The sequence below is a fragment of the Anopheles cruzii genome, chromosome 2 (genome assembly GCF_943734635.1).
Source record: "Anopheles cruzii chromosome 2, idAnoCruzAS_RS32_06, whole genome shotgun sequence".
Lineage (NCBI taxonomy): Eukaryota > Metazoa > Arthropoda > Insecta > Diptera > Culicidae > Anopheles > Anopheles cruzii.
In genome coordinates this window covers 35,508,352-35,577,370 of record NC_069144.1, presented here as the reverse complement: position 1 = coordinate 35,577,370, position 69,019 = coordinate 35,508,352, and the positions used below count along the sequence as shown (strand labels likewise).

Here is a 69,019-nt window from a genome sequence, read left to right as displayed (position 1 = left end):
AATGCTCAATTCTGAACACGTTTCAGGAACACTCTTCGCCCGGCGCGATCGCGAACGAAAACAGGTTTTAAACGATTCAATCAACAAAAACACATCCGTACGACACGCTTGACCAGCGGCAGCACCAGAAAATTACACTTAACCAACCAAACCCGGGGATTGTTCACGACAAACAGATGCACTCAAAAAGCGATCGTAAACCAACTTTAAAAACTGAGGGATCTTTTCCTACAATAGATATTTTATCTATGACTAATCCGAATTTTTACCCTTTCGTGTATTCCGAGATTTGACCTGTTAAAGTCGAAAGAGTCACAAAACAGCAAATAAAAGGCCGAAATACCGTGAATCTGAGTGGAAACCGTTTTATTTTACCGCGTTCAACACGGAACGTGCACAAAACACGTCCGACGTCCGAATAGTTCAACCGAAAAATGATAAACATAAAACATAAATTTAAACTTAAAGGCAATGTAACGTAACGTAACGCATGTAACGTCTGTATTTCCATTAAAAAACCTGACTTTTGAACCTGACCTTTCTTTACCGAAACTGACCAAGTGCCGAAAAGAAAAAACCAAGAACTAGAAGAATGAATTTTGTCCTTAATTTTCGAAAAAACCCGTCGAATTCGAATTCGAAATGAAATGAAATGAATTAACGAGCCAATTGCTTGAAAGAGCCGTTGAAACCACCTGTTGAATTTAATTTTCGAAACACTCGAGCAGAATCCTTGCAAAATAACCATAAAAAATGAGTGACTTTGGTGTAGATTGGTGCACGGAATCAAATTTCCTAATGTTGTTCGCTGAATAGTCGCTGATTAGTCATTTACATCGATAACCAGTTAACCACGAAGCCGCGTAGGGTGTTCTTTATTCAACAATTTTTCCACTACACGATGCTTCGCGGGTTACAATTCACGGTGTCCTTAAACGAATATTCTATGGTGCTGCTACTAACCGTTTTCATCCTTTCGCGACGATGCTAACGAATAATCTATGATGCTGCAACTGACCGTAAGACCGAAGACTTATTTTGTCTCTTTAGGCGACTGCAAGGTCGAACACGACTGCAAGGAATTAGGAAGACTTCATGGTATTTTTTAATAATTTCGCCTACTGCCTTTGACTTATGTAGCACATTTTTTCTTACCCATTTTCTTTCATTACACTTCCTTTTAGCTTATATGCGCTTTAGAAACTAATGCCACTAATGGCTTGAAAGGGGGACACATTCAAAGTGCATAGAACTCTCTCTCAGTATGCCGAATTGTGGTGAAGAATTTCGAGAATTCGGAGGACTTCAAACTCAAGAAGATAAACACTTCACGATCTCACGCAGTAGTCTATGATATCGTCGACATATTAGACAAAGAGCGTGGAAGGTTTCATTAAAGAAATAGTCATGTCGAATGTTATTGGAATAAACCCAGAGTGTTTACAGTATTCGAAACAAGATTTTCAAGTTTCGGTAGCTGTGTATAAAGCACGCCATCTGCAGGTCCTCAATGCGGATACTTTCGTACTGGTGTCGTTGGCTGGTAAATACAAACGGACCAAAATGGCATATCGAACTGATTGTCCTTACTTCAACGATGTATGTATTACTGCTTCGCTGCTTCGTTTGTCTTGCCCTTCAAACTGCCGTTATTTTAGTATTTTAGTTTTGAGCTGCGCACCACCAAACAGGAGCTATTGAAGAAAAGTGTCCTCTTCCAGTTATATCGTGCCGCCACGTGCACTACGATGGGTTCCTGCGTCGGAAGATTCAGCATCGATCTTCGAACAATATGGGACCAAATCAGTGAGTCTGGATCATTTGGGAAAACAAAAAATATTTGGTTTTCTCAGCAAACATAACTATGCATATTTTTTCAGATCATGGGTTCATCAGGAAATGGGCCTCCTTCGATCCAGTGGAAAACCCTTCTACGGGTGGCTTTCACCAGGGGGTTTTGATGATCGACGTGTTCATAGTACCCTCGTATGAAACGCCAACTCCAGTGATTTTTGATAAGATTGATTTTGACGTCATCGAGAGGTGGGTCCATAAAAAAAGATCTTGAATTGTTTGCTAAACCGCTCTCCATTTCGATTTACTAGTAATTTGTTGATGCCGTATGAAAACTGTTCCACAGCACGTCGAGTGCAATACAGTTGTAGTATACGTAGCTGCCATTTCACTAGGGCTGCTAAATATGTCATACAAATCTCGTATTCAGGACAAAAAGTATGTTTAAAACTAGCTTAAAAAGAAGTCACACATTTAAATTAAGCTACCCTCATTTTTGCAGGCACGTACAAAGTCCAGTCCTTTCGATAAAACAGTCAACTGGAATGAAAAGCTATCGTTCAACGGAACTTTTCCTTCGGTGAATCAAAATTTTCTCATAGATCTAATAACGGTTGACTGCTGTTGTTGCAGTACGGTTGCAACCAAAAACATAAACTTCTCATCAATCTCGAAACGCATATCCGGAATCGGTAAGTTAAGTCTTTTTCTTCGCCTCCACAAATTCTTAATCGTTCGATTGCAGATCAATTACCAACCTTCGGCCCGACGTGGATTTACTTTTATCATGGACCGCAGCAAACATACTTTGCTGGAAAGCTTCTCATATCGATTAGCAGTGAAGTAGCGCCGGTTCAATCCGTTACATATCGTAAGCCGCAGACGACTAGTATCCTGGATGCCTTTGCAGCTTCAAACTATTGGGAGGAAAAAACATTCGTGGCCAAGATTTCCATTACCGGTCTGCAATTGTTCCATCACATTCAGACACCGAGCGTCTTGCTGTATCTCACATGGGGTGAAATTTACTCGGAATCAGTTAACGTGGCGATGGATAGATTTGAAGACGGTTATGCGGCACATAATCAAGCCATGCGATCTGGCTGTGCGCAACTTACCATTGCCATACGCGCACCTGACTATATGCACAAGTATTTTCTCAAAGCAACCGTTGTTAATGTCTACAATAGTGTGAAAAATGTGATCGAAACACTGAACTTTTATAAACAACAACGTGTATTTAATGACAATGCGATGAAACAATACTTGAATAATTGTATGATTGCGTTAGAGACAACATTCGGCGAGGCAATAGAAACAGTGAGCTCGGGCAGCTACAAAAAGCATACAAAATGGGACCAAATGACTAAAGATTATGTCGTTGATTATTTGGTGAGTTGAAAAAGAAGTACCCCAAAAACTGACTATCTATCAATATGGATCCTTTGTTACAGGTCGTCAACCAAACTAGAATTTGCCATCTCCAGCACGAAGTTCAAGAAAATGAGCATTCAAACAATATTCATGCTACCATAAAATGTTTATTAGATGAGCTAAATGCAATTCGGACGGACTTGCAAAACCTTTCACACGACGTAATACGCTCCTTGTCATCAGTTTACGTAAATTAGATATTCTTATCCTTGTGTTTGTTTTTCCACCCTCAAAGGAACAAAATCGGCTTCCAGATATTCTGTTGCATTTTGCTCGTCCCACACGAGGGTCGCCGGATGCAGTTCACCGGTTCAATACGATTGATTACCTATCTGCGACAAGCACTTTGGGCGTGACTAGCTTGCTGGGCGGAAAACGATGCACAATTCTCCCGAGATCACTGAATTGCCGTCATTCTTGTCCGGATCAATGCGGTTGTATCCACGCAAAGTTGGACTACGTAATGGTAATCGAGGCTGAACCAAATGGCGATTTTTCATCACCGCAAGTGCACGCGGAGGCAAATCACGGCACTGAACATGCTGCAAACCTTCAGCGGACTGATTTCCACATAGGATCCTTGCAGGTTGACTGTAAGATTCACGTACACCAGGGACGATTTTTCAGCACGCACGATGAGAATCAACTGTCTGATGCCAAACTGACTGTTCTTTTCGAAAACTATGAAACCACATTTTCAGTAAGTAGTCTTATGTTCCGATATGAGAAAATCTGAAACATTGATCGTCCATTGCATAGCCGATGGCCAATACTCTGTCACCCATTTGGAACGAAACTGCAGAGATGCACAATGTGCCTTTCGCTACGGTGATGAACGAACTCAACCCAAAGGCAGCTCAAAAATGCACACTTATTCTTGCTCTTCACAATAACTCAACACACAAATCCGTAAGCTAATACGACATTGTACAAATTGTGATTCCTCCAAAACTCCTGACGGCGGAATTAACATTAACTTCCCTCACAGCTTCGGGCGTTGGGATTTTTAGAATCTTCGGTAACCTGGGACCAGGTCGCTAATCTTCAAACCGAAGAAGATGAACTTAATGTGCATCGCTTCAACACGGTTTTGCGCTGGGTTCCGATGTACAATAATGGCATTCGAGTGGCGGAAATACTCATGTCTTGCAACATTTTGGAGGTACCTATATTGCTGCATTGCTATTTCAAATGATAACAGCTTTGATATCTTCTCAAACAAACGTTCAGGTGCAGACGACGGAAAGAAGTCAAACAGGTGTTGGTGTCGAATGTTTTCTGGTGCAAAGTTTGCCACAGGAAATTGCTCCTCAGTTTTGTGTCTTCACTCTGCGTGTGTCCTTCGAAGGCCTTCGCCAAATTTATCGTAAACCATGTGCCACGTTCAAAAGAATGCGTGTCCTTGTAATGGTTGGAAATGGAACTGTAATAAGTGGCTACTCGGGAATAGTTCACGGTCACAGTGTCAACTTTCCAGGTGGATGCGAAACCACCTCTCTGGTGAGTACAATGCAACAGGTGCTTGAAGAGGCAGTTTATTTGATGATCTGTTTCGTATAATGCAGAATCTTCCGCTTGAAACACACTACTGGCCATCGGTCATTATAAAACTTGTAGACTATTCTGATACCAAAAGACCAACAGTTGTCAGCCTAGCCATCGTTACGAATCCAGAGTGTTTTCTGGAAATCACACAACCACCGGTCAGGATGGATGCGATAGATGGACAGCCTGCAATAATTGATGTTACCCCTAGCTCCACCGACGATCCTGATCGTGCTGGGACCAGTTGGGTAACACCTTTGCCAAACATCGCCACTCTGATAGCATCAAAAGTAAACGCATACAAACCGAACACAACTACCAAATCAACCCGCAAACTCCGCCGGAGAACTAGCTCTAATACGCAGACTTGGTGGACGAAATTTTACTCCAGCTTACAGGATAGTGCGCTTTACAATCACGCCCTAACGGTAAGCATTCAGGAATTTTTCAGAGTACTTCTACTCCCATTAATCTTGCGGTTTAATAGGTGTACGATAGAGAACTGGAAAACGTTACAAAATTTAGTGGATTTAAGGATTGGAGTGGAAAATACCCATTGTATAAAGTTAAACGCACCAACGACTCGCTACTTCAAAACGACCTGTTTGGTTTTGTGAAGTGCAAAATTTCTATAGTGCCCGAAGATTTGGCACCATTAACGGCATCCGTAAGGTAAGAGGAGCAGTTAAGAAATAATCTTTTTAACGGTTCACCGACCGACTGATGCTTGTTTTGCTTTGCTTCGTAGTTTCAAACCATCTTCGTCGGTAACTTCGCATGGCGGTTATGTAGTCGTCGTTGTTTACGTGGTCCAGGCACTAAACCTAGCATCGCGAGATGTGTCATCAGAATCGGATGCTTACATTGTTCTCACCTACGGTAAGCGATGTGTGCGGGACCGGGCATACTACATTCCCAATCAATCGTCACCGGTGTTTGGCAGACGGTTCGAGCTAGAAGGTGAATTTCCAAGGTACATCAGCTTTGAGCTACATTTAAGCCACGTTGTGCCGTATTCACAAACACCTCTTGCTACTCCTCTTGGCCAGGGATCAAATGTTACAGCTGTCCATTTACGATCGTGACTTTGCATCGCCCGATGACCTCATAGGAAGCACCTTCATTGACATTGAGGATCGATTTCGCAGCAAGCACCGGCCGGGCTTCGGGTTACCGAAAGTGTACACTACTCAGGGCTACAACCAGTGGCGCCATGTACTAAAGCCGTCCCAAATGCTACAGCGGCTACTTGAGGACCATCGTCTTCCGTTTGCTCCCCGAATTGAAGGATCCAAAATAATGGTCGGTTCTGCAGAGTTCGCAGCCGACGAGATCGATGCGCACGAAAGTCAATCGGAGCAGCTGTGCCTTCTGGCGTTGAATAATTTTGAACAGCTCGCCGAGGGCTGCTCGCTCACACCGGAGCACGTGGAAACGCGTTCGTTGTATCACCCGAAACGGGGCGGAATCGAACAGGGCAAAGTTCAGCTGTGGGTCGAGATTTACGAACCGGATCTCCCGCATCCGCGGCCACTTGATATCACACCGCAACCCCCGAGGCCTTACGAACTTCGTCTTATTGTCTGGAATACGGCCGACGTAGTGTTAAACGAGCGCAATATTTTCGGTACCGAGATGAGTGACATCTACGTTAAATGGTACGTTCAAACCCCACGAACACGCCCCAGGTCATTGACTTGGATGCTCTAACCCCTATCCCTATCCCTGCGGCAGCAGCTGGTTGCAGGAGTTCACGGAAGCCCAGTCCACGGACGTTCATTACCGGTCGCTCACCGGAGAGGGAAACTTTAACTGGCGCATGATATTTCCGTTCCACTACTCGCCCGCCGATGCCACGGTAGGTTGGCCACTGGCTCTGTGTGGCTAACTTTCGTAATTAATCTTTCATTACCATCTTCAGATGGTAATCCGACGCAAAAAGGCGTTCTACGAGCGATTCGATACCGAGATCAAGTATCCACCGGTGGTGAGCGTGCAAATTTGGGATAATGACTCCTTTTCGGCGGATGATTTTCTTGGCACGCTGGAGCTGAATCTGTCCCGCCTGCCGCCACCGGCCAGTAACGCCGATAGGTGCAAGCTGCATGAGGGCTTCGGGGTGAAAAATCAACGTTTCGTTAACCTCTTCGAGGAGCAGCGCGTTAAAGGCTGGTTTCCGGTACATGGACGCAGCGCGAACCGGAAGGACGAGAGCTCAGAGCGAACGAACGACATAGTATTGACGGTAAGGGCCATAAACGAATGCCACGCGCAACTAGAAGGGGTTCACAAACTTTTCCAATAACTTTCAATTTTGTTGCATATTGTCTTTTCTTCTGTTTCTTTTTCTTGAACGCGGCTTAAAAGGGCAAGATTGAGCTAGAACTAGAAGTACTAAGCCAAGGAGCTGCCGGCCAGAGCCCGGTCGGTATGGGCCGGAATCCACCGCACCATCTTCCCGAACCTCTGTAAGTATCTACGCGTGACGACAGTTGAACGACGAAGACGAGAGCACAGATATCATCGGGATGAATCCGTACGACACTACGTCACGACGGCACAGACAACACACCCACCAGACGCTGGCGCCAGCCATTGGCGAGCAACTTCTCAGACGCGCAATGATGCTATTTAGTCGTTTTTGTATGGTTTCAAAATTGCTTCATTAGCCGTTGGGTTTTTAGCAACATTCCCGTTTCATTTCACTTTTCTTCGAACAGTGCCTGGTCAGTTCTCAGACGCTTTGCCAACATGTTTTTTTTTACTTATCGTAAAATTCTTCCGTCGGAATGACACACAACTTTCAACAAACACACATTTACTAGCACCGAAAAATGATTGAAAAACGTGATTTGGAAAGGGTTTCTTACGCACAGCCAAGATAAACAAACAAATGCAGATTTTTCTCATCTTTTCACGAGTAGCTCGTTCGTTCATCCCGATTCCCGATTGATCGTTGGTTGAGTGTGTGCCTGTGTTTAATTTTCTCTTCTACAGTCGCCCGGAAGTGTCCTTCAACTGGTTACATCAACCAAGGAAAACACTCAAGAAACTCCTATGGCCACGTGTACGAAACTCGGTTGTCTACTTTGGTGCTGTTGTTGTGGTATGTTTGCTCATTTATGGTATCGTCGTGAATGCACCAGCCCTCTTCTTGCGACGAAGCTCAACGGTGGTTTTGAGTGGAGCTAGTTCTTCCGTTGGGAATTAGCAATTACGGTACGGAATGAAAATTACGTTTTCCAGAGTGATGACGAACGCGTTATCAGTGTGAATTAAGTAATAATTGTTATACCGATACTGTTGATCAACACTCCTGCATGGTGAACGATGGAAATAAACATACACACACCAACTTGATGTCGATGTTGTTTTTGTAGTTTCATCTATTTAAAGTTGGCAGCACGGAAAAGTTATTTCCCACCCCTCGTTCTTTGGTGTTGAACATTTTGAACTTCAGAAACAAAGTTAATCGTCGATACCTGTGCGGTACGGTTGATATTTTCAGTATAAGTCAACTTCTTGTACACTGTTTTACGGAAATTCGTTTTATATTCCGGACGGAGGCGATGAAAGATCCTGGAAACGGTACGCGGTATGTGCAAAACAACCCGCCAACCTCAAAGTCTGGACTCCCTCTGGTGTGTCATCACATTTGGTTGAAGCTGTCCTGGGCTCCATTAATATAATGACCGATAAGATCTGACGGAACCGTTTTGGTTCGTCATGGGCGGTGGTTTTGGGTATAGAGTTTCAGGCGTGTTCCGCTGGTCCCTAATAAACTTTATGGTTTTATTGTGAATATAAGTGCACAAAAAAAGGGCTTCCTGGCATTAAAATGGCAAGTTTTTGTATTGGACACCAATGTTATTTACTTGGGTACAGAGTGTATCGAAACACTTGCTACAAGTACCGAGTGAAGAGCCGCAGTACCGAGGAGTGTAAAGCATTGAGTGAAGCTATGCTTTCATTATAAATGCTAATCATTATCGCTACGTACGATTGGTGTCCGTTTGCACGACGACCTGTTGTTATCTCGCCAACATTAATCTATGTATTCCTAGGATCCAAATCGGTCGCTGGGGAGCACGCACCGTGCCGGCAATTTCTCGCCAGCAAACGCTAAACAGTTTCTCTGTAGTCCGTCTATGCTGTCCGTCATTAATTTTGTTGGCCGTACTTTTCGCTTTTTATGCAAATAAATTCGAGTTGATCACCCGAAAAAGTGAACTACAAGTTGTGCAAGGGATCTGTGCAGTTCGACACAAGGCACGACGCACGTGAGGATGAGAAGTGTCACTGTCGGTGAACAGACAATGAAGTATGTCTGCTGGGCTTCACAAAGTCGTCGCTGTTGTTTGTTTTTCAGCGTATGTCCACCGTTCGATCTACCCTCTGACGAGGGTGGGTCGGTTTGCAGCTAGTTTTTTCCAGCATTTTCACGCACACACACAGTGCGTCAGCGTGGGATGCGTGGCAAGGAGTGGCCAAGCTGTGGAAAGGGACTACCATTTCCTCGCCTTGTTGAAATCATTAAGTTAATCTGACTCGTGCCGTAGTATTTCCGTCAGTGTTCCGTCGATCGTTGAGCACAACGTTCGCAACCTCAAGAGAGTGAGCAGCCAGTCAAGGCTCGGACAGCGAACCTGCTTTGTCCTAGTCTTCGGAGTGGAAATTAGTGTTGCAAAGTACCAAAAGTTTCTGCTAGTCAACAATATACAATTGCTTGATATTGAAGTGAATTCGGTGTAGTTAAAGTGTTTCCAAAATTTGCGCCATAATGTAATAAGACACAGTGGTGTGTAATTTTTATGATACAACAAACACAGCTTATTCGCAGAAACACAAAACAATATTTCGGTATTGTTGTGCGTTAATAAATTGCAGCTTAAAGTGTGAAATTTTGCGAAAAGCTTAACAATGTTTCTCGTGCATTTTAGACAACCAAAAGGGGATCGTATGAAAAGTGACCTGTGAAAAGTGGATCGTAGAAAAGTTTTAAAAGTTTGAAGAAAAATTAAGATCAATCGGACGGGCATGAGATTGACCTAGTAGAGCATTAAACTTATTTACTATTTTCTTCATTAAAATCGTGAACAGAATTGTGAAGAAATAATCGTACTGTCACAACAAACATAAAAGTGTTAAAGTGTAACTTTATTCAAAATCAGTCGAAACAAGTTGCCCATATCAATAGCAAAACATATGGCATCGAAAGGGTTTCTTATATGATTGTTGTACAGTCTACATTTAATCTAATAACAAATTTCAAAAACATTTCAACATAGCTTAAATTCAAAATGTTCACACCGAAGTAACCGAGTAAACGATAGCCAGATCAAATGTTCTATGTTAGCATAACTTGCTATGTTTCTGTTTCGAACGAGCAGCACTTTGAACCACACCTTTGAAAGTTTATCGCTGTAAATAGACGGTAAACATTACTTTGCGGACACAACTATTAACTACTTTTGCTCAGAAAGCTGGCGACAGTTTTGTTGGATTGATGTACGTCAGTAACGGATGTACATGAGAATTTTACACCATATGCTTGTATTACAAGCTTATTATGTAGTTATTGTGCTAAAATTTGCATGCTCAAAAGTTTATATGTTTTGTATAGGTGCTAATGACAACATTTAGAAAAAGAGCAGCGAACATACCTATGCTAACTTTATATTTTACGAGTGTAAATAACAAGGCATAGTTCGTTATATTTTATCGGTGAAAATTGTTCTATTTCTTCCGGTTTAAGATCAAACGATTAAGATAAACGGCTTGTAGAAATAGTCATGCCTGCATCGCACTACTTGATGCATAGTGCACGATCGGTTCGATCCGAGACCGAGCAGAACCTTACCACATGCAATGGTGACCATAAAGAGGGAGAGCTACAGCAGTCTCAGGCATTCAAAGTACAGTGGTTGCGAATAACTTTCGGTATCGTGGACAGAGACCTTATGAAACTATTTTCCAGAATTGGCTGTTGTCCCGTCTAAAGCTTCCATCAACGCAGTCAATGCACAATTCGAAAGTGCGCCAGATAAACGCCTACGACAGTAATGAGCTGCAAGCCATACTTACACAGCCTGGCGAAGCGGAAGTGTGTCTTCTTATCGATAGCCCATACCGCATACTAAGGGTGAGTGAAACTGTGATCCGAAGAATCCTAAGAAATCCGAAAATTGCTCCATTGCCACTTCAAGATCGTATTTATCACAATCTGTTCATTTGGTTTATCCGAATGGTCGGCAGAATTCATCAAACTACCCATCCAGTTTCCTTACCGTCTGAGGCTGTCGATCATCAACCGTCTATTCAACAACCAATTTATTAGATATTCACTTCAAAATCGCTTGTTTTGAATTGCTTTATACTTTTTTTGATCAATTTTACATTTCAACTGGCCCACTACTTTAAAGCTAAATAAATTAATCTCAATATGCTCGTACATTATTTGATGTGCGTGTTTTTTAAAACCATGCTTGTAAATCCTTTGGGCAAGAGTCTTCTACTGAGTGAAATTGCCGTACTCCCAGAGCGAATGATCCAAACTGATACTTATCTATCCTTCGGGAAATAAAATCGATCGTATCTGTGTAGTTTTTGTATTAATATTGCAGTAAATCTGATCCAACGGTGATTTCTGTCGCTTGCATGACACACCAACCCGATTCCGTGTCGTTGCTATCAGCAAGTACAAGTTTCAATGGCGAGGAACCGGTAGAAGTTGGGTCCTGGCTTGGTTATTTTCTATACAAATGTTTCGCTCACCGACTTGTAGCAATGAGGCTCATACTCTCTCCCTTTCTCCCTTTTTCTGACACTCTCTTGGTGATTTGTCATTTTGTCTCTCGGGTGACCGTAGCCTCTTAGGTTGATTGGCATTAATCTTTGCGTAAAACGCCGGAGACTATATAATAACTGTTGAAGAGAGCAGTTCACCGTCAGTCTGTCATCAACCCTTAGTTGAACTGGTGCCAGCAAGTGAATTTTCACCGAGTCGATCTCGACATCTTGAAGATGATCAAACAGGATGTAACGTGTTCGTGTTCGTGTTAAGAAAACGACAATCGAAACCTTTTCGTGATAGTTAGTAGTGCTCACTCTTCAGGAGTGGTGCGTTGGGAAAAGAAAGTTATTGTGCAATTAATTTTGTTGTAGCATAAGCTGGTTGGTGCGTTTAATGGCTAGAAGCTTAAGCTACTCGGAGTCGGTTTACGACGAGAACGTGTAGCTTAATTAGTATTGTTTGTGCGATACGTTGCGTCTTTCTCGATGCCATCCTAGAAAAGCTAATGTGAAACATAGTGGTGTGGAGATTTACAGCTTTTCGAATTAATATACACCTAACGGTTGGTTCCTATGACAATGAAAGTGAACGAAAGAACATTATAAAGCAAGATAAAAATAATATGAAGCAGTTAATGCGAAAAATCAGACAGGGGTCATCAGATCAGGTTTTGAACTTACGTGAAATTTTCTACCACATTAAAATGCACTTGGCAATGCTTTGTATCGACTAAACATTATACAGAAAGCTGCCATTTTTAAATGGTAAACTTCAAGTGTTTGATTTAAATGAGTGCTCCATTGGTGCTTCATGTTGCAAAACCCTGGCACATTGGACCATTTAAACAATAACTAAGTAACGATCGGATGAGAAATTTCATTACTTATGGGACATGTCTCCCGTTCATAGTGCACTCTATTCTAAAACAACATAATGAGTTAAGTGTCATTTGCCCTTATGGGACCAGTAGCTAAAGACAAATTGAATTAATCTACTTAAGCTCAACCACCAATTAAAATCTTTGGATAGTAATTCCAGACATCAGATAATACATTAACACTAATTCGGTTTCAGCGGAAGGAACGCTATTAATTTGTCATGAAGAAGGAAACCTGTGAACGAATCAATTGGTGCTGATTAGAGGAAATGACGTCGAATTTTCGGGCGCTATGTTATATTTGCGATTCAAGATTAAGAAAAAAACAATATGTATATTGTTCCAGTCAATCTTCCTCGACAATAAGATCAATAAGAAACAAAAAGGTACACACAGCGAAGCGAGAAGCGGTGTCAACAGTAAGCATCAGTACATTCTTTAAAATAAAAGTGTTGAAAATTGAAAAGCTTAACGAAACAAACATCCACCGTATAGTGAAAGTGTAAAGTGTCAATAGGTCGATACTATCCGTCCGTTACTATGTATACACAAAAGTCCTTAAGGCGGGTGTGGCAGAGTTGTTCGAAACGGAACCGATTCGTAGTTTCACCGCCGCTAAAAATCGCAGTAAACTGGAGCAGAGTGTTACGCCTTCCGGGCACGGTTCGCGTAAATGCCGAAGAATTCTTGCAGGTCATTATCGTCTATGTTTATCAGTTTGCCAAACAAAATAACAGAACATTTCTAGCAATGGAGGCGCCCAGTGATTTACTACAATTGCCCACCATGGAGGCGCCTGGTTAATTATGTTTACGGAGCAATAAGTCCGTCATTCAATGCCAAAAATATACCGCATAATAATATTGCGCACCAATAAGACCAAAGCAAGAAACAAATATTTTTTTTTTCTGAAAAAAAATGACACTTGTGTGCGATTTTTTATCAGATAAAATCAGGTTCATGTACTAATGGTTTCTTATCATTTCTCGACACTGTTTGACTTAGAACGGTGTATGCGAAATACCATATGACTGTTGGTATTATTTGCCCCAAACACAAATTGCATACCGACGAACCGAAGGGTCCCTCACCCCTTACACCGGTATCAGTTTATCAGAAATCGTGCCTCGAATGCGAAACATAAAATTGAGGCACTAATTAACCAAAACAATATGTTCCTCAAATAATGCACCTTGATAGCGCGATATCTTTGACACTGATTATAACTGCTTACATAGTAAATATGTGACAAATCTGCTGCCTGTGCAAAACAGGGAACGGCAGTACCGTAAATATTACACGAAAACAAAGATATTGTCATATAGCATTATGCATATAAGCTCAATTCATTATTGGTGAATGGTTAATTAAAATCTTATTCAGCGCATTATTGGACACTTTTTCAATAAAAACCAAGTTGTACACAGAACAACAGTTACAATGCATTAATTGCGCGAACAAAGCAATTTTACTGAGATTCAACCGTTATGGTTTTATTAAAGGAGAGTAATTTTTTTTTAATTTTTGATTCGGAATTACCACGAACTATCATTTGAATAGCACTGCAGGATAAATAAATTATAAAGCTCAAAAGTGTCTTCAAGTTTATAGTAGCAGTTTGCTAATAATTTCCAGATTGATTTAATGATCATTTTTTTAAGCAATGATGATGATTAGTTCATGCTGCAGTATATTTATAAGGATTTTTTTTCCCATTTTAAAATTTTCAGTTTAGTTAACCCTACCTATTTTCCGTTTATGATCATTTATAATATTCAATTAAATATAAACGAAAAACACAGTTAGCGATTCGGATTTTTTATTCAATTTTCTAAAAGCTAAGAAACTATGGCTGAACATGGCAAAAATGTAATAAGCTGGTTCAATGCTTTCTCTAATACAATTTTTATTAAGTAAGATTGATTTTTAGTGGTAAATCATCAAATTTACTATTATTCGTTCGTGATTGATTGTTGCTTCGAACACATTTCGACAGGCAGCCGAGTCCGGCAATTTGGAAGAGTTCATACGGCTGTATGAAGCGGACGTCACCAGACTGGCGGTACAAGACAGCAAGGGTCGAACAGCAGCCCACCAAGCAGCTGCGCGGAACCGTGTGAACATTCTTTCGTTCATCCATCAGGAAGCAGGAAATCTCAATGCACAGGACATGATTGGCAACACACCACTCCACACGGCCGTCGAAAACGATTCGTTGAATGCGCTGGAGTTTCTACTGAAAGTGTAAGTATTCGTCGAAAAGTACTCCCAGATTCGAAAGCCAACATGAGCATAAGCACCATTTCGTAAGAAAACTTAATTGAGCGTTACATCTGCTGATGAGGTAAAAAGTTCGACTCTTTCGCAATCTTCAGGGTAGGGCTTCCGAGTGATGAAGTTCGATTAGGCAATTTAATTTATTTAATCCGTTACGAAGAGAAAACAAGTGGATTGTTGTTTAATCGAAATTAAAGAGTGCTCTCTCTCTTTTCAAAATATCTTACTTATGACCTTGCAACTGCAAATGAGATTGGAACTTTATTCTCGTTATGTATTAAGGAGCTTTCGATTAGTGTAGTGAAAGTTTTTAGATTTTAAGTTACTACAGAACTAGATTATATCTAGCTGGAAACACTCATTGGCCTTTTTGGCAATAATATCCTGCCAAACCCATTTACAGTTTCACAATAAAAATCGTACAAAAAGGGACAGGAACACTAATTAGAAACTAACTTAACTAAAATTATAAGCACATGATCTTCAGTGTATCGTAGTCTGTGATCATTTGTCAATGCTAAGCACGCTACAGCAGGCACGTTTATTAATTCCGATGAGCGATAGAACAAATGACACAACCCTTCTGCTTGTATATCTAGTTCGGTGGCTACAAACATTTTGAACGACAAAAAACTTGCTCCGGTACATCTTGCTACGGAGCAGAACAAGGTGAAAGCACTGCAGGTTATGGGTAAGTATCGTGAAGTTATCGACATACAGCAAGGCGGAGAACACGGCCGTACGGCGCTGCACTTAGCGGCCATCTATGACAACGAAGAATGCGCCCAAATTTTGGTAAGCATTCTCTAATAAACTTGCCGGCTTGGAGGATCAAATCGTAAATGTCCGATGATGATGTTCCGAAAAGATTTCCGAATTCGGAGCTTGCCCGCGGAAGCCCTGCAACAACGGTTACTACCCGATCCACGAGGCGGCCAAAAATGCCAGCTCCAAAACGATGGAAGTCTTCTTTCAGTGGGGCGAATCGAAGGGCTGCACCCGGGAGGAGATGATTTCTTTCTACGACTCCGAAGGGAACGTTCCGCTGCACTCGGCCGTGCACGGTGGCGACATTAAGGCCGTAGAGCTTTGCTTGAAGTCGGGGGCCAAGATTTCCACCCAGCAGCATGACCTTTCGACGCCGGTGCACCTGGCTGCCGCCCAGGGCGCCATCGAGATTGTGAAGCTGATGTTCCGCTCGCAGCCACTCGAGAAGCGCGTCAGTCTCGGCTGCACCGACATCCAGAAGATGACCCCGCTGCACTGCGCGGCCATGTTCGATCACCCGGAAATCGTCGAGTATTTGGTGAACGAGGGCGCCGACATCAACGCGATGGACAAGGAGAAACGGTCGCCACTGTTGCTCTCGTCGTCGCGTGGCGGTTGGCGCACCGTCACATCGCTGATTAGGCTAGGGGCAAACATTAGCTTGAAGGACGCCAACTCGCGCAACGTTCTGCACTTGGTGATCATGAACGGGGGCTGCCTGGACGAGTTCGCTAAGGAGGTGTGCCGCGCGCAGTCCGAGTTGTGCCTGCTGCAGTTATTGAACGAGAAGGACGATGCCGGCTGTTCGCCCATGCACTACGCCAGCCGCGAAGGTCACATTAGATCGCTGGAAAACCTGATCCGTCTTGGAGCGTGCATCAACTTGAAGAACAATAACAACGAGAGTCCGCTCCACTTTGCAGCTCGGTATGGACGCTACAACACTGTGCGCCAGCTGCTCGATTCGGAGAAGGGCACGTTCATCATCAACGAAAGCGATGGCGAGGGTCTGACGCCGTTGCACATTGCATCGCAGCAAGGCCACACACGAGTCGTGCAGATGCTGCTGAACCGAGGGGCCCTGCTGCACCGGGACCACAATGGACGCAACCCGTTGCACTTGGCGGCCATGTCCGGCTACACCCAGACGGTCGAGCTTCTGCACTCGGTCCACTCGCACCTGCTCGATCAGGTGGACAAAGATGGGGTAAGTTGTTTGCCTGTTTGCTAGGGACATTCCATTCCCGATCCTCCGATAGTCATGCTATCGGGCGAAATATTGTCGAGGACTTTCCTACTCATTCGGAGGTATGATACCGTTTACAAAGTTCTGAGGTTGTTAGCTAAATTTTAAACAAAACAATAAAATTGTGAACATTTAGATGGTTCATCAAGGCTCATAGAGGCAATAATTGATAACAACTACGTGGCGTCTCAAGCACAGATCTTTAAAATTTTTCTGTTAAAAGGGATGCGACCAATATATTGTGGAAGTTCTTTTTTTTTGGCTGCTGGCTTGTCAGTAGGGCTGTTTTTAATTATCCTTCTATTTACATGACGACGATATAATATCAATAGCAATACATTAGCACAATTGTTGTATTGTACTAACGATGAATTGGATCTTGATTGGTACCGTAGAAATGGGGGGATGAAACCTATTGAATGCTGAAGCAAAGTACTGCTTCGAGTCACGTTTCAAACATTTTTTTGGAAAACAATTCAATCATTTCATTCACATCATAAACTAGAACACAGCATTGCATCTAGCAACGATGGAAAACAAACCGAACGCCGTGGTGTTGCTGCTTGGCCTTGGCTGTAAGCTTCTGCACAATTACATGGACATGAGCGCTATTGACTACGCCATCTACTATAAGTACCCGGAGGCCGCCCTGGCTATGGCAACCCATGAGGAGCGATCCAGTGAGGTCATGGCACTGAAATCGGACAAACATCCTTGCGTTACGCTGGCGCTGATCGCGTCGATGCCGCGTGTTTTCGAAGCCGTACAAGATAACTGCATCACCAAGGCGAACTGCAAGAAGGACTCAAAAAGCTTCTACGTAAGTCCAGGGGCTGGCCCGCCGTTAATGGGTTAATTAGTTTCATTCTAGGGCGCGCTCACGGACTTTCTCACGTGGCGCGACTGCAGACCATCGCGTTCAAGCGCTCGTCAGCTGGGGCAGAAGCTAAAATGCATTGCTCAACATACACCTAATCTTTCTCCGCATAACCCTTCATTCAGATTCGATACTCGTTTAGCTGCCTCCAGTGTCCGGCACTGTACGCCCAAATGGACGGTCGAACGGGCGAAGCGGTGCAAATTTCTAAGCCTATACCACTTCCTGCACTCAACGTAAGGACATTCTCCGCGGAAAGCTGGGACGCCCCCTTGCATGTGGTGCATGCTTCTGGCTGCTTTTTAAGCGAGTTAAAATGTACACTGTCAACTTTTCACTCAACCGTGTCCGAGAACCAACTCTACGATGCTCCAGTTCCGAAGAATGCATGACACATTTCATGCATGCTATTTACGTTTGCTAATAGATGTGCCACGTGACACTTGTTGCTTTTCGGGCAGTATTACTCCATTTCAGCTTATTTACGATAAAACAGATTGCATCAGAAAGCGGCATCACACAACATCTAGAGATTCTTACTTTTGAAGATATCAAAACTGAATGGTGGACTTTGAAACTGAAACGCCTTTTTGGGGTGAACGAAACACTAAACTTTCACAGTTGCGCAAGAAAGTCTGTCGCATTTTGAAAACCTTTTAGTTCCCTACTAAATTGACAGCATCTGCGACACTTAACCTTTCGTTTTTGTTTTATCGATGGCAGATAAAATATTCATTTAGCGCGTACCAAAAGTCGCAAGAGGCGATTGCTGAAATGCGGAAAACCTTAAACGATCCCAAATGGCGATCACCGCCTTTGCATGTTGTTAATGTGAGTAAGAAACGCTTATTTGCTGTAACGTACGCTTGTGATAGTTGGGCTAACGATGTTTTGATGTTTTGAACATTCTTCGGGTTTCTTTTCTTTCGCTATTTGTGAAAGTAATTCTATTTTTTCGCATAGAATTTCACACATCGAATGTGATGTTAAAATATTATCATTTAAATGTATGTTTATGCACTGTTAATTTGTTCCCTGAATGCAAAACCGTGTGAAACAAAGCTAATTAAACTATGGTTTTTATTTTTGGTATGGTTATATTTATTTATTGGATTTGTGTATTTGTCCTCCTCTAATGACGAACTCGAATAGGCGATGGTATCCCATGGACGAGTGGAACTGCTGGCGCATCCGCTAAGTCAGAAGTATTTGCAAATGAAGTGGAATTCTTATGGGAAATACTTTCATCTAGCAAACCTGCTGTTCTACAGTGTATTTTTGTTCTTTGTGACACTCTATACTTCGCACATAATGAGTAATGTAGCTCCTGTCAGCCATGATACGGGCAATGTAAGTAAATGGTCCTTAGTGTAAAATCAGATACATGCGCCATTAAACATTCACATCATGATTGGCTTCCGTGTAGAGTACGCATGAAAACGACACTGGTGGACAGCAAGTAATAGTAGCGTTTCGTTCCTCGTTGGACCGGAACAAACGATACAACTATGCTCCTATCGCGAACCTCACCACGACTGCAACTGTACCACAAATCGTGGAACAACTGGACATAACGACAACCACACTGGTTTCCGGAATTGGAATCATTGTCTACATTGTCGTCAGTGCTCTCCGAGAGCTGCTGCAGGCATATCAGCAAAAATGGCACTACCTGTTGGAGCCGAACAATTTTATCTCGTGGATACTGTACACGTCGGCACTGATTATGGTTTGGCCAATGTTTGCCAGTGGAATGTGCTACAATGTCAACTACTCCGCTGCCTCGATAACCGTTTTCTTTTCCTGGTTCAATCTGCTCCTGTTTCTGCAACGATTCGATCAGGTGAGCTTTGATAACACTGCGAAAACTTCAAACTAAATTTAATCGAGGAAGTTAGACCCCATACCGAACGATGTTCGATGGAGTTATCAAGCAAAAGTAAACCGCAGTATCCGGAGAACATTTCAAACATTTATTTTGCTATTTTACAGATTGGGATCTACGTTGTAATGTTTTTGGAAATATTGCAAACTCTCATCAAAGTGTTAACCGTTTTTAGCATCCTAATAATAGCTTTTGGCCTAGCGTTCTACATTCTGCTATCAAAGGTCGGTAGTGAAGCGTTCACGCTACTTTGGGCTGCAATGAACAATTTGGCTACTTACCCTACAGGTTGAGGAACCGCAAGTTAACCACCTGTCGTTCTCCTCCATTCCAATGTCGTTGGTACGCACGTTCTCTATGATGCTGGGAGAGATGGATTTCGTCGGAACGTATGTTCAACCAGTTCACGCCGGAGATCTGCCGTTCCCGTTGCCTTCATTCGTAATACTTTGTGAGTAGCCAAGGCACATTTTTACAAGCTTGGAAAGAGTGATAACGGATGTAACTATCACAGGTTTGTTCATGATACTCATGCCCATTTTGCTGATGAACTTGCTGATCGGTTTGGCCATCGGTGATATCGATCGAGTCCGCCGAAATGCTCAACTGAAACGTCTCGCTATGCAGGTAGTTTTACACACTGAACTGGAACGCAAGCTTCCGCAAATGTGGCTCGAGATGGTCGACAAGATGGAACTGATCGAGTATCCTAATGAGAAAAAATGTAAGCTCGGATTCCTTGACTCGGTACTGCGGAAATGGTTTTGCAATCCGTTTACGGACGAATATAAAGGTAACGAATTTAGCATTCTCTATCCGATCCAAAAAATTAACGAGCACATGTCTGGAACTGTTCGCAGGGGGGCTCGATTTGGTACTCGACAACACGGAAGATTACTTGGCATTGGAGTTAGAGAAGCAGAAGCGGAAGCTAAGGGACATTACCTGTGCACTGGACACTCAGCATCAGCTTCTCCGACTGATCGTGCAGGTGAGCTAATCTGTAATCATTTTTGTTTGTTTTGTAAAGCAAAACATTTACGAAAGTTGATTTTTTTCAGAAAATGGAGATCAAAACTGAGGCAGATGATGTAGATGAAGGCGTTCCGACGAGTGATGTCAAAGGGTTACTGAAGGCCAGTCGTACCTCTCGCTGGTCTTCGCCAAGAATAAGAAAGAAGCTGGGCGCCACATTGAGCTTCAACAGATCAATTAACAAATAGGTGACAACAGTTTTTATAAATTTCGACAAGGTGTATAAAACTTGTGAAGCTCTGGAAGCGGCGCCAGAGACGAAAATATACTGCTCTCGATGTGATCCTCTTTTAAACATGAAGATACATTAGTACAGGCATGCGTCGCCGATTCTTACAGTTGTATGCTGCTAGTCGCGATCCTAATCGTCCGACTTTTCCGTTCTTCGTCTGCATTATCCTAATCGGCTCTTATTACTGGCGAAAGTTATTATAAAAACAACATTCAATGGAATTTGCGATCATAAGATCATAACTATAAACTATACTTGGAAAGAATAAAGAAATAACAAGTAAGGGTCACATGAGATTATTATAACTTACCACAGTTAATACATCATCTATATGATTTAGTCTCAATTCAAAGCATAATCATTTTTAAATGGGCAAAATTTAAAATTGTAAACTAGTTCTCGCTGCTGCTGTTGTGTAACAGCTGTCACGCAGCTGGCCTGGGTTTCGAATCCCGGGATCGGTTGTCACTCAACCGGCCATGGTTTCGATTCCCGATACCGGCGTGACAGGGGGGTTGGCGCGGGGCTAACAATCCCGTCCGTAAAAATTAAAAAAAATGTTACAGAAGAGCATCAGAGATTAGCATTGTCTCTGGTGCCAGGCCAAGACTGCTCAGCGGTTGTAGCGCCAAAAAAGAAGAAGAAGAAACTAGTCCTCGGATAGAGACCAATAAGTAAATGTATTAACAGTAATGGACTCTGTTGTCCACTGTTTTGGTAATCCATTATATGTGTCGGTGTGGATTGTATTATATTTCAAAAACAGAAAATAAAACAACTCTTTCCAACGATATGTTTGTTTCGCGTTGTCTCCTGTGTCCCAGATGAAAGCTCTAGTGTCCGCTGCGAAAAAAGAAACCGAGGAAGCCTAGAGTGGCCAAGAGGAAATTAAGACCAGTGACCTTTAACATCGACGGAAACAAACCACTTAACGAAATTATTTCGAGTCTCAACTCATGCATTTGCTTTGCCAATTATTTTCATTTATTTTTAAGATGTTTAACAAATTATCTTTCCCCACGCTTCTTCACTTGAGTTGCACACTCTACCAGCTGTTGTTTTTGTTGTTACAGGCTCATTCCATGCTCGCTCGAGCATTGGTCGTTTGGACCTACATTTGTGCTCCTTACAAATACATCTTCTTTAATGCGTCATGCTGTTATCGGCCGCTTCGGTTCAGATCGAATCTCTTTCACGTCGTATGTTGCATAATGTGTTATTTTTTCCTTTACAAATGTTGTCAATGCGTTCGTTCTTGTCATTAAACTAAGCATTCGCAAGTTTTCTCACTCATCTTTATTTCAATCGTCAGTCCTGCTTGATTGTGGGTCGTTGTTATATACTTACACTCATACAAGCAGAGGTACTTTCGACGAAATCGTTTCGCATGGGTTTTGATGTTCTGAATTTCAGAAATTTCACCTTCCTACAATGTTACAACGTTTAGTACATATCCCTGCGTTTAGATGCATGGTATCTTTCTCCGTTTTGTTCATTCTCCTTTGTGTCTGCTGCTGGCAAGTTGGAATAGATTACTTTTTGCGGTCGTAAGTAGAGAAAGTAGAGATTTTGAGCTCAATGGTCATAGTACAGCTGGCTATCACTTTCAAACAAATGAAATTCTCACATTTGTGAATTTACCCACGGTATTCGTATCCGTACTTGGAGTTCAGTATCACGCTTCTTTTCTTTTTAACTGCTCTTGTGGTAGATTATACGCATATTTGATTTTCCGCAGTTTTGCATCGATTTCGGGTAATACTCAACACAGGGTCATATTTATTCGCTACGTTGACATTTTCTATGAAACAACACTACGCAGCTGGACCGGAACAGGATGATTATTTTGCTTATTGGTTTGGATATACTGGTGTACGTGTTTTTACTTTTATATATTATGTGGGTGGTTCGGTTGTGATTTTTGTTTATTTTGAAAGATATTGTGTGTGTCTGTGTTTGTATGTGTGCGTATTGTTTATCGATGAATGGAATCGGGGACAATTGAGTATGCAGTTTTTACCTTAACTGATTTTGTACCGGTTTGGTGCATTGCAGTGATAACGAAAGCAAAGGTTCAAACACACAGAAATAAAAGATCTGAAGTGAAGAGCTTTGGCATCCAAGCGAAGCAACTACGTGGTTCATTCATTGTGAATTACCTTGGACCTGCCCTACACAATTAGAAGCGTGTTTTGATAATAATTGATGGATGTGGTCATCACTTTGCGTTTCCGTATTGCACGAATTCCCATACATTTATGCCAAATGAGTATTATTGGCCACATGCTCATGGACTGTTGGAAATGAACGATCGGATACGCAGTAGCTGGCTGATCGTACGACCTTTCCAACTCCTAAACGAACGCCAATAAATAAGTTTACCGCTTTGCACATCGGCGGAGTTTGCATCGGCATACATATTATTACAATGTGAGGAAATAGCTGAATGAGAAAGGCAGAGAAAATTTTACATTTAGGATATTTATCTATGAATGAGAGTGCTTTCAATTTTACTGTTTAGCTGTCGTCGTTTACGATCGCCATTTGTATGCTGACTCACGGTACGGTAATCAACAAGCAGTTATTACATTTAGTGTGCATATTTCAACGTTTATGATCCTTGCTGTAGGTCGCTGAGATTGCTGCAATACGCAGCGAAGTAGTATGCTAGTGTCAAGAGATACCTTTAACAGCATGCTCGTTATTCACATTCCGAAACATCCACAAATGGTACTACACACGAGTAAACGTACAAATACAGCATTATCGAAGTTTCCTACTCCTTACGGTTACAACTAGAAAGGGTTGTCTAAGACGTACCACTTCACGTAATAACACTGAACATTGGTTATTATTCATCTTTGCGTAAATTTTTCTAACACCCGCGGGCCGTTTGTGAGCCTGGTGCGTTTCAAAAGTGCCGATGCTGACCGGTGAGTTATAATTTATGGTGGTGTTGTATAATGTATTAACTGGAAGCGATCCAGTTGAAGCGTTGCCCACAAAAATTACAAGTCAATGTATTGCGAGCGGATTTCGCAATGCTTGGTCTACGAATGTCAGCTTGAACGCAATAAACATTTTTAGAGTAGAGGTTGAATGAAGCGCTGTATGTCATGCCGTGTGCATCACACAGGCCCTTTCAAATACACATTTGCATTTAAGCGAAATATTATGCTCTATACTATCGAGCAGGAGAATAGACAGTTAGAGCAGGATGAGCTTGTGTAACATAATGCACCTACATTTGAAGAAAGAAAGTGTTGTGAATCTTATGTACGCTTAACATAATCCTTTTCAACGTTTAGTAAACAAAAAACTGAAGAAACTAGCATGCTTTTTGGCATACACGTGTTGAACGATCATTTCCCTTTCCTTATCAGCGTTTATGTTGTAATTAATTCATGTTTGTGGTGTGTTTTAATGACATTTACTTAGAAAGTGCATCCGTATCTGAGTTATTACAAATACGTCATTGCAAAAAAGTTTGATTTTAAAATCCTTTTACCTTTCTTTTCGTGTCACTTTCTTCGCTTTGATGCTATCAATAGTGTCAAACATTTTCTAGAGCTATTGTACTTGAAGGTTCCATTAGAGCTCCTTAGTTCCGCCCTGCATGTCTACCACCCCGACCGCGACGGTTACCGCCGCCATGCTTGGTCGAGCATTTATCGTCCCTCTCCTTGGACTCTTCCTCTTTGCTAGAGTCTTCACCATTACTACCAGCTTGTTCGTCTGGGTTGGCCCCGGGCTGGATTACCGAGCTGCCCGATACAGAAGACAAGTCGTTCTTTTCGATACTGTCCACTGTGCTTCCAACTAATTCTGTCTCCATCGGTTCGATTTGCTCTGATCCGTTCTCACCGTCGTCGCTTTTGCTATCCTCCGCCATGCTGGCATCACCAGATTCTTGAAAGTTAAAGGAAATCATCATTAGAAGGTTAGTGGCAAAATGGCGAAAGTACGAAATCGCTAAACCATGACGTTCTTGTTCTAACGGTGTATAGTTCACATTCATCGCATTGTATTTATCAACCTTTCTATCAAGCGGCAAGACAGCATTAAAAACAAGTCAAAAGTAAAAGAAACACGAACTATTATAACCAAAGTATAATGTGCATTAAAATGCATGTATTCACAGTATGCTGAAAAACAAATGAATCATCATCCGCTCAAACGCTTTAAAAGGTTAGGTTTTCAATTCATAATTTAGTGTTGCGCAAACAAACCACGATTGAAAAAAATTATAATAATGAAGCCACATTAAAAAACGATAGCGTATATATAAATATATCCCATGTCTATAACTATTTTTAATCACACTTTGCTTCCTGGACACAACTTTGACCATTAGCACTAATATTATTATCTTCACACTCATCACCTGTAGCTTCGGAAGGATCGTACAGCTCCGAGTCCTTCTTATCGCCTTCTCCGTTTTGTTCAATGCAACCGTCGGCACCAGTCTTATCATCAATAAGTTTCTGCTTTTTCTTTGCTGCCTCTGCCTCTTCCAGCGCAACCGCTGCACGCTTTTGTGCGATACGCACCTCCATCGCTTTCTCATTCAGAAACCGTATGAAAGCTCGATAGTGCGAATGTGTGCGAGCGTGCACTTCTCCCGTTGCAACGTTATCAAAATACTTGTGACAGATACAACATTCGATGCACTCCAGTTTTCCGATTAGGCTCATGCCGAGCGCACGATTCTTCTTGTAGCGAGGCAATTTATTATCGATTTCAGGAGCAATTTCGTCGCCCGGTTTGTAGTCCAATATGCAGTCTTCACTTTCCTCTTCCTTCACGACCTCATCCTCCGGGATGTCCTCGTCTAGCTTCGAATCGTCCACAACGGCTCCACCCGCGTCCTCTGACAATAGTTTTCCACCTTCGCTGTCACCACCCAGCGCCTCTCGAATTGGATCATCTTCAACCACTGTTGTCGGCTCTTCATTTTCCAATGCTCTACCACTTGTTGATGCCGACGTTTCAGCGACCTGCGACGACTTGCTGCTGATTTTACCATCATCAGCTTTCTTAGACGACGAGCCGCCGGTAGAATCTTTCTCTTTCTTCTTTTTAGGAGCTGTCTCTTCCCTTATATCCTGTAGCTCATCGTTCATTGTACAAACTGTCAATTCTGTAATGCGTATGTGCAACGATTGTTCCATTAGTGTGTTGTTGTTTGAAAATCACAACGTTACTTACGTTTTGCCTTTCTTTCGATGTCAAGCCGGCTAGGTTTGGATTTGCAATTTTTCATATGCACAATCGAAAGTAGATGATCGTCGTACTCCGTGCGATTGTGAAACTCTAGTTCACAGTCATCGCACTTGGGGTGCAAAAACTTTTTGAGGTCCAAATGCTTCTCCGATCGCCGATGGGCAATAATGTGACCGTAGAAGAATAGTTCACACATCGGACAATATTCACGAACTTTATAGTAATTTTTGGCTTTGCCCATGCGTTTTAGACGATCAATCTCGATCGTCTTGAGCTGCTCAGCAATTCGAGCCTCTTGCCGCAACAGTGTGGCCCGCATCCGGTAACTCTCCTCAATGCTCTCCTTCATCACACGATGTGTGCGACCAGTGATGTGATTTTCAAACGAAGTTGCATCGTACATGTGCTTGTCACACATATGACAGTAGAGGAAATCATTTGAAACTTCCAAGTACGGCGAAGCCTTCGAGAGCGTAGATTTCTCCTTTGCAACACCAACACTATTGGCGTTACTTTTTTTGGCTCCTTTACCGCTGGTAAGAAGACACGGATACAAAAGATGCATACGGTTAGTAAAGATTGTGAATAGAAAAATGAAAACCATATAAAAATGACATTGGGATTAATTTTTAGACACACTAAAACTAACAATCTAGACAAGTTCATCGTAACACCACGCGCTCGATGCAAGTTGATCTGCATTAGCCGACCAACGTGTGTGTCTGCATGGTAACTTCTTTCAGATACATTCAAACTTAACTGTTCATTATACTCATCGTCATGTACAGCACCGCACATAAACGGGATGCGTACATAGTAAAAAAAAGTCAATCTAAAACGTGAGCAAATAGGTAACGGTCGCTAAATATCCTTCGTCAGATTAACCTGCACTCTGTAACACAGAGACGCTGAACAGAGCGACAAATTTTATGCAGTAATTTTATGGTCCAGTGAGTGCTTCCGGTAGACAATGCGCGTATGTTTTGTTCGAAAGTTTTTTGCTATGCTACCTTTTCAGGAACTATATTCACATATTTTTACACATTCGTCACATTGTATTAGACTACAAAACATTGATAAGAGTCGTGCCAATTAAACAGCATTATACTTCATGACAACGATAAGCGTGATATATGGTTTGTAATATGCATCAGTTCGTTCGTGGTAAAGAAATGAACTTCACTACTTCAAATTGTCAAACATTCTGAACGAAAACATGAGAACCGATTTACACACACACATTAATATATACACACGCGGATATTGAAATTCGTAAAAGATCAAGAAGCTTAAAAACTATTCAAACGTAGCTCTAGAATATTTGTTATTTCATTTAAATGTGATACCATCCTACTTTTCCACAATACTTAGAGCAGCCAAAGTACTTGCATTGGAAAGCTACACAAACTTGAAATCAGCAAACATTACATAAATATTGAAATTATGAATTTTTGCGTTAAGATACCCTATTAAATTGCTTATGTAAATTGTTTGATGTTTATTAAGTAAACAAACAGCCTCAAATTGAGAAAGTATTACTCAAAAATTCATAAAACCAAAAAAGATCCAGCATGCACAATAAAGCATAGGAACAGAGGAAAAAAGAGCACATAAACCAAGGTGAATCATGCAAAAGCACATGTGCGGGTTTTTAGTGTAATATTACCTGTTCTTATTTTTACTATTATTACTAGACTGAATTGGATTTCGTCTTTGATATCCGAGATTTAACCGCGAAATATAGTCATTCTGAAAAGGGACAAACCGGAGATAATATGAATATATGACAGAATTTAGCAACAACGAAAATCTGATCATTTAGAAGATGCCTTGGTATAAGAGGGACATTAAAAGTTAAGTACATCTGAAAACATACTTTATGTACAGTGCGACAAATAAGTTCGAAAGAATTGAACCTTTCCTAACGAAACTAGGGGCCGGTAAACCATTATTCCATTTTTTTTTAATTTCGATCGGAGTTTTGCAGCTTAAACATTAGCCAGTGTTTCTTGAAAGATCGAGAAGAAGAAGAACTGTGGAAAATCACGAGTTATACCCACTTCTGGTGAAGCAATTATTTGTCAAATTTTAACGGACTATAATGATCCCGTTACGTGGTTGTCTTATTTTTTGAACAATTGTAATTTACTTAAACGTTACCGTCATCGCTAGATTTGGCATAATGATCAAGTAACAGAACAATGGTAGATGGCATTTCAATGAACACACAATGGATACATTGAAGAGTACAATGGATGGATTTCAATTAGTATATTTTACGATCAGACTTGGAACTTACTTGTGGCACTTTATATGTAAGTCATAAGAAAATATTAATTTAATAACTTTTTAACTCGTTCATTTTAAGTTTCTAAGTTTTATAAACTCATACTATGTTATATGCTGTTAAACTATAAATATATTTATTACAAATATAAAAATATCGTTAAATTTGTTATCTCGACAAAAGGATGTTTGTCCAATTTCCTTTGGTAATGAATGAATGAAAGTATTAGCCTTCCGCAGTTTGAGTGGATCAATAATACGAAATATACCGAACAATTTTAATTTTAAAATAAGCATTTTGCAGTTAAGTTAGTGGATAATGGCTTGGAACTGTGAATTGAATAAAGAATTAGGAAAAAGTTCGAGTACGGGTCAATCGGATTATTTAATGAATACAGCACAAAATAACGAATCAAAATCCTCGAAATGAAACGTAGTTTCAACGACCCTACAATTGCGTGACTGTCGGAACGAATCGTGCAAAAAATAGCGCGTAGTGGAACACTTCGATACCAGCATACATGAGTCTTTCTCTACTTCTAAGAACTGCATTACCGCAATCGATTGAAAGTAACTATTGATTGGAGAAATTTTAATTTTACTGATTTTCATTAAACGAGCAAAGTTCTTATCAACCAGAAGCACCACCTACCACAACAACAAAAGTGTGAAGAAAAATAAACAACATTCCATAGTCCATAGAACGTGACTCCAGCCCAAAAACAAATTGTTATGCAGCTGTTACCAAGAAATCGAGTAATAACTATAGCATAAAATAGAGACCAATCATAAATGTAACATTTGGTTGGATATTGTAGTTTCAAATCGACCAAAACATGACACTGAAAAGTTGTATCATTTACTGGGCAAGCCCTTATAACAATAGCCTACGCTCACTAATTGTAGTTGCTCGAATTTCTCTTAACCACTACCTTACCTCTGGTCATTTCGATAACTGCTATTAGCATAGTCGTAAGTTACTTTATTAGTTGGATTATGTGCATTCTTTGCCAGAACATTCTTGGAACGGCTAACAGCATCCAGCTTGCGAATGCCACGTCCATTATTGTTACGGTTTTTGCCATATCGATTCTGAATAATTTATGGGAGTAAACGTAAGAAAAAGAACAATTTAGAAGCGAAATCGATTGTTCTTATGACACCAAACTTTCCGCGCACTGTTTCAATTGGGGAAGTTAATATATCTTCCTCCCCTGGTCAGGGTTTAGATAGAATTCTTTATTGATCAACAAGACATAGAAAATAAAACCATAAACCATAAACAATATAACAAAAAATATATCAAATATGTTAGCATTCGTAAAAGATATATTGAACTGGTGGCTTGAGATTGAAAAACTACGCTCTAAGCACTACCGACTATATAGTTAAGCAAGTTTCAACTGCTCATGTCGTACACATAAACTCAACGGGTTTTTTTATCATACCACATAACCGTTGCTTAATGAACGTTTTCGAAAAAAACACCATTATACTTTTCACAACGCTTTTGCTGTTTAGTATAGTCAAAAACGGATAGGCTAATTTAAGGCAACTGTATACCAAAATCAAAAGAATAGTGAAAATATTAATTAAGGTAAGGCAAAGGATGCCATCATATACGGCAAAGCGCAAAGTGTCATCCGACAAAAGCAAGAAACCATCTGATGAAACAATACAGTTCCGCAGTTTATACCAAGATACCTTTCTTACTCATATACATACTCATACATACCCTAATGAAGTTGTAACCATTGATATCGTCAAATCGCGAAGATTGAACGCCGTCCAGAAGCGACGGCACCTGGTTAGTGTTCTGATTGCGGAGCAAATTGTTGATCAAGCTATTGGCAAATGTGATGGCGTCGTTGTTCCCACGACCACCGCTTACACCTGCATCCCAGGGATTGATGCGGTTGCCGTAGTTATTGCTAAAGTTGCTACCGATTCCTCCACTGCTGCCACCGCCACCACCCCGACGGTTGTTGTTGCGATAAGCCATTTTTTTCGGGATGCAAATTTACTTCTTCTCTGGAATACCTGAAACGATAAAGAATTTTGTTGCATCGATCCAATTACGAAAACTTAGTGTCCGCGGGAAACGTAACCTGCAGAATCACGGAAGAGTTCGTTTTATTAACACAAACGCACAAAGTGCGACACCAAAGTTCTGAGATCGTAACAAATTCAGTATCTGATTCAGTAACAAATCTGAGGTAATGATTACACCACACATGAAGGTAATTTTCGGTGATCACGATTTGTTATTTGCTCCATGTGAAAACAGGACTCTCTTGTTACAGAAGAACGTTTTCGCTTTTCACATACTAATGACAGCAAAACTGGTAACATGCCTTTAGTTAAAATGCAGTGCTCGGCTATTCTATGCAAAATTTACTGAAAAAATAATTAAGTAAGCAGTTTTTTGTCCAACTTGTATGTTACCGCTAAGAAACTTCATGTTCGTCATAGCAGAAAGCACAGGAAATGTTTAGTAACTTTACTTCACTGATCTACTACTGCTTTATGAACTTCAGTGTAAACTGCCCAGGTATGTAACGTGTCCAAAAAGCATGCGCTCGTATGATTGCAAATTCGTCATCCTACACCGATTTTACCGGTATCCTAGCCGGACCAAACTCACGATCACTTCTCACTGGGACGATGAGTGAGTTTCATTTACGGCGGAGCTGTTTTCACTATTCATTCCCCCGAATGAACCTACGGCGCCACTTCCATGTTGTCAAAAATTGCTGGCCCACCAGCTGTTGTTCGGCAAAACGGCAATGAAACCTCCCGCGATGCGTAATGCATCACATGAATTTATAACTAATGCGTTGCAAGGCAAAGTTGGGTAGCTTTAAGAAATATTGGGCGTATGGAAGAAGAAAACATTACAAGCTGACCGGTCATAAATATTGGCTGAACAGCGATTATGATTATGTACCGCAAATCCATCACCTATTTTCGGCACCATGCCGAATCAAAAATACGGACGTAATGAAAACGATTGCCGGTCATGAATGAATACCGGTCTGGAAAACGAGTGCGTGAACGATACGGTAGAGGAACAGGAACTGAGACAACATTTGCATTGCGGTCTGCGGTAATGGGCGAAAAATCGATATTTTTCCGCTGCTTGAAACCTCTACGCAAAGATTACGCCCTTACACATGTTTACAACGAAACCAGTCGCAGCCAAACAGCAAACCTGAAGATTGTCGAAATGACTGGGGAACTTAGATGGCAGAAGAGACCGCGATCTTATTCCGGCTTTTTCGCTCGTAAATGGACATCTTGATCAAGCGAGGATGTCTGCCGCCAGTCTCACGTTCAAAGCAGCATTATTATTTGGCACGACACAACAGCTAATACTGCAAGCATCTTAATGTTGGACTGCTCCTCATTTCGGGCTTCCAGTTACTTACTTGATATTAAGAAGAAAAATATACACTTAGAGATACTTCTTTGAAACTTGCTTAAGAGAAGAGAGAAGGTACTCGACACCACGAAAGAATAAAATCAATTGAAAGTTGACTGAAGAGTGAACCTCCTGCCCAGTTGGATGAACCTAGTACACGCGAGGGGTGTCTCAATGGCTCGTTACGAAGAACGTACGAAGGAAATTATTTTACAATACTTTTCTTCATTTCTTTAGATAAAATACAATAAAATAGGCAACACAGCAGTTGATAGTAGTAAAACCATTGTGCAAAACTATTGAAATTAAATTCGGCCGTTTGCATACTAAACGGCCAAGCAACACACTTTATTACAAAACACACTTGTAGTCGGAAAACTTGTTTAATTTTGAAACAGTAATTTTGAACGCCGGTTGAAGGAGTTAAAAAATTATCATTACAGGGAAAATCCGTTTAAACGTTTGTCATCGTCATTTTTTTGTCAAATTCACAGCATTTTGAAAACACAAGTATTTTTCCATTGTTTTTGTTTTATTATCAGAAGGATTGTTCGACTTTTTATTGAATACAGCGTAATCTACAATAGAGTTATCTTTATTTCACTAACTCTTTAATACTACTTTAATGTTTACTGTTAGTTCTGTTATGTCTCTGGTTTGTTAAATAGTTTTATTACTTCTCCATATTTTTACACCCTTTTTAAACGTTAAATCACATGTAGTCGACAAACTTCATTCAGCAATCTGTCGTTACAACTTATTTTATGTTTCGCCGTCACCCGCGATCGCCGTGTGAGTGGTTGCTCTTTGCACCCGGATGCGACATGCACTACTGCGCGAAAAGCTGACGATGATCGTTTGATTGAACTGGTTTCCTCTGCTAGTCTTGATCCGTTCTCTTGTTTTTCTTAAGATCTGTCTAGTTCACTTAATCCGGTAGCACTCACTGAAATTCAAAACAATTTCATTCCGATGCGTAAAACACCTCACAGTGCGTTACGTACTTTGTGCGGGGAATGCGGTTTAAGTTGATGTTTGTCATGTTACGCTTCCCGCCCCATGTCGTCGCATTCCCATCGTCCATGTGTTTCGTTTAAAGAACGACTAAATTGCTACTAACGACACGGACGGGAACTAGTTAAAATTAGAAATTAATTTCATCTTAACGTGCTTTCTATAAATTGTAATCCTAGCTCAATAATAGTATTTACCTCTTCTACAACCACCGGATTCGAACCAATTTGGTCCGAGCATCCGACCGCTGTCAAAGGAGTGTTTAAAATCATGTTTTGAATTACATACACACAGAGGCCGACGACGCGAGCGGGGAATTGGGTGTTTGGTATGCGATTATGTACAATTATGCTTCTGTTTCGCACTTTGATCCGAATATCAGCATGGCATGAATGAGAGACATTCGTTTGTGCAGGTTGCAATTCTTCTTCGTGATGATGATAATCATAATAAATATGTTAAGTTTCCGAGCACCGTTGGCCGAGCATCTTGCGATGCACATTGTCGCGCGCGAGATTCGTCATTTGTGTGAAAAATACAATATTGAATTGGTTTCTTGCTGATTGCATTGGCTTCACACACAATACTAGCAACCTATAAAATATACAATTCTGATGTAATTACTGCGATGGCTTGACCACGTTCCATTGCCCTTTTGTAACATACAATTTTTCGAAAGCTGCCTTTTTTCTTCAACGCGTAAGTTGTGTGTGATTGAGTGAGTGCTGAATGACGGCAATCGCTAGCATTCGTACCAGAAATACATTTAACGCGAGCTCAGAATCGGAAGGATTGGATAAGAAAAAAGAATTTCCGAGTTACGTAAGAACGGAAGGTGGGTTGAAGAAATGACGGTGGAAAAGTTATGCCATGTGAATGACATTTTTCTGATTTTCGACCGCTAGTTGGACATCAAGCAAGCACGCATACAAACACACTCGCATAACTTACGGCAGACTATCGCAAGGACATGTTGTTATCGAAAGTGAATTCGTCATAATACATTGTTAAAAAAACGCTACAAAACACAAAATGAACGTGTTTCAAGTGGTTCTTAACACAAAAACGTGTGAGTGGGCTCTTGGCCTAACTGAATACATTATTCAGGTGGTTTGCATGGCTGATAAAAATAACATTCTCCGACATCGGCATTACCAACGAATTATTGCAATGCTGATGGACAAGGTAATTTATACACGTAGCAATATACATTCACGGTTACAACCACATCAAACGAGGACCACGGCATGACCATTCCATTCCATTCATTCGATCAGAGTTTCACGCTGTGAGTTGTAGAGTTTTTCTGGGTTGTTAATCCTCTGATCTTCGATATTTGAGCATCCTTTTATCTGCAGAAACCTTTTATGAGCGACGACAGCCCAGAAACACTCTCGTGCTAACAATTCACCGCGCGATTCAGCTCATTCACATTTTTTTCAAAAGAATGCTTAAATTCCCACCGTCACACTCAACACACATGCTTTCTACGATCTACCGGTACGAAGACGACGACATGTCCACCCCACTCCGACCACTATCAGCCGGTTCTTTGACACTAGCTGAATGTAGTTCACAAAACGATTTATATTCCTTCGTTAGCTTCCAGTTTTGCTTATGAGCACAGATGAAATGCGCCTTGGCGGTACATCCCTGGCTCAGGCAACTAACTACCGCACCGTTATATGAGCAGAACTGACAGCGGTGCCGGCAGCAGTTCCAAATCGCGGCCTCCAGCCCTATCACTCTCGTCCCCACCATATGGACACCCGGTGCCCACACTAGACATTCTTCGTGCGTCCACACCTCGTACGTGTTATCGCCCGCCGTAACCATGCCGTAGAATATGTCTTCCAACTGCTGCCGATGGACATCTTCACTCTTTTCTTCCTTTAACACCATTACTGAGGACTTAGAAGGGACTTCAGATGGGATTGTCGCGTTGCTCGTGGCGCCGGCATTTTTTCTTTTTCTACCTTTTGACTGAAATCGAAAAGAAAAAACAGTTTTAAGTTTAGAGGTTATCATCAAAGGGTGAATGACGATTTTACATGCCGAATTTAAATTGAATTACATTTTTATGATTACAATCACACAATTTACAACGTTACGTGGGTTTTTCAATATTATTTTTTACTCTTGGAGCAAATCAGTTCAAACAAGATCTGGTAAGTTTAATTTAATCAGGTTTTGATCTTTGATGAATTGGTTTAAAAATAAATGAACGATTCACAAAATAAATAGCTCAGCCACTGATTCGCTTAGCCACTAGTTTAACATGCATTTTCTGAAATAACCACCCCGACATAACGCAGAACGTGTTAAAAAAGTGTCAATATTGAATCGACAGTATTTGGAAATAAAAGCATAGCTTCAAGAGAAACAAAACTTACGCCTCCCGACTGCTTCTGCTGCTGTTGCTGCTCGGCCACCCGCCGTTGCTTGGCTTGTTTCGATTCCAGTGTCTCGCGTGTCCGCTTAACACTGAAGAAGTCCAAGTCCACTTCACTTTGTTTATACTCATTCGAGTCCGTGCTAATAATGTACGGTCCAAACAGATCACCCAGCCGAAACTTGTGCGGTCCTGTTTTGCAGAACACGCACATCCAGCTTGTGTCGGTTGTGTCTGCGTCGTACTTCGTGCTGAGGGTGCTGACGTGCAAGCCTCGAATCTTGCTGCGTTCGGAAACGTTGTGGGAAGTGGAAAACTTTTTCGCCAATTTACTCTGTGGCTTTTCGTCATCTTCGTCGTTGATAGGCGCATTAATAACTGTATGGTTGCCGTTCGCTTTGACCTGCACGTAAGGCCCCTTATGCTTGCTATACGTGATGTCTGCACTGCTCGATGGACCGGCCCAATTCGTCGCAGTAGTGACCGCCGCTGCTGATATCCGTTCGCTGCTATTCGGCGCCGCGTTCATCTTTTTGCCCGCTTTGCCCTTCGTTTTCCCGCTTGAACCGAACGCTTTTCCACATTTTCCCTTTCCTTTTGCAAGCGCCTTCAAGCCCATGATTTTCTGTGTATCCGGCTCAAGGAACGGATTCCCCTTGGCCGAATACGCATTGCCCTTCTTTTTCGGTGCCCGTTTTCGCTTCACGATCGGTGTACTTGTTTCCATGGAATTGGTGCCATTGGCACGTTTTTGTGCCGGCGTCAGCGGTTTCCTTCCGCTGCCAGCAGCAGAAGTTGCACTAGTTTCGGGTGTGACGGTTTTGCTGCTTTCTACACTTTCCGTTTTCTTCCCCTGCTGCTGCTCTCCTTCGCTTGTGATGGAATCGCACGACAACTGCTTCAACACATCACCATCTGTTACTGCACAAGATTTTTTATCTTCAGAACGGGAACAATGATCGGCGGTATCGTCAATGGAACGGCAGCCATTGTTGCCACTGACTCCGCTTCGCATGTTTCCCTCGATAGATTTGGTCGATAGATCAGCCTTTTCTTCCTCGATGCCAGCAAACATTTGTTCCAATTTATTTTCAACCTGCACGGAAAACATGTCACATTCAAACTGATTTTAAAATGGCAACTAACATTGCATTTCAATATGATAAAGCATAAAACTAAAGCGCTAAAAAACACAAAATAATGACTCTGAATAATGTTGGAATATACTGTTTGATAACGTAAATAAATCTTCAATTAAATTATTCAAATTTAGGTATTTCATACAAAAAGGATAAGTCAATAGAATGCATTGCAGGTGTGGAAATGTAGACTTCTTACCTCCTCGTAGCTGCTTTCGGAAGCATTGTCTTTTTCATTCAATTTACCCTTCGATTGGTGCACAGTTGCCGAGGTTTTGTGCTGTGCCACGGGTCCATTACAATTAGTTTCGCCTGTATCATGTTCGGTGCCGTTTCCTATGAACGATGCTTCTCCATGCGCAGTGGATGCCGTGCTAATCATGCTCACATTTGCCGCTACGCATGATACCATTGCCGCAATTTTACCGATGGTTTCATTACAATCCTCCGGCTCATTCTTACGCACGGATTCGATGGCGGCGGCCACTGTAGCAGCGGCCACTGACAGACCACTTGCCGAAAGAGGGAACTTAGTACAGGAGTTGGCAAGGGCCGCCGGAGGTACTAACATCGTTTGGGGCGATGCAACCCTGATCACGGGACTGATGCCGACGGTACTAACGCTGCTGCTACTGAGAGTGCTATTGCTTTGGATGAGGTTTTGTGGCGCTTCGACGAGACCCGTCTGCACGGCGGGAAGGTGATGATCACGGCTCGCGTGAATGCTGTTCAATCGACTGCTTTCCGGCAAATCAGTGACTGCAGGATGACTGTTTGTGACGCCCGGTAAGCACTTACTCAGAGCATTTATACCTTCGATTGCAAAGGCGGTGATGTCACTGCGTCCCGCAATGTTTGAACGTAGCGGTTCGAGAATGCCATCCATAGCTTTGGGTTCGGGACCGAAGAATGGCTGTCCCTCCTCGTGGTCGCTGGCCCCGACGTTCGTTGGATTCATTTTGCTCGTTCGCTCTGGTTTCCGCCTTCGCCTTGATTTGCTGCAACCACTTGAGGAATCGACTGAATCCTCGTTCGATGTGATGCTATTGTTTGTTGGAGAAGCAGCCGGATTGCAGTTGGATGCAAGTGATGTTACAGCGACTCCATTGTTCGATGCTTCCGTCGATTCTGCCGAAGTCGATTGTTTTATTTCAGCGTTCAATCTCAGTGGCATGGGCGTATTATTGCAGTTAAGCGTCGGAAAAGTATTATTAACGCAGTCCAGCCCTAACTTTGCTTCTAACGTCGATGACCCGTGCAACAAGTTTGACGCGGGACTGCGACTCCTGTCGGGGCTGTAGCTGGATTGAACTGATGTCCGTTGTGGTGATGCTAGATGGCACATAAGAAAATAATAGCTGAATTGCTCAAATCTTTTTCAGTCAAGTTAAACATACTTCGTTTCGGCGAAACCGGCAACGAATTGCTATTTTGTATAGCGTGCATGATGAAATCTTTCACCAAATCAGATGAATCCGCCGAAGTTAGATGGGAAAACTACGAAAGCAAACGATAAAAATACGCATTAATGTCTGGAAGGGAACCTCTAGTTCTACCCAGCAACTTACACAATCGCGACCGTTTTTACTTTCCATTTCACTGTTTATCTGTTTCGCATCTTTTATAAGCAAACCACCCGTCATGAAAGAAGCAATATCACTACCAACGCGACATCCAAGCACTGGCGGAACCCCGAATCCGTTTCCTCCTCCACTGGTAGACCCGGTGTGCGATCCATCATTGGTGGCGTTGCTGAAGTTCGTTGTCGTATTTCCACCCTCTTGTGAACCATACGTTCCTTGTATACAATCCTTGAGCGCAGCGGCAACTGCGGCAGCTGCACTGGTCGAAGTAGCAGTCGTTGTGGTGCACGTGTTAGCAGTCGATTGTATAACACTTGCAGTCGCAGACGGGACAAGATTCGTTTCTGCAGTGGTCGTTGTGATACGTGTAAGATTGCTCCTAAAACGGCAAACGAACGGTGAATACGAAACCGAACAGTGTTCAAGGAAAGGCATGACTTATTACGTGTGATCCGCAGCCGTCGTGTGGACAATGGCAGGAATGTTCGATGGCAGTGTGACGGAAGATGACGACTGAGGCGGGAGGGTTTGTGATGCGCCAGAAACGTTGTGCGGATGATTTGCCTTAGGTGATGGCGTGCTGCGGGCGACGGACGAAAGCGAAAGGTCTACCGATCCCAGCGGTATACCGACACTAGTACGGCCGTATCCTTGTAGTAAAGGATTATTTTCAATACTCTGTGAAAAAAGATATTTAAATTGATTTTCGGAGAGCATAATAAAAAAAAATAAGTGCATACATTCATTAGATTCCCGGTCATCAGATTGTACACTTTATCCTGGTGTGTTGGTGGTGTGTGCCATGTTAAGGGTGATCGAGCCATTGAGCGTTCGCTGGACATGTGCGCTAGTTGCGGTTGCCTCGGCACATAGGATGGTACCTAAAACGCATAATCGTATCAAGATCCAGTTCCTCGACTGCGATCTTTGCTCTCGTTACCTGTAAAGGATTCCACGTCGTACTCGGCTGTCCAAGCCGGCCATGAGGAGGATTGTGGCCGGACATTGTTTAGCGTTTTAAATGCTTGCTTATTGATCTGTTGGTGGCGAACATCGAAGCGCCTTCGGAGCACAAGTTGCTTTGACGAACGCTTCGAAATGCGGCACTGCAACGAAGGATGTTTTCCAATCCAAAAACATCTTAATACATTTTACAGGCCACAAACAATAGGTGATTCAGAACGAATTCACTATATTCCAGACGAGGCATCCACGGCCAACTACGAGCATGGTAGAGGTGGAAGTAAACCACTAAGCTAAACCTATACAGCTTTTTCACATAAACAACACAATTAATCCTTGAGACACAAGAAAATCACTTCACTTTTCCCTACCTTCACTACACGGCAGTGCAACATAAACAAAAGTACGGGCAGCTATTTAATACTGTGCAGAGATCACTGAAGATGCTGATAGTGGTTGCTCCTGTTGCCCCGCGCAGACCCTTGCTACAATTGGTTTTGCACACACTTCGCCAACAAGGACATGCCCGGAGGTGATCGTGCTAATTTCTTTACGACACATACTATTCATTCGTTGGCGGTTTGCGCTCCGTTTCCGATGTACCCAATGCACAAATTACAGCGAACGGCAGCAAAAAGAAAGCAGTATGTAAAAATCGATCTGCCTAGCTTATGTTGCTATCTTCGATAGGGGTGCTGCAACTCCGTTCGATGGCGCTGCTTCATGGAGATACACGCATATACACAGGCACGCACGCACCTTTTATCGAGCTGCCTTCGCTTTGCTAGGCCGTTTTGGGGGCTTATGCTATCCGGTGGGCGCTTTGGCAGTGATCACTGATTGCGGGCGTGTTGTATTTGCGGTGCCGGTCCTTGTTAATTCGTTTTCCGCTCTTTAACAGACGAAATGCGTTCGCTTTCTTTTCGTTGCGCTGTCTATCTTCTTGATTGCTACTTGCTTTTCGTTGCTCGTTGTTCTTGTTTCATACACACACACACACACACTATTGCACTCATCGGCGGCTTATTTCGCGGCAGGTTGACAGCTCCTTGACAGCGGCTGCGATTGGTCAAAATTCTGTTCCCGGTTCTGTTCATCCCGGTGAAAAGTGTACATTGTACCAATGTGAGTCATGGGGCGGCTATAATGTATGAACAGTAACAAACAGCGAATAGCTGGTTAATATAAGTTTACTTAATGAAAACAATTTTTTACTTAAACATAGTGTGGGATTGGATAAGTAGTTTTGGAGCAAATGCGGTAGAAGGTAGAGGATGTGGCAATAGTAAGGTTGGCAAAGCTTTGAAGTCTTTAACTACTATATTAGGATATTTTAATACTTTACTTTATTCAGGATGTTTTACCAGAGTTTCTGCAAAGCTTTATCTTTGCAATGTTTTATTGTATTCAACACTAAGCCGTGCAATTCATCCGTTAGCTCGTCGAGTGGCTTACTAGCGGTTACTTCTTTCCAATATTCCTCATCTTTCAACAGTTGATACATTTTCATCACTTTGTTCTGAAACTCAGCCACCTCGTAACGCTCGTCGCCGAAACCACCACGTTTTGCGAGCGTTTCTGCATCCACCGTTAATAGAACAACTAAATCCGGCTTCAACAGTCCAGCTTCCGGTGCTTTACACCATTCGATGTCCAAACCTTTTGCGGCACTAAAAGCAACCCCCGAAAAAGAGTACCGGTCAATGAGAAGGCTTATGCCACTGTTCAAATGCTTCTCCATCTCCTTCATCTTTTCCCAGCGGTTTAGTGTAAACATCAGGTGGATCCCTTCATCAGTAAAGTCGTCTTTGCGCATTAGATAGCCGTTTATCAGTTGGCCACATTGTGTCGAGCGATCCGGAAAGTTCATGAACATTGCTTCGAGTCCCGCACCTTTGAGCTTATCGACTGTAAACAAAATGATCATGGAACAAATCTTAAAGGTGCTTCATTTTCGCCACAGTATTCATACTCACCCAACCGTTTACATTGAGTAGTCTTTCCAGTACGATCGCAGCCTTCGAAAACGATCAATGCGCCGCGTTTGAGGGCTGGCTGGGGCATCGTGTTAAAAGTTCGCCTAATACGCGTGTTCTGGCGCAAAATTTGAAGCAAAACATTGCAAATCAACTTTCGGGTCATGACACCTAAACGTCGACCGGCGGCGCTAAATGATGGTTGGCTGAAATTAGCACTTTTAGTGTCACACGCTGTGCCCATTATTACTAAGAAGAAAAATGTTGTGTTTTATAAAAATATTCATGATTTCTCCAAACATTCAAAGCAGAATAGAATTAGAATAACATTAGAAGCAAAGCTTTAAATGAAGAACGTTTCAGAACATGGTATGTGTGTACATTTTTCATAGGGGAAAATGACGTTTTGGGTTGTGTTTTTTGTTGTTGAAAAAGGTTCTGTTTCCGACGGACTGAACAATAGTTTGCTTACATTTAACACAGAATTGAATTGTTAGAAACAAAATGAGTGCCAAAAAGTATTTGAAAATGCCGCAGCAGCAACCTACGCAGCCGGCAGCTAAAACGGAGAAAGAGGAGCAGCTTTGGAATGCACTGAAAAGACACATAATGCGAGAACGTGAGCGTAAGAAACAAGGTAAAACTACTTAAAAGCATTGTCTGGACTACTTAAACGCATTGATCGACGACAGGCTCAGCTTCAGGACTCACGCTGAGCAGGCCTCCGGCAAGGCAATGAGGGCGCTTGACGCTCTGTCTGGCATGATGCGCAGAACTGGGGGCCTCAGCAGCACCAAAAAACGATTGCTTGCGAGTGTCGTCACCTCGGTACGGCGTTCCGCGGGCCCTGCCTGGGTGAAGGCACTGTCGTCGAAGCGGAATCTGGGGATTCTCAATCGAGTCCACCGGATGGCCGCGATACGGGTCGCACTTCCGCACTGTATCCCTGGCGGCCGTGAGCGTGGTTGCTGGAATGATCCCCGTGGGGATCCTTAGTGAGGAAGACAGGGAGTCCTACGAGAGTCGAGCCCCGGGCATTCGCGCCGAGGCAAGACGGCGGTCGATAGAGCGCTGGCAACGGGAATGGGAGAACGACGTGCACAGACGATGGACGTGCCGTCTAATCCCGGACATCCGATGCTGGCTGCACCGGAAGGCTGCACCGGTATAAACCCCTCCCTAACTCAGTTCTTGACTGGGCATGGGTACTTCCGGGAGTATCTCCACCGGATAGGGAGAGCTCTGTCGCCGTACTGTCCGAACTGCGAGGGCATCGTGGAGTCGCCGGAGCACGTTCTGTTTGCGTGCCCTCGGTTTGACGACGCTCGGGAGCAAATGCAGCGTAGGATCGGAGATGGACTCACGGTGGAGAACATGGTCCATCGCATGTGCGCGAATAAGGATGCGTTCGACGGAGTGAGCGCGTGCGTTGCAGCCATTACAGCAAAACTGCTCGGTGATTGGCGACGAGAGCAACAGCAGCCGGCGGCGCAGACGTTAGCGGCATCCACCGCACCTGCCGACCGGGAGTTAGGGCAAACAGCACAAGAGTGCTCCTTTTTTGTTAAAATGGCAGACGAGGACTAGCCCTAGTCCCCCCTTCCGAAGTAAAACCGGTGACGGTAGTTCCGGAAGAGGTAGGATGGAGAACCAAGTGAGGGGTTTAGTGGGTAGGACCTCGGCACCGAGGGCGAGTCCCACACTCCGTGCGTAAATGCAGTACCCTACTTGTAAAATAAAAAAAAAAACGCATTGTCTGGAGAAGCGATTTGTGATTTTATGTTTATTTTTCACCCAAATACGGTACTGAAACTCGGTCGATATAGAACTACAAGCGGAAGTAGAAGAGGAACGTCTCCGAAGAGAGCGCGAGGAACGCGAAAAACAGGATGTGATGACGTTGGGGGAAACAAAAGAACAAATTCTAATTCTGGAGAAGAATCTTGAAAACTTGCGTAATGAAAAGCAGCAGCTTTTCCTTCAACTGAAGAAAGTATTGAATGAAGATGACAACAGGAAACGCCAAATGAAGGAGTAAGTATTTTCGGATCTTAGGTATCCTCCGCGTAAGAAAGTTGACCGGTTTCATCTACGTTTTCGCTTTTCACAGGGAAATGATGGCAATACAAAACAATCCGCAACAAATATTCTTACCCCAACGATCCATCGGTCTGCCTCATCAGCAACATTTGATACACAAAGTGAGTGTTTCTTTTACCGTCGTGGCTTTAGCCATATTTCAACAATCCGGTTCATGTCGCGATCCTTTTAGGGCAATCCCCAGGTAAATGTGGCGAAACGCACGCACAGCCCTTCATCACCTCAGCATCTGCAGGGCTATTACAAGCAGCCAAATCCCAACAATCAACCCTATCCTTCGCCGCAAAGTAAGTACAGGAATCGAAAAGTTGTCTTTCAAGGAATTTTACACCGGCCAGCGGAATACTGTGCACCTTGGCAGCATTCTGGATTCGCATAGCTTGCTGAAAGGAATCGTATCAGTATCACTCGTCGCCAGAATTCGATACTGAAATCCAAATCTTAATCAATTATTGTATTCGTTTTGCCATTTCATAACTTATCTCAACAGTTTTCGTTTCTAGCTACCTTCATTTCCAAACGGCGTCCCCTCTATATCCCCGGATGGCTCGCTACAAGGCGGTTTTACAATGTATAGTTTTGTGTTTTAAGCGTTTTACGATTCACTTTACAAACGAAACTACCGTTATTAGGTTTGCTTTTTATAGTTTGCACCATTAATTTTCTACATCATGAGTCTGTGCGCGCAGTTTTGCGATATAACTATTCAGGCGTTTGCTCAAATGCGTTTTACTCAACGTTTTACTCAGTTTTCATTTCTAATCGTTTCCTTTTTTTCTCTTTCTCTCTCCTATCGTTTTTTCTTTGTTTTCCATTCTTTTACGGACACCTACCCGTACCTATTTATCGAATAATTTAAAATATTTAAATGATAACAGAGATCGAGGAAGGTAGACGGGGCGGTGAAGTGGCCCGTGCCGTTTTATGGAACAGTGAGTTGAATTCAATTTATTACCCTGATACCTTTTGTAAATTTTATTTCATGTTTTATTTATATTTACTTTGATATTGTTAGTCAATGCACCGTGAGTGGGATTTGAAACATACATACATGTACATTAACATTCAAAGTACATGGATACAATTGTTCAAAAGTTTGGTTTTGTGCAAGCAAAACCGATATTATTAGCTTTTGGTTATTATTTTGTCCACAGTACAACTTATTTATTTCTACACTAAATTATAGCTTTGAATTGCATCCATTTCGTTTTGACCAAAATTCGTTCTCCGATAAGGAGAGCGCTTGTAAAAATTTTCTTAAAACTTAAAAAAAGTACAATTTTAGTTCTCTTATTCCTCAAATTCTTCAAATTTTCTTGCTATTATTTAGTTTTATTTGTGTGCAGGTACTAATTGTGCTTATGTGCGTGAGACGAATAACCTTTCTTACCATTGGTTCATGCTTCAGGCTTTCATACTTGTTTCGCATTTCTTATGATTTGATTGGTACTTTTCTTACTAGTCGGCTCGGTTGCTTGTAATTACTAATTGAAAAGTATCATCGAATGTTCCGGCGACTGGAACCGACTAGCTAGATTCATTTCCATTTTCCTTTTGTGTTTCCGTAACCTTCTGCACGAGCAAAATACAAGCCGCACTCGCGTCTAACATATCCCGTATCCGTCCTGTGCTTTTTCCTTGATTTATTTTATAAGCCAGAGTAGTTAACATCGTTGGGTACAAATATTTATTAAAAGACGATGGTTTATGCATTCTCCATTTCACCAAGAACACGGTAATCAAAAAGGAATATTTGCCTTTCGTTACTTTTCTTCTAATAACATATAATAAGCCATTGTTGCTCAGTATGTTGTATAAATTGCTGTACCTGTGAATCTTAGGATTGATCTCAAACGTCTCCTGTTTTCTTCCTTTTTGTTTTCGGCAGTTGCAGTCGTTGTGCTCCCCAGGTTGGCAAACCCAAACGTTCCTTCTATTGCGGAATAATGCCAATCAGAGCGATTTCATGTGAATTACTTGGATAATTTGTTTCACCTTTATCATAATACATCAATCGGTCTGTTGAGAGCTTCCCGATTCGATACCAGTACTATAGTTGTAATATTTATTTTATTTTGCGAAGTCTTGGATCTTCATACGATTTGTGCAATAATTTAATGATCCTCACGAATATTTAAAATTCTACAAAGGTTTGAGTAAAACAGCTTTTTTTTATTATTAAATAAATAAATGAGCGTTAGTAATGGTAATATGAATATAAGATGAAGTAAATAGCAAATGTTGCAAAACTCAGACCTAGAATGTCGAGGATGTTTAAGTTTGATATTTCTGTTGTTTCGCAACAAATTCGTAAACCAATTGTTCATACAGTTCAACGATAGTACATATTTTGGTTAAATTTTAGTATCATTATATGAAATCTCTACTAAAAACACCCGAGATCAAATAAAACACTTGCACATTGTGACTAATCTTAATGGTGTGGTATTCTTTGCCGGTACTGGTCACTGCCACCGTAAAAAGAGCCAACAGATGGCCTTTCGCACAACTAATCATATCAACACCACGTTAATATAAAAATGTACATGTGACTATATCAATCGCAATGCGATTTAATCAACTCTAGTTTCAAATATTAAGCAACGCAAATCTTACTCGCACTAGTCTGAAACGAGTAACGTTTCACCACGTTTTTCCGAACATTCCCACAAGACGGAATTTTTGTAAAAATCCTAACACATTCTTATCTATAGTTTCTTAGGAAGTTTTAATCGACGCTTAATAATAATGGCTGTTTTTTTTGTTTTGTTTGTTGTCTAATTTAACAATGATCGTGTGTAAAATACTAGTGTGCAATAGTCCAAACAATCGTTTATAAGTACGGCATGGTCCGTATAGCCATACAGAAAAGATGCAATTTGGTATACTACTTAAACATGCGCTTTACTATGAATGTGTGAGTGAATGTTTTGTTATTTTTAAAGTAACGATAGTTCAAACGAACATATAGAACGTTAGAGGAAATAAAACAACTACCAACTCGCTGCTGCTCACGCTGTTCGAATAAAATTGTTTCCTAACTCTGCTTTCCAGAATCGCAATACTGTCCCCCAGTTGGATTTTATCCGGCAACACCGCCGTCCAATCCGCAAGATGGTCGACAACCGCAGCAGATTCTTTATCCGTATCAGAACAATTTAACGCTACCAATGCGTCAATTCCCAATGGACATGCCAGCGCAACAAGAGCCCGGTCCAGCACCGGTGCAATCATCCAAACCCGATCCACAAGTAGTGAGTGGGAAGCCGGGTCTTCCGCAATCGGCACAGGCCAATATATACCACATCAACATGGACCAGGCTGTGGTGGCCGCAGCCGCCATGCATGGTCAACCACCGTCAGTTCAGGGGCAACCACTGAAAACTATCACCATCGAAAAGATTGCTCCTGAACGGATTGTTCCGTACCACATAGAGCTAGCGAAACATGATGAACGCAAGGATTTGCGTCCGTCGCAAGCACCTCAGCCTGGCACGCAATCTGGTCCCGCAGGATCACACCTACCGGAAGGTATCGTGTATGCTCCTGGTCTACGTCCAGGTGCAATTCAAATGCACACCATTGCTACAAATCAGCAAGTAAGCGCCATTGACTTATCCAAGTATAGCTGAAAGAGTATTAGTTAACGCTTGAATATACTTACGATTAACAATCTCTATGGCGCTTTGGCATAATCAATCCTATCGTTTGCTGCTATGTTCTATATTTTAATACTTTCGTTTTATTCTAACCCGCCTTTTGTATTTTAATTCTTAATTTTTGCTTTTACTATTTTCGCTTGCCTTCGTTCATATTTAATATCGCATATTTCTTTTAAGTCTCACTTTTGTTTTGGCTTATATTCATCACGTCGCATATGAACAATGAGAGGCTGTGTCTTGAAATAGTAATGCTTAGTTTTAATTAGCGGTTTCAAGCACAAGACGCGAACTTTAGTAATTGACAATTGCCTGTAGAAGAACATGCACCAACATTTCTTCAGGAAGGTAACATTATTTGGTAGAAATTTCGTTTGATCCGGTTTGATTACGAATCGGTTGATACACACATGGTTTGAGTACACGAAATAAAAAAGTAATCTCTGTAACAACTTACACTGCACAGCACATGCACATCACTTCGGATCATTTTATTTTATGTTTTATGGGCAACTTGTTTAAATCATCGCAAGCATAACGAGTATAGCGGAATGCACCATTTATTCACGTAACCTTTGAAAACAATTGCCAAAAGCAACGACAAGTTATTTTTCTATTGCGACGTTTAGCTCCCGAAGGGTGGAAGCATTACACAAGGTTACCCGCCGGTCAGGCCGCCACCAATCAGCAATCCTCAGCAGCAGCCGTCTTCTCAGATGCACTACAATCGACAACGCTACTAGTGGTCCACTACGCTACTCTGTGGACATTTGCGCAACGTCTGCTGGCGGTGGTCGAAGCAGCAGCAAACTGGTCACGTTCTCTGCGAACCTTGTCGGCCGTAGGCTAAGTAAACATGTTTATTTTAATGAAAAGAAATAAATAAATGTTTTGCAGTATGTGTGCTGCAGACTAACAGAATCTGCATTCAGAAAGATTTGTTCATTGAAGTTGTCATTGTTTTATTGTGATTGGAGGAAATTTATTGCAAATTATGTTGGAGTGAACGCATTTGCTTGTTTGTTTTGTTCATTTATTAAGCCAAACTTTTCACAAATAAATAAGTCCGTCGAGGAGAAGAAAAACTACAAAATACATGACACTGCCCTAAATAAATGCATGTGCTTTTTGCCTTTTCGAAATGCCTATATCGAAACGCCAACATGATTGACGATTGTTTTTGATTATTAACATTGTATTGTATTGCCCATTGTTTAAATCACTTGGTGTGGAGCACCGATAACTTTCTAGCAAGTCTTGTCCAGTACTCACGTTGCTGGAGTTTGCATTGGGAGTTTGTTCTTTTGGGTGGTTGTTTAGATTTGTTCCAAGCAGCGAAGGAAAGGAAAATTCTCTCCGTTTAACAGTTTCTTATCCTTATCCATCGTTTGTCCGCTACTTGGCGCCTTGTACAGCACGCCTTTTATTACTCATCAGGTATGGCAAAACACAACACCAATTGTGTTTTGCTGTAATAGATAAGGATGAATCGTGAGTCGTGAACCAATGGCTTGTTGCAGATTCCCTGCAATTGTCCTATCGATAAGTGTAACTTTACTGTTATTGTTATTCAGTGCAATATGGTAGATTAGATCGTACATTTCTTTGAAAACATTGCTTAAATTTTTCATTTTCTTCGTTTGTTAATTTATTAATTGTTCAATTGTTTACAACAACGTTTTGTATCAAAGATCTAAAGTAAATGTTAATAGCAAACATACCTTGAAATCTCTTGTGTACGACTGCCTTGCCAATTTTTCCGGTAATTATCGCCATCATGTTAGGGCATTGCTTAAATTCCCCGTGAAATACTGTTACTAAGTTACTATGTAGACGCTAATATCTCTTTCTAGCTTTAACGAGGCTAATACAAAGTTTATTTTGCAATTACAAGATTTTGTGACTCTATGTCCAGACGACTTACTAGGAAAAAGTAAGATTTGTAGAAAATATAACAGCGTGTAATCCATTAGGTTTGCCTTTTTTCTAAGGAAGATGGAAAAGGTAGTTGCTGTCATTGTTCCTTCAAGTGCAGAAAACGGGATGGGCGTTAATACTTTATATCTACTCGTTGGCATCAGGCGTTCACTGGGTCATCAATAAAACCTACTTGGTATGCCATATATTTTGGGTATCGTTACCATTTTGTTTAAGTAAATAAATGCGCACGAATTGATTGTAGGTTTTCTAACAGCTTTTGTAATGCTCGCGCTATCGTGATTTTGTTTGTTGAGATTAAATGCAACTGTTTAGCATCCTCACGAGTTTCGTGAGAACCAGACTGATAACCTATGGTAAATTCTACGGGTTTTCGATAAAAAAACTCCTTATAGCTACTCAAACTCGTGTTACTTTCTATATCTTCTAAATGACCGCGGATCATTGAGGATAAAATTGATACACCATTTTTAGTATTTCATCGTTCTTCAACATACTAAAAAAAGGGCATTACGATCGCGAGCTGTTCTTTGCTATGTTTGCCATATGTTTTTGGTGGCCCTATGTCGTACACTCCCAAGTTTTAATGTCAAGCCGTAAGCATCGTACATTATTCCTTTTAATCATTATAATCATTACAATGCATGCAAATCAAACCCGACTGTGGATGTGTACTATCAGCTTAGTTTCGTGTAAGTTAAAGCTAGCATTGCTTGCATAAATTTGCATTTGCTTGTGATTATACATTTTATATTTAGCCTGAATGGCTGACTTTTCATGTCGGTTGTAACGGTTTTTATTACGCTAAATGGCCTGACGCAATATGCTGGCTACATATCAGTTCTCGAAGATTAAAACGTGAAGTTGAATCAACATACCAATTCTATACATTTTAAGCGTAGCCAATGCCTAGCTATTGTAGAATTGCAGCACATTCAAAAGCTAAATAATATGTAGACAGAACTGATGTTTTGTCTCTTAAAACAAGTTCATCCTAGACTAGCCGCACAAAGGGCCGAAATATTGATTTGACCCAAAAAACCACATGTCAGTAACGTCCTTTTTTGCATCAGATAATTTTCGGTTTGAAAAAAAAAAACTATTCCTCAGACACATTCCTCCAGACATAGTCATAGCGTGAAAGAATCGAAATACGTTGACTTAATACCCTGAACGCTAAAAGTTTTTACAAGGTCACAACCAACTAAAGAAATTGTGCATAAATGTAGCAATGTCGTGGGCAGGAAAATTTGCTCGCCGTTACTTCTTCGCCGTGTGCCTATCTTCCATTGCTTCATAGCGTGCAGTACTCCACCAGACTGGGAATGGTTTTTAGCAGCTCGTCGATGTTTTTCTCGCGCAAATGGACAATCATTGCTTCGCTGGATCCGTGCAGTTGCTTCACGAAGGTTTGCATATTTTCCACAATTTCTTTCGTCATCGACTCACCGTTCAACGTAATTTGTTCAGCCAGTTTCCCGCCAACACCGGCTTCTATTAGCAGTCGATCCAAATCGGTACCTTCGTTTGTGGAACTTTGGTTGTGAAACACTGTCGTCAGAATGCTGAGCGCAATCAGGGCCTCGTTCTGCATTACTAGATGTGTTGACGCCAGCATACCGACCATGCTAGCGACGGCTCCATCAATGGCAACGAATTTCCGCAAACCCGTAACGTCCATCACTGTTTCGTTGTCTTTTCGTTGGTACGCGTGCTTGATCAGCCACGCCATAAGTCGCAACGATTCACCCAATACACCCGTAAACTCGGAAGTTTGACTCCAGTAGACCAGTTGCTTGACTAGTTTTTCATTTTGTAGCAATTCTGAGGCCAGTTTTTCTGTGAATGTAAGACAGTATGAAAAAAGAAACAAACAAGAAACAGAAGGTAATTCAAAACTCTGGATGGTAGATAAAACATGCAAAGCCCGTTGCACAAGCGACCATCACAACTCAAAGAAAATCTCTTACCTTGCCCATCTACAGTCATTCGCAATGTTCCGAGCAGCTTAAACACAACTGGCGCCTGATGTATTTCAAGCATTGGCAGGATGACGTCCACGAGTCCCGCTTCGATAACGGCTGCCTTGTTTGGCTTTGGGATGACCAAATTTTTCAACGTACTCAACAGTGCATGCTGTAGAGTCATCTGATGCTCGGTGCCATTGTTCTTAGCCAATATAGCTGCGGTGTATAGGAATAGATTGATCATACAATGCTCTTGTTTGAACTTTAAGACAAGTACTTACACAAGAGTTTGTGCATGATCTTATTTTCGACCATATTGATACAGTGGCTATCGGATCGGGCAAAGTTACCGAGGGCGAGGACACCGGTCGTCAGTAATTCCACGTCGTACGAATCGAGCCAATCTTCCATGTACTTCAACAATGGCGTCGTGTAGAGGAAATGCATCGATTTGTCTAAAACAAAACACTCAAATCAGTTTCATCCATCTCCAGTTCTCGTCCACGTTCCGTACCTCCGGTCAATATGAGCACTATCAAATCACAAGCCAACTTCATTAGCACGCGAGCTTCATCGGTATTGGCGAACGTTTTGTACTTTTCCAACAGCTGATAGATTGTTTCACACAATCCTTCCTCAGCGAGCAGCAACTTTACATCGTCGTTTTGCGCCTCGTAGTGCAGGAGGGCCAAACAGGATTCGGCAATGTCCGGGTTGGTACACTTGGCCAATAATTTCGCGATGGTGCGATTTAGAGAGACTGGAAAGCACAGGTCACTAATCTGCTCGGTGAGTATACTCAACGGAGGTAACAGGCCAAGCAACAGTTCCTCGTGCTTGTCCACATCGACCAAGCATCGGGTCAGGATGCACTCTAGCTTTTCGATCACTTTCAGTTCGATTGCTCGCTCTGCTAAGTCGTCGCTGCCCAGGAGGTAATTCGAGATCAGACCACAGCGAACACGCACGAACTGCTCTCGGTCTTCGTCGTCCGTGTCTATATCGTAGTCGAGCAGTGCGAAAATGCGCTCGTCGGCACCGAGCTCCTTTATGATGTTCCGCGCATCGTCATTCGCATAGCAAATGTTCCCCAACGCTCGGGCCAGCTGCGTACATAGCTCAAGAGCGACGACGTCCGCCGAGTTTTCCTTGGAGCTTGGAACGCACAGCAAATCCGTTAGCCGTCGAATTACGTCTTGGTGGGAAAACTTTGCACGTTGATTGTCAGTTTTGGCCACTTCTGCAATGCACCGGGCGACCTGAATGTGCACCTTGCTGTCCTCTACCCGTAGCAGTTCCAGAAGATCGTTTTTGATGTCGTACTTATCACAAAGATTCGTTTCAGCGTCTGAAATCTTTTTCAGAAGCGGCAGAGCCCGTTCCGGACATCGTTCCAGGGTTGCATTCTTAATTCCGGCAATGATATCGTCCATTTCCGCTGCTGTTAAGAAAATGAGATAGTAATTGTATTAATGCGAGTTTTCCGAAAAACCATTGTTTATGCACGATTAACGCTCTTATGTTGTTACTTTTGGGGGCGAATAACGCTACAAAGTAAAATTTACATTTATATCCTCGTTTCAATCAGAAACAGCATCTGTCTAGACGTGTGCTGGGCCATGTGTTGGGATAGTCTATTTAGAACCCTGAATGTTCTCTGGATGCTTCACCATTCGTAATCAAACTTAATTATAAACATTGAGGTCTCAGAGAGCTTCTGTTCCTAGGGAAGCAGCAGGCCGTAGCACTAGCATCAAAGAAATATGCAAATGAAGCACTGAGGCGAAGAACGCTAATGTAAAATCCCTTTGTGGCTCGAATGTATCACACAGTTTTTTATCGATCCACGAAGTAATGTGTTGTTGCTGTCCCTCTGCATTGGCGTTTGGCGTTACCTTCTATCATTTTAGTTGGAGTTTTCGGTGTCTGTCGATATGCGCACAAACTTCCCTCCCTACTTCATTTAGACTGTTGAGCAGTTGGTCCTGATGCAATGATATTTACGGAAGAAGATAAACAACTGAACAACTGAACAACTGTATGCACTTTTGCACTTTTCGACCGCTTTTGCTACAACAAGCTTGAGGTAGAATTAAAGCACTCTTCAGACAGCGAGCTGAAAGTTCGGATCAACCAAATTTGTGACCGACGCTTCACACCGCCGTCGACGAAGTTGGAACGGTCATTTCGCCGCTGTCGTTCGGGGGATTTTGTATCACAAGCATGCAAAATAATTTTAATTTAATTATTACTTGTAATTCAAACACAAATTAATCATAAAACTGTTTTAATTCTCGCTTAAAAACTCAATGTCTTGAACTTGCGAATATAAACACAAATAATCTGTCAAGAGAAAAAATGTTTTGAGGCGAAATTCGTTGTTGTTGTTTTGTTATGGTTTTGTTGGCAAATCTCTGAAATCGTTGTGAATCGTTTATTTCCTTGGCCGGTTACATCCCAAGGAGCAACTATGTCCGATACAGAGTCCGCTGGACGGTCCATCGGACACTCTCGGACAGTCCTTTGGACGGTCCGAAAGACGGCAAAATTAAGCAGCTTTGCAGTCCTTTGGACCGTCCAACGGACTATGCTCGGGACTGCAAAACGGCCTATTGTCAAAAAAGCTTATTTTATAGCTACAAAAGCTCATTATGGCAAAGCTTTGTTAAAATTATAGCTCATTTCAAATATTTAAATCTATTATAGCAAAAGCCAGTAAAATTATTTTTCATATTTATTTATTTATTTATTTTAAAAATACAAACTTAGTTACATTACCCAGCGACGAACGCACAATCGCCGGGTTTACAATATTACTAACTATTACTACGCACGCATTGCATTACAATCTATTGGTTACAAACACCAAAAAGTGGATATTTTTCCACACGATCTGCGAGGCGCATTAAAAGAACAAACAACCAGTTGTGACTATGAACTTTTGACAGCTGCGTGGTGCACGTTACGAAAATACGCGGCACGGCGAATGAATGAGAAACGAGGTAAATGGACACCCGTCACCGGTGAGCGGCTTACGAAGTGGCCACTGGTTATCTGGTAAACTGCGTGCGTACCTCTTCCACGTTCAATCCGATCGCTCGTGTGAACCACCTCGTTCATCAGAAACTGGTACAGAATGGTCGTCTTGTCGGCGTTGTCCAGTCCCACCATGACAAGCTTGTGTTCTAAAACGAAACATAAAGTAAATAAACATTAGCAAGTTACAATAAACATTAGCGCTACAACGGGGAATTGGAACATCAAACGAAAACCATTTTACGGTTGACCATTTCAGTTTAATGTTACGTTTGACGATCAGTGAATCCATGTGGCCCACAAACGACGATCAGTGTCGCTAAAAAAACAAATTAAAGAAACGGCATTTTTTTTGGGTATTTGTCACGGGTTACGAACACCGCGTTTTGGCGTTAACCCACTATCAGTGCTCAAAACAGGTCCCCTTCGTCGCTAACGACCTCACAGCAAAGGGCCCACACAATGAGCTGCAACATTACCACTGATCCACTGATTCACAATCCACTGAACCGAACTACTGATTGATAGATTATCTTACGCACGACCGTACAGTTGCTTTGGCGCAGGAATGTCTGCAACACCCTCGCCACGCATACCACGGCTAACTCGGGCCGCGGAGGCTACCTTCCCTTGTCATACCTCTTTGTCCAGTTGCTTGGCTGGGGTACTTAGCAGTGCGCGACATTAGGCCATACGGACGACGGCGATACGGTGAGGCGGACTCCGTTCTGAGCAGTGGTTCCCACGGTTGGTTTAACCCGGTCCCGAACTATTAAACCGTGGTAACATAAGTAATTTGACGACTTCATAAAAATTCCAAAATTTGTTGAAAATGTCACCGGATCATCAACCATTCCCTGGCAGTTGGTGCGCACATCGTTCTCATTCAATTCCAAGTCATCCAGCACTCGTCTAACCTACAACGAAACGGATGCTCATTTCACTAAATACATTTCTTTACACCTTACTTACCTTTATAATGTTTGAACTGATTCAAAACATATCGCCGCACACCAAATGCTCGTTCCAAAACCAAATGAATGGCAATACACCATTCATTCATGCCGTCGGGTACAGTCGCTGTGTATGTATCTGGCGGCAGCGGGTTTGGCCGGGTACGCTTGACGGCGTTTTTACATTTGTCGATGGGCCAAGTACGAAGCTAAAATAGAACAAGACATCAATCGGTGCACATAACTATAATTGTTGAAACGATTAGTTTAACTCATAACACGGAACATCCAACGAAATAAACGAAACGAAACGAACTGCACTGACCCGCCGTCGCCGTCTACTGCGTAAAATGTTTGGCAAACACACATAACACACATACACACCGGTACACCGTTCTAATGTAAACAAACAAATCGAATCTGTCAGTTTATTCGCCATAAAATAAGCCTTTTCAAAACGAAGAGCTTTAGCAGGCCGTTTTGCAGTCCGCCGGGACTGCAAATCGACGGCATGCCGTCGATAGCAGGCCGTTTTGCAGTCCTGTCGACGGCATACCGTCGATTTGCTGTCCGCGTCGACGGCACGCCGGCGATTCGAAAGCTCGTGGCTCCTTGGGATTGTTTGTGTCAATATGTTAAATGCATCGGGTGATGAGGAACTAGCGCTTATTAGTGCCGTTTTGTTACCATCGGGCCGTTGTTGGGTCCATGAAACCAACAAAAAACGGAGACATCTCGGCGAGTATCACCGGAGCTCGAGAGTGACGAAGAGCGTTTCTTCGTCTACTTTAGAATGTCGAAGAACAGTTTTGAAACCTTGTATCATCTTGTGAAAAATCCAATTAGCCGACAGACGACGACTTACCGCAAGGCTATTGACCCACGCGAGAGATTAGCCGTTTGTTTGAGGTATGGTATCATTGGTGGTTCGTAGATTAACCGGTTCGATTTACCGCACCGGTTCGTAGAATTAATACTGATTCTGCAAAATGGTGGCAATGTTCACACGGTTACTCAAGCTAAGCAATCGATCTCTATATTATCATCCCGGGATGCCTAATAATTCAAATAAATTTTATATGTGTTTTATATTTAATGTAATTTTATACCCGAATACAACAGAATTATTTTAGTTTTCTTTTTCAAAATAACATCAATTTAAATTTCGTGAAACTGACAGAAACAAACCAAAACAAAAACAAACTGTCAAAATATTTTCGCCCCGTCCACCGCACTTCCAACTATACGAACCTTGGCGAGCCCTAGGTTGTATATAAGGCTGGCTAAAAAGTAATCCATTATTTTTGGGTGAATTCAAAACATTATTTAAGATACTTCCAATGGTCCGATTTCGTCAAATATGTACCGTTTTGTTGGAAAATTTGTTGTCTTTTCAAAGTAGGCTTAATGCCTCTTTGTAAAAGGACTTAGTCGTTATTGGCGAAAAACTCGAGCAATCCATTTTCACAATCCTTTTTTGATCTCAGTTTTTCATCACTCAGGAAATTTTGTAATGCGCGAAAAAGGTGTCAATCGCTTAGTGCAAGGTCCGGACTATACGGTGGATGCATTAAAACATCCCAACAAGCTCCCGGACTTTCTGGCGAGTCACTAAAGACGTGCGTGACATTTCGTTGTCCTGATGGAACACAAACCTCTTCCGTTGGCCGATTCTGGTCGTTTCTGGTCAATTGCTAGCTTCGAACGGTGCAGTTAATTGACAGTAGAGATCTGAATTTAGTGTTTGGCCACACGGAAGCAACTCATAATAAACGATTCCTTTCAAGTCCCACCATATACCCAGTAGAACCTTCCTAGCCGTTATTCTGGTTTGGCCACAGGTTAAGCTGCTTCACCACGCTTAGACCACGACCGATTTCACACATATTGTCGTATGTACCCATTTCTCATCCCCAGTACCCATCCGTTTAAGAAATGGTCGATTTCATTCCGTTTGGCCAAAACTTGCGATGGAAATTCGAGCCATCATGTTTTTTGGTGTAAATAGGGTGGCCCCAAACATCGAGCTTCTTTGTGAATCCAGCTTTGCGCAAATGGCTTAAAACTGTCTGATGTTAATCTTTAGCTCCTGGCCGATGCTCTGACTACTAACATGCCGATCAACTTTGATTATTTCTGTGATTTTATCGACATTTTCGATGACGTGTCTGCCGCGAGGCTTTAACATAAAAAATAACTGAAACGGGTCAACGAAACCAAAATTTATCGCAACTAGCTGTTAGAGTATCGGCACCATAAACACCATGCAAAATTTCAGCGGCCTAGCTTGAATTTTCGCCTTTTCGGAAGAAAAATGTAAAATGTACCGAATTTTTTGCGTTGACCTCCATTGTTAACACCCTGTAACTCACAAACGAATAGAACAAACAAAAACAATGAAAGCATTTTTTAAGTGTAAAGTATCAGCTTTAAAACGAGCCTAAACTTGAAACTGTACGATCGATACTTCACGAGATATCGATCACTAAAGGCATCTACCGAAAAATAATGGATTACTTTTTAGCCAGCCTTATATATACTAAGTTGTATACAAAGTTTTGACGTTCGATACCATAGGGCGCAGCTACGAGTCTAATTTTTTTTTGTTATATTGGTACACTCTTCAAATGAACGTATGTGAAGTTTCATTTCAATCGGTCACTTTTTTTTTTTTACAAGCCATTTAGTATCGACATGTCACAGTATTTTTTACAATGGAAAAAATCAAGTATCGTGCAGTGATTTAATTTTTATTTTTGAAAGGTTTAAAGCAAAGGAAAATTATGAACGAATGTTGAAAGTGTATAAGGACTCTTTACCTTTAATTAGGTGGTTAAAAGGAGTTATGAGTTTAAACGTGGTCGTAGTAGCCTTTAAGACGATCCATGTCAAAAACGTCAAAAAACAGACACAACATGAAATCGTAAAACAATACAGGATATCGTTTTCGAAAATCGTCCAATCACTGATAGAAATTAAGTACAAGACCTAGCCAACTCATTGAGCAGTATAACCAATATTTTGACTGAAGTTTTGGGTTCGAGAAAGCTGTTTGCAAATGGGTGCCGCATTTGCTACAAACGCATTCGAATGCATCTTTCTTGACAACATTTAAAGTGTTTTCGATAGGATAAAGTGGATTTTGTGCATTGAATCATCACTATGGATGAGACTTAGGTCTATACCATGATCCTGAATCAAAACAAGAGGTTAAGGAGTGGTATGAACCTTTTTCTTCAGTTCCGAAACGAGTTCGTCCAGAAATTGCCTAAAAAGATGTTAGCATCAGTTTTGTGGGATGCGAATGGAATTTTGCTAGCGGATTACTTGCAAATTGATAAAACAATAAATTTTGATTATTTTTGTAACATTTTAGAGCAACTGAAAGCGAAAATTCGTGAAAAAAGACCCGGTTTGCAGAAGAAAACAACCTCTTTCATCAGGGCAACGCACCCTGTCAGAAGAGCATTTGAAAATGGCAAAAATCCATGAATTAAAGTTCGAATTGTTGGAGTATCCACCTATTCACCAGATTTGGCCCTAGCGACTTCCATCTGTTTTCAAAAAAAAATCGTGCGGAAAAGTTTTTCATCAAATGATGACGTCATAACAGCTGTAAAAATACTGTGTGACATGTCGATACTAAATGGCTTGTAAAAAAAAACTAAGTGACCGATTGAAATGAAACTTCACATACGTTCATGAAGAGTGTACCAATATGACAAAAAAAAATTAGACTCGTAGCAGCGCCCTATGGTATCGAACGTCAAAACTTAGTATACAACCTAGTACAACCTAGGCTCGCCAAGGTTCGTATAGTTGGAAGTGCGGTGGACGGGGCGAAAAATTTCGGGCCGACCATCAGCACCAGCTACCTTTCGGAACAGTTGTCAAAACTACGTATCGGCCACGTCAGATTTCTTTCTTTTTTTTTTCTTCGCATCACTTTTGTTCGTGAAACGTGCGTGCAGAAAATTTGTGAAGGTGGTGTTTTCCATTGCATTGTGTGACAAATTTTCACGAAATAAACGATTTGAGCCTCGAAAACAAAACGTAAGCATTCGTGTCGTGTTCGTGTTATAGTAGGCTTTTCCGTCTTCCCAACACAATAAACGATTGTCGATCGAAGCACAAACGTCATAGGCCGTCGCTGCAAAAAGGTGGAGTGCAAATTATATCTCTGTTGAGGAAAAGAAGATGTGTTCAGTAATTGAATGAGGCAACTCACGTCGAAAGGTATCGCCACGAAAATTATCAGCGTTTGATGAGTTTTGGTGTGGAACCCTGGGAATGCAGCAATGATTGGTTCGTGCTGTTGAGGAGCACGGTTGAGTTGAACGTGAATTGTGTGACCGAATCGTTCGTGTGTGTGTTTCACCCTTCCGATGCTGTTACGAAGTCATTGAAGGCCTTAATTGAACGTAGTGTGAAGGATTGGAACCTGTGCACAGCAAATAGAAAAGCGTTTACGTTTCCTGGGATTTGCGTGATTCAGTGTGTGCGTGGTAAAGCGATCGGTTATTTTTATTTCAAGTTGCAAAATTCAAGTATCTGTAGTGTTCAATTTATGCGCTTCAAGCGGTTTCCCTTAGCACACTCTGAAGAAACTGGTGGTCACGTACCGAAAGGAAGTTCGTGGAATTCGCGTTGGTTCGGAAAGGAAGAGTTTTCCGTCCGTCATTATCTAGGTCATTAACATCGGAACGAACCTTGATTCTGTCCTTCAACGGTTTGACCAAAAAACCTTTGAACGTGGTCACGTATTTTTCGTTGCTTCAATCTTTAGAATAATATGATTATTTTCATTTATCTGCTGCTACTTTCCATTCTGGTCCATTGTGTTAAAACTTGGTGGTAGTGTTCGACGCTTTATTAACCAAAGTACACGGCTTGACGACAAATGAATGACAGATGGCGGGGAATGTCACCGCCTTTTATAACGAGCGCTCATGAACGTTGCATGGGTCACTCACGCGAGCGCTCTGCAGTCGTGACTTTTAACACTCCTCCTCAACGTTCATGTCCTTCTGACGGAGATTCAATTGTTCGCACAATTTTGCATGCTTTATCCACCCTAACGGTTTTGTTAATACATCTGCAATCATTTCCTCCGTTGGACAATATTTCAAATTGATAACTTGGTTACCTACCAGTTCTTGGATGTAATATTTCTTGGTTTCGATGTGTTTTGTTCTTCTAGTTGCTTTGCCTGATTCCGCGAAGCTTATGCAAGCTTGATTGTCCTCAAAAATTACTATTGGTTCATTCACTCGTTCTCCTATATCTGTCAGTAATCTTCTCAACGAGACGATTTCCTGACAGGTTTCGGTCAGCGCGCAATACTCCGCTTCCATGGACGATAAACTAACGCAAGTTTGACGCCGACTAGCCCATGAGATGACTCCTCCTGCAAGGAATATAACAAACCCTGTTGTCGACTTTCTACTATTTGTATCTCCTGCCCAATCGGCATCGGAGAAACCTACAATATTCTCCTGTCTTTTTCCTCCCAATCTTAAGTACCATTCCTTTGTTCCTTTTAGGTATCTTATTATTCGTTTTGCAGCCAACCAATCTTTTTCAGTAGGGTCATTGAATTTTCTTCCCAAAATTCCTACACTTGCCGAAATATCTAGTTAAAGGTATTCATCAGCTTTTAGTATCAATACATCGTTTTCTGTTGATTGACCGTCATCGACGCTTATCGATGGTGAAGGCCTGCTGCTGGGAGAAGTCGAGACGAGCGGAGTTTATGAACTCATTTCCCCTTCAACTGGTGACCACGGTGGTGACCGCCGTCACAACCTTGACTGCGTCGGTTTAAGTTGTGTCTGCTGCTTGTGGCAGTGAGAAACGTGGCAGTGAACACTCGTAGGTTTGTTTTACATTTGAAGAGTCCAAAAAATGTTATATCATAAAAAATGTTAAAAAAGGAATACATTCATCCAACGTACATTCAACGGCTCTGCCACGTTGAATGTTCCCAATACTGTTTTTGGTTGCTTAGCGTCTCCTTTTGTGCACTTGTATAACAGTATCGATGGAGGAGAAAGAGATCTGATACCCGACAGGCCAGAGTGAAAGAGTGGATTCATCCGCTCAATTGAGACGAAATTAAATTTCAGTTCAAACTAGTTTGAATCGCTTAAGCACGTGCTCGGTGTGGTGCATGTGGCTTGAATGTGCTTGAAATGATATTTGTGTAGTCGAAGCATTGTTTAACAATTCTGTAACGAACGTCGAGGAGTTTCAATAATATGGTATATTTGGTGAATATATTTCTCAGCGTTATCGAAAGACAAATATGAAATATGGCTTTGAAAAAAGATCTTAATATAAATCTTGTTTTTCAAATTCTATTATGTTTACGATTCAGGCAATTTTGTTCACGAAAGATCCTTTCCTATTCCATTTTAGGCCAAGAAACACGTCACATCCAGATGATGTCTAATTCGTCTCATTACTATGGAATGCCAAATGGTTTCCCAATGGTTCAACAGACTTACTATCAGCTGCCCCAAGTGTCCTCGGAACAGCTGCCCTCCGTGGTTCAGAATGATACGAAGGGGCCGATGATGTCCAATGTCCAACCACACCCGAACGTTGACTCTAGTAACTGTACTTGGCCTGCCGATTCGATACCGGGTGCAACGCCTATGCAACCGAATGGCGCTCATTCACCACCGCACGGTTTGGGTGCACCAAAACCCTACGGTATGCCGCCAGCGGGTTCCATGTTTCCCCAACAACAGCAACAGCCGAGCAATCAGCGTGTGGCTGCGTTAGCCGGCACCAACGGCAACAGTGCGAACTCGTCGAGAACATCGTCGCCCGCTCTAGGAAGCAACGGCCCACAAATGCCACCTTCGGAAAGAGGCCCTGTCGCTGGTGTTGCTTACGGGGTGAATAATAACATGCAACCGCCAGTATCTAGTCAAAATCAACCTCAAACGGTACAAGGCCCTCCGGCATCCGTTAGCGGTTACAAACTCAATCCGAATAATAATTGGTCGAGTGGTGCGCCTGTAAACTTCGTTAACACGCCGCCCCGCAATGCATCCGGCCTTTCGACTCCTCTGAACGCTTCGACTCCAAATTTAAACGGTCCTCCAGGCGGAGGGGTACCTATGGTTGGAACAGGCAACACAATACAGAAATTATCTGAGAGCGTTCGGGATGTAAATTTAAATCGGCCACCTTCTGCAGGAGTCGTGGGTAGGTCAGTAGCGGTCGCTCCTGCGACCGGCAGTCACCAGCAGCAACAAGGTCCGAATCCTCCACAACATCCATCGGTGCTCAGTAACGGCCTAACTAATAGCCCTCCAGTCAATGGTCCGCCAGTATCTGGATCGTTAACGAATCCATCGCTTCCATCAGCAACATCTTACGGTCATTTACCACCGCCGCTGAACCAACATCTACAGAAACAGACACTACCCAACCAATTGCAGCATCATCCACCGTCACAACAAACTCCATTACCCGGAGGAGGCTCGCTGGCTCAGCCGCTGTCCACCAACGGTCTGGCGAATCATCAACCGCCAATAGCGCAATCGCTTGCTAGTTCTTACGGCCCACAAGCTGTCCCACCACAGATGGCTGCGGCGGGACAGCCGCTAAACAAGCGCCCAATGTACCCTGCTATAGGAAAACCAAGCCCGACGTTAAGTCAACCAACGACAGCACAGCCGATGACGGCGAGCAACTTCGGTCAGCAACAACAAGGTGGTGCCTGGCAAGCTCATAATCCACAGCAGTTTCCCCCACAACAGCAGCATCCTCCACAACAGGACTATCAGCAACAACAACAGCGCCATCAGCAGCAGCAGCAACAATATCAGCAACAAACTGGCTACGGAACACCTGCATCGCCCGCATATCCGGGCGATGTTTCCAGTAATGTGGTTCGCGGTGGGTTCAACCGTTTGTGGGGTAACAACTCGGTAGATTTGCTCCAGAACCGCCACGTTCTGCCAACGGATCGGGTGCGACCTCCACCGATACATCTTGTAAACCCGTTCCAAGATTCCATTAACTGCAATCCAGAGTATGTGCTGAAAACCTAGTCTGCAGAAGATTCTGATTTTAGAATCACTTTTTATTAATTGAATTAAATTATTATGTTTTTTTTTCACAGTATATTTCGCTGCACTCTAACCAAGATTCCGGAAACTTCCGCACTGCTTCAGAAGTCCCGTCTACCGCTTGGTGTGTTGATACACCCATTCCGTGATTTAAATGTAGGTTCGTAGGTGAGCCCAGCCCAGGAGCATATCCTAAAACGTGTTGGTTCTTTTCTGCTTATTAGAATCTTCCTGTTATTTCCTGCAATACGATTGTCCGTTGTCGAACGTGCCGAACGTACATAAATCCGTTCGTATTTTTTGTGGACAGCAAAAAGTGGAAATGCAATCTATGCTACAGGGTGAATGAATGTAAGCCTTGGCTTTGGGAGCTTATGCGTCCCTATATTTCCTTTAAAAGTTCCTTATAATAGGAGTTTCTTTTTTCTCTTTACTTGATGACGTATGTAGTGCCAGAAGAGTTTCAGTATGATCCGGTTACCAAGACATACGGTGATCCGACACGGCGGCCGGAAATTAAATCGAGCACCATAGAGTTCATTGCACCCTCTGAATATATGGTAATAACATTAGAAGCATTTTTTGTACATACGAGGAGCACATAATAATTAAATTGGTGGTCTATCTTGCAGCTACGACCTCCACAACCGGCCATCTATTTGTTCCTGCTAGACGTTTCCTCATTGGCACAGCAGTCGGGCTACCTGCATACTGTCTGCAACACGCTTACGGAACACCTTGATAATCTACCAGGGGATGCACGTACGCAGGTCGGCTTCATCGCGTTCAACAGTGCGATACATTTTTATAACATTGCCGAGGGATACAGCCAACCGCACGAAGTTACGGTCCTTGACGTGGAAGGTTTGTAGATTTGATAGCTTATTGTACCAAAGGGAACAGTTGATAACACTGACGGTATCTGGTGTTATGCCATCTTGACAGATGTCTTTCTCCCCTATCCGGACAATCTGTTGGTGAATTTGAAGGAGTGCAAGGAATTGATCAAGGATTTACTGAAACAACTACCAAAGCGATTCGAGTTCACGCATGATGCAAATAGTGCATTAGGAGCCGCGCTGCAGGTCGCGTACAAGATGATGGTATGTTTTGTTTGGGAAACGAGTTTCAAATATTTTCTTTTCCTATACATGAGTTGTAATAACCAATACCACCTAGTTAATTTTTAATTGTTAAATACATCAAACGCTTATCGCCATTCGTGCAAAACTCTCTACTTTTTTGCTGGTGTAGAATGCTTCCGGGGGACGTGTTACTGTATTTCAAACTTGCTTACCCAATTTCGGTCCTGGAGCACTACAATCGAGGTAAGAAGGACACAATTGTACAACTGTCAATATTCACCGCTACGAATTGATTCACAACCTAACATTCGTAAACAGGGAAGATCCCAACAACCGGTCGTCTAAGGATGTGGCCCACCTCGGACCAGCCACCGATTTCTACAAGCGCCTTGCACTGGATTGTTCCGGCCAACAGATTGCAGTGGATTTATTTTTGTTGAATAGTCAGTACTGTGATTTAGCTACAATATGTATGTATATGCCGCATATTCTACGGTGGAAAAAGGGCACATTTATAGCGTGTGATCTTGCCTTTCCAGCTGGTATAAGTAAATTCAGTGGCGGCTGCTTGCACCACATCCCGCTTTATAATGAGACGAAACCACAGTTGGTTAAAACACTGCGCAAATGCTTCGAGCGCTATTTAATGCGCAAAATTGGCTTCGAGGCAGTAATGCGTGTCCGGTGTACTCGTGGTCTTGCTATCCACACATTCCACGGTAACTTTTTCGTACGGTCAACCGACTTGCTGTCGCTGCCGAACGTGAATCCCGACGCGGGCTTCGGGATGCAGGTACTAACAGACGTAGCCATTACGAATACGAGTGACCGATTATTTTACTCTTTTTTTGTATGTTCTTTTTACAGATAACTTATGAGGAAAGCTTGGCCGAGTGTAAATCGGTGTGCTTCCAGGCGGCACTGCTTTATACGAGTAGCAAGGCTGAGCGACGTATTCGTGTTCACACCCTTTGCATACCGGTAACGGCCAGCTTGATGGAGGTGATGTACTCCGCCGACGTCCAGTGCATAGTGGGACTGCTTTCGAAGATGGCCGTCGATCGTTCGCTCAGCTCTAGCCTTTCTGATGCCAGAGATGCCTTTATTAATGCGACCGTCGATATTTTCAGCGCCTTTAAAATTGCTCAGAATTTGCCGCAAAACTCCAACATAATTGTGGCGCCCGAAAATTTGGGTCTTTTGCCGCTATACGTATTGGCATTGTTGAAACATGTAAGTTATGAGTTTTCAGTGACAAAGTGGTAGCAGATTGTGTGGACGTAGTATTTTGCTTCTTTTCGTTTTGTTATTTGCATGTTCATATTTAGTTGCATGAATACTAGCATTTACTTCACAAGGCATTGAAAGTGTCTAATTGCACAAAATAGAGTAAAAATGTGTGGTGTTGAGTTTTTATGGATAATTCACCAATATATTTTATCATTTACACGATTTTTCAATTCCACCCCTATCACTAATATAGATTAATACAGTTGAATTATTGTGAACTTCGTATTTTACCATTCATTATTCCGTTTCCTTAGCCTGCATTCCGTACTGGAACTAGTACTCGGTTAGACGATCGAGTTTATGCGATGTGCGAAATGAAATCGCTTCCTCTGGATCAGCTTATGCGTTACATTTATCCTGAGTTCTATGTCTTGGACTGCTTGTTCGTTACAAACACCAACGGCGGATACATGGATGAAGAACATAAGATGGACCCACCACGGTTACAGCTGTCTGCTGAAAAGTAAGTTTGGCTACCAGGCAAAAAAATATTCTTATACTGTTCTGTACGTTCTTTAATCTTCAATTACATCTTATTTTAACCTACAGACTAGATTCTAGATCCATGTTTCTTCTTGATTGTGGCCCGTACATGTTTATCTACATAGGTTCGAACGTAGCTTCCAGCATCGTGCACGACATTTTGGGTACGTATAATTAAGCACGTTCGCTGGTTCGGGGAAGGTTTTATTGTTTTGCGGATTCTATTAAATACGTTTCAGGATATAATTCGGTAGCAGATATTCCCGATTTTTGCATTGAACTGCCCAGCAGAGAGACGGCGGCCAGTGAGGCGCTTCTTACATTTTTGGACAATATTAACGAGGAAAAGCCTTATACTTCATATGTACAAGTCATTCGGTAAGTGTTATCATCTGTACTCTAATACGCAATTAATGTATGGAATTTTCAAACTCTTTATTTCTTGCTTTATTCAAATTTTAATATGATTGTTGGTTCATTTGTTTCTTGGTTACTATCGACAGTGATACTAGCCAGTTCAGGTCCTTGCTGGTGGAAAAATTCGTAGACGATCGCAATCCCAATTCGTTAGCGTACTATGAATTTTTGCAGCATTTACGCACGCAAATAAAGTAGTTTGCGTAGCACGGTAACTTTTCGTGTACAGTGAAGCCCCCGGCGAAAATGGGAGCCGGTTCCCAATACGTTTGGTATCAAAATGATGGTGTGCATAGGTTTGTTTGTTTTTTGTTCTGGTAAAAGTTGATAGACAAATTCAAATCATCTGTATAATATAGGTGGTAGTAGTAACACATAGATCAATAAATATAAAAAGAAAGTAGAAAAGGATAATAAACCAATTTAAAGCCTCCGGTCGCCAATCGTTCCTGCACCGCTTTGTTCAGTGTGGTAACCGTTGTGGATTATACCATCCGATAATTTTATAAACAATAAAAGTTAAAATCATCAACACAAAGGGCGCACTAGTGAATTATGAGAATTGATGGAAAAAATGTAAATCTTTCGTTGTGTAGGATGGGGATCTTGTATGAATAAAGCGAGTTTGCAAAACTATTATCAAATTGATCACACATAACTCACATAATAATTGAGCGACATTTCGAACGAGATGTATGTGTATGATTGAGAATACGATTTACCTTGGCCGATTGCACCACGATGAACGAACGAAAGATGTGCTGGCAGCATCTGAGGTGCTAGATTTAACTTAGGAACTTTACACCAAATCCGAATACCGCAACCACTAAAAAAAGTTCGGACTGAATAGTCAAAAAAGGAACAACATAGCAAAAAAACAACCGGTCTCTTAAAAAAAACAAGAAAATGTGCAGAAATCAGGAAGATAGGTAAAATAAATTTTTGTGTACTCTAGTAAAATATGTTCATATGGGTACGGTGTTCGTTTGTAGATGGTACAATAGTGAATAAAATTATCACAATATTCACACTGATAATAACAATAATACTGTAGCTCGCGTCTCAAGTCTCAATCGTCTTCGTCGTACCGAGGGATAGCTTGTATGCGGAAAGAGATGAGTCCAAACTTAGCAGTGAATTTGTAGAGAAAACTGAGAATATGCCTCTTATGGGCGAAAAGCAAAATAATAATAAAACTAATGTTTATGGGAAGCAAAACACGCGAAAACGATAAAAAATTATAATCAACACAACTGTGACACAATGTTTATTAAGTTTTTACGGTACCCAACAGGAAAAAAACAAAGAACGGAGAACTAGAAAAAGTGAAAATGGTTAGCGTCATGATTGGTAGAAGAAATGCAAGTGTTTTTTACATTTAAAGCACATAATGTGAACAATAGCAATGGACGTTGACTTTTAAAATCGTTAACAAATCGAACGGTATTCAAATTCGTAACTAATGAATCAGACACATCTAAGAAGTGAATGGAGCACGTCTCTACATGCTCAGTTAAAGTTCAGTGTAGATCTATATGAAATGCTTGTAGTGAGAATGGTTTGCTTGCTGTTTTGCATCGGTAGGATGTATTTTTGTACGCCGATATCAGGGATGAATGCTGCTGCACTGATAGTTAGGATTTCCAGGAGCGTCCACTAGTTTCAAGAATTTGTTGGTTATGAATAAAGAGGCAGCTAATCGTCCATAACTAATTCGTGTGATGGTTAGTTTTCACGATGAATCGGACTAAACTTCTACACTCGTTACTTGTCGTAAGGTTTATGTTTGGTATCAACGGCCAACAGTTTAGGTTGCATTTTGTTTTGGCCGTCCATTTTAAAATGTAATACACTGGCTCGTGTACAAGACAAGGCATACAACTGACCAGACCAATGCTATTGGAAGACCGTTTGACGATCTACGGGACGCATCTGTGCAAAGCTACCAAAAAGAAGGGTTAAGAGGTGAATGTATTTAGTGTATTGTGTATTCATTCAATATAAGACATATTAAATTGCGATAAATTACCAACCGTAATAAACCAAGTGATGGTATTTGGGAACGCAAGAGTAAGGTAAGAATAATGATCCAAAAGTAAGGTAAAAACAATAGTGTGATAGCATTTTTTCATTACTATCCACATTTAGGCTTCATTACTATCCACATCCACTATCCACGGCGGTTAGGTGTTGGTTACCGTTATATGTTATTCTTTTTTTGCTTGGGAATATGTCCTTTTTGTTGCATTAATCTTGTAACCGCATTTTTTTTTACCCAACCGATATTAGTGTATTTTGACTTTGACTTGTTGCTTTGTGTAAATCTTGCTGTTGATTTGTTTAGGTTTGCTGAACTTACTGTATTATTATTCTTATTGTTTATAACTGTATACATTTATACAGTAAAGTTCTTTTTTAGTTCAAAACCATTGATTCTACGTTTTTGGCTTCTGATTATTGTGGAGAGGTTCCATGATTACTGTTATTTTGAAATTGTTAAAGCTTTGGAGTTTTTGTTTCAAAGTTTTTCGTCGAAATCGCAAAGGCGTTCAATATTGAATAAATGAATGAAACTACTGCTTCGACATATTCAAAATAGCAAAGCAAAGATAATGTTAAACATATGCATAATTCGAACTTATTATAAATGAATCGTTTTTAAGGATTGAGCAAATTCGGCAAAGTTGTTGTCCACTCAATGTACTATAACTCCGAACACTAAAACAATCGTATTCAACGTTTGGTTCGGTACTTATTTCGGTTCGGTTATTAACAAAGCATTTTTGGTAGCACCTTTGTGAAATTTCGTTACTGTTATAGCTAGTCAATGATGAATCGATTTCGCTTTCATATTGAATCATTGATAATTCGCTTGGTTCAACGCATGGATGAGTTAATGTCCTTTGGTTCATGGAACCAAATCATATTGGTTGGTTAAAAATATTCGTCGTTGCTGAATTCGCCGATTCCATTGGACCCGCCGATTTGCCGATTTGCTAGTTATGCTCAACTTTTTAATATCCTCTTGCAGCCAACTACTGTTTATTGGTTGATCCGAATATGTTAATTCAACTCTTCGTCTACCAAACCCAAAACCCAAATCTCATTAACTGTAGTCAGTTTGAGTAATTTATGACGCTTATTCATGTATTCAGTGTCACACCGGAACCACCAATAAGCTCGGTTATTATCGTGCTACTCAGTGCCACTTCCGCGTGACAATCGCGTCGAAGTAACTAACCGTTCT

General features: G+C 41.9%; 9 protein-coding genes across 12 annotated transcripts in view; 4 read left to right on the top strand and 5 right to left on the bottom strand.

Moving 5' to 3' along the window:
• Positions 1–420, bottom strand: part of LOC128277881 (tetraspanin-9) — a 23,985-nt gene extending 23,565 nt beyond the window's left edge. The window contains exon 1 of one of the 3 annotated variants that reach the window (XM_053016480.1): positions 344–420. The gene's annotated coding sequence lies outside the window, so the exon portion shown is untranslated. Of the gene's footprint in view, positions 1–269 lie in introns of all 3 variants that reach the window. The other 2 variants (XM_053016482.1, XM_053016479.1) reach the window with 2 other exon arrangements.
• Positions 421–1,407: 987 nt separating this feature from the next.
• On the top strand, positions 1,408–7,245 carry LOC128278960 (otoferlin). Its single transcript, XM_053017683.1, is given in 17 exon segments — positions 1,408–1,599; positions 1,659–1,806; positions 1,881–2,043; positions 2,106–2,232; positions 2,297–2,486; positions 2,540–3,186; positions 3,249–3,389; positions 3,464–3,928; positions 4,217–4,390; positions 4,459–4,728; positions 4,794–5,175; positions 5,214–5,445; positions 5,522–5,746; positions 5,823–6,431; positions 6,511–6,631; positions 6,695–7,018; positions 7,141–7,245. Coding segments are annotated over 17 exon segments (4,515 nt in total).
• A 3,320-nt stretch (positions 7,246–10,565) lies between these two features.
• On the top strand, positions 10,566–20,719 carry LOC128268741 (transient receptor potential cation channel subfamily A member 1). Its single transcript, XM_053005935.1, has 14 exons — positions 10,566–10,688; positions 10,751–10,915; positions 14,440–14,687; positions 15,320–15,515; positions 15,589–16,695; positions 17,240–17,554; positions 17,737–17,847; positions 18,764–18,961; positions 19,038–19,454; positions 19,604–19,720; positions 19,785–19,947; positions 20,011–20,289; positions 20,357–20,487; positions 20,558–20,719. The coding sequence occupies exons 1-14, from the start codon at positions 10,566–10,568 to the stop codon at positions 20,717–20,719; spliced, it is 3,732 nt and encodes a 1,243-aa protein (XP_052861895.1).
• Positions 20,720–21,738: 1,019 nt separating this feature from the next.
• LOC128268867 (zinc finger protein on ecdysone puffs-like) lies at positions 21,739–31,775 on the bottom strand. 2 transcript variants are annotated; one of them, XM_053006151.1, is made up of 6 exons: positions 31,701–31,775; positions 30,008–30,312; positions 29,210–29,364; positions 25,972–26,519; positions 25,148–25,903; positions 21,739–24,672 (listed from the first exon to the last, which is right to left on the bottom strand). In XM_053006151.1, exons 2-6 carry the CDS (start codon positions 30,272–30,274, stop codon positions 24,365–24,367), a joined length of 2,034 nt encoding a protein of 677 aa, XP_052862111.1. In that variant the 5' UTR covers positions 30,275–30,312; positions 31,701–31,775; the 3' UTR covers positions 21,739–24,364. The 2 variants fall into 2 exon arrangements, with proteins under 2 accessions (XP_052862111.1, XP_052862112.1); XM_053006152.1 differs by lacking the exon at positions 29,210–29,364 and adding an exon at positions 27,653–27,735.
• Positions 31,776–34,198: 2,423 nt separating this feature from the next.
• Positions 34,199–38,865, bottom strand: LOC128278959 (uncharacterized protein CG5098). Its single transcript, XM_053017682.1, has 9 exons — positions 38,762–38,865; positions 38,562–38,702; positions 38,368–38,499; positions 38,267–38,334; positions 37,807–38,200; positions 37,636–37,735; positions 36,438–37,570; positions 35,101–36,195; positions 34,199–34,690 (listed from the first exon to the last, which is right to left on the bottom strand). Exons 1-9 carry the CDS (start codon positions 38,825–38,827, stop codon positions 34,202–34,204), a joined length of 3,618 nt encoding a protein of 1,205 aa, XP_052873642.1. The 5' UTR covers positions 38,828–38,865; the 3' UTR covers positions 34,199–34,201.
• Positions 38,866–40,144: 1,279 nt separating this feature from the next.
• LOC128267795 (uncharacterized) lies at positions 40,145–40,877 on the bottom strand. Its single transcript, XM_053004718.1, has 2 exons — positions 40,761–40,877; positions 40,145–40,692 (listed from the first exon to the last, which is right to left on the bottom strand). The coding sequence occupies exons 1-2, from the start codon at positions 40,846–40,848 to the stop codon at positions 40,145–40,147; spliced, it is 636 nt and encodes a 211-aa protein (XP_052860678.1). The 5' UTR covers positions 40,849–40,877.
• Positions 40,878–41,218: 341 nt separating this feature from the next.
• Positions 41,219–47,358, top strand: LOC128278275 (G protein pathway suppressor 2). The gene is made up of 7 exons (XM_053016964.1): positions 41,219–41,397; positions 42,587–42,794; positions 42,871–42,961; positions 43,033–43,147; positions 43,739–43,792; positions 45,915–46,459; positions 47,149–47,358. The coding sequence occupies exons 1-7, from the start codon at positions 41,265–41,267 to the stop codon at positions 47,260–47,262; spliced, it is 1,260 nt and encodes a 419-aa protein (XP_052872924.1). The 5' UTR covers positions 41,219–41,264; the 3' UTR covers positions 47,263–47,358.
• A 235-nt stretch (positions 47,359–47,593) lies between these two features.
• LOC128277487 (GTPase-GDP dissociation stimulator vimar) lies at positions 47,594–52,439 on the bottom strand. Its single transcript, XM_053015947.1, has 5 exons — positions 52,320–52,439; positions 50,939–51,865; positions 50,706–50,879; positions 50,428–50,640; positions 47,594–50,296 (listed from the first exon to the last, which is right to left on the bottom strand). The coding sequence occupies exons 1-5, from the start codon at positions 52,327–52,329 to the stop codon at positions 49,752–49,754; spliced, it is 1,869 nt and encodes a 622-aa protein (XP_052871907.1). The 5' UTR covers positions 52,330–52,439; the 3' UTR covers positions 47,594–49,751.
• An 8,586-nt stretch (positions 52,440–61,025) lies between these two features.
• On the top strand, positions 61,026–67,775 carry LOC128268799 (protein transport protein Sec24A). The gene is made up of 14 exons (XM_053006024.1): positions 61,026–62,460; positions 62,551–62,653; positions 62,722–62,848; positions 62,948–63,057; positions 63,130–63,361; positions 63,443–63,600; positions 63,752–63,825; positions 63,901–64,052; positions 64,122–64,375; positions 64,450–64,815; positions 65,127–65,335; positions 65,422–65,519; positions 65,595–65,733; positions 65,859–67,775. The coding sequence occupies exons 1-14, from the start codon at positions 61,070–61,072 to the stop codon at positions 65,968–65,970; spliced, it is 3,525 nt and encodes a 1,174-aa protein (XP_052861984.1). The 5' UTR covers positions 61,026–61,069; the 3' UTR covers positions 65,971–67,775.
• The last annotated feature ends 1,244 nt before the right edge of the window (positions 67,776–69,019 follow it).

Excerpts from the sequence above, each read along its gene's own strand:
- LOC128268741 (XM_053005935.1), top strand. The coding sequence starts at position 10,566 with ATGCCTGCATCGCACTACTTGATGCATAGTGCACGATCGGTTCGATCC. Across the intron at positions 17,555-17,736 it reads AGGACTCAAAAAGCTTCTAC|ATTCGATACTCGTTTAGCTG; the intron begins GTAAGTCCAGGG and ends CCCTTCATTCAG. Across the intron at positions 17,848-18,763 it reads TACCACTTCCTGCACTCAAC|GCGATGGTATCCCATGGACG; the intron begins GTAAGGACATTC and ends GAACTCGAATAG.
- LOC128268867 (XM_053006151.1), bottom strand. The coding sequence starts at position 30,274 with ATGGCTTATCGCAACAACAACCGTCGGGGTGGTGGCGGTGGCAGCAGT. Across the intron at positions 29,365-30,007 it reads ATGGTTACAACTTCATTAGG|AATCGATATGGCAAAAACCG; the intron begins GTATGTATGAGT and ends TAAATTATTCAG. Across the intron at positions 25,904-25,971 it reads CATCGAAAGAAAGGCAAAAC|AATTGACAGTTTGTACAATG; the intron begins GTAAGTAACGTT and ends TACGCATTACAG.
- LOC128278959 (XM_053017682.1), bottom strand. The coding sequence starts at position 38,827 with ATGTCCGGCCACAATCCTCCTCATGGCCGGCTTGGACAGCCGAGTACG. Across the intron at positions 36,196-36,437 it reads CCGAAAGCAGCTACGAGGAG|GTTGAAAATAAATTGGAACA; the intron begins GTAAGAAGTCTA and ends TTTTCCGTGCAG. Across the intron at positions 34,691-35,100 it reads AGCAGAAGCAGTCGGGAGGC|TCAAAAGGTAGAAAAAGAAA; the intron begins GTAAGTTTTGTT and ends TTTCGATTTCAG.
- LOC128267795 (XM_053004718.1), bottom strand. The coding sequence starts at position 40,848 with ATGCCCCAGCCAGCCCTCAAACGCGGCGCATTGATCGTTTTCGAAGGC. Across the intron at positions 40,693-40,760 it reads TACTCAATGTAAACGGTTGG|TCGATAAGCTCAAAGGTGCG; the intron begins GTGAGTATGAAT and ends TTTTGTTTACAG.
- LOC128278275 (XM_053016964.1), top strand. The coding sequence starts at position 41,265 with ATGAGTGCCAAAAAGTATTTGAAAATGCCGCAGCAGCAACCTACGCAG. Across the intron at positions 41,398-42,586 it reads ACGTGAGCGTAAGAAACAAG|AACTACAAGCGGAAGTAGAA; the intron begins GTAAAACTACTT and ends CGGTCGATATAG. Across the intron at positions 42,795-42,870 it reads AGGAAACGCCAAATGAAGGA|GGAAATGATGGCAATACAAA; the intron begins GTAAGTATTTTC and ends CGCTTTTCACAG.
- LOC128277487 (XM_053015947.1), bottom strand. Across the intron at positions 50,880-50,938 it reads AGTGCTCATATTGACCGGAG|ACAAATCGATGCATTTCCTC; the intron begins GTACGGAACGTG and ends GTTTTGTTTTAG. Across the intron at positions 50,297-50,427 it reads AATGACTGTAGATGGGCAAG|AAAAACTGGCCTCAGAATTG; the intron begins GTAAGAGATTTT and ends TTACATTCACAG.
- LOC128268799 (XM_053006024.1), top strand. The coding sequence starts at position 61,070 with ATGCAACCGAATGGCGCTCATTCACCACCGCACGGTTTGGGTGCACCA. Across the intron at positions 62,461-62,550 it reads TCCATTAACTGCAATCCAGA|TATATTTCGCTGCACTCTAA; the intron begins GTATGTGCTGAA and ends TTTTTTTCACAG. Across the intron at positions 63,058-63,129 it reads TTGCACCCTCTGAATATATG|CTACGACCTCCACAACCGGC; the intron begins GTAATAACATTA and ends TCTATCTTGCAG.